This window comes from Fringilla coelebs (genome assembly GCF_963513975.1).
Source record: "Fringilla coelebs genome assembly, chromosome: Z".
NCBI classification, from domain to species: Eukaryota; Metazoa; Chordata; class Aves; order Passeriformes; family Fringillidae; genus Fringilla; species Fringilla coelebs.
The window spans coordinates 53,800,745-53,861,692 of NC_140031.1; the positions used below are offsets into that span (position 1 = coordinate 53,800,745).

The 60,948-nt window shown below is 37.6% G+C and overlaps 1 protein-coding gene across 2 annotated transcripts; it reads left to right on the top strand.

Moving 5' to 3' along the window:
• Nucleotides 1-31,251: 31,251 nt before the first annotated feature.
• Nucleotides 31,252-60,639, top strand: SNX2 (sorting nexin 2). Of its 2 annotated transcripts, XM_084225331.1 has the most exons (15): nucleotides 31,252-31,378; nucleotides 38,281-38,398; nucleotides 45,629-45,792; nucleotides 46,985-47,051; nucleotides 47,261-47,304; nucleotides 47,390-47,531; nucleotides 50,488-50,566; nucleotides 51,784-51,859; nucleotides 53,085-53,198; nucleotides 53,426-53,519; nucleotides 55,273-55,478; nucleotides 56,468-56,611; nucleotides 59,151-59,231; nucleotides 59,340-59,411; nucleotides 60,186-60,639. In XM_084225331.1, the coding sequence occupies exons 1-15, from the start codon at nucleotides 31,271-31,273 to the stop codon at nucleotides 60,234-60,236; spliced, it is 1,560 nt and encodes a 519-aa protein (XP_084081457.1). In that variant the 5' UTR covers nucleotides 31,252-31,270; the 3' UTR covers nucleotides 60,237-60,639. The 2 variants fall into 2 exon arrangements, with proteins under 2 accessions (XP_084081457.1, XP_084081458.1); XM_084225332.1 differs by lacking the exon at nucleotides 38,281-38,398 and having other exon boundaries at nucleotides 31,258-31,378.
• Nucleotides 60,640-60,948: the final 309 nt, after the last annotated feature.

The following is a 60,948-nucleotide window of genomic DNA, read 5'->3' on the forward strand; positions in this document are numbered from 1 at the left end:
CTAGCTAGAAACAGAAAGTGCCTGTATCTACCATGAACTGTTTATAGAAGACTAATATAGAATTACGGGCTGTGGGGAAAGAAATCAAGAAAGATTGGGCGAGTAGGGAATTTTGCCAGCCTGTGCATGTGCTCATGAAAAATAGATAGAGTGACCTGTTGACTTTGTAAGACTGGAAACACTTGGATTTGCTTCTCCTGAAGGCTAGTAAGTTCTGGTGAGCTCCATGCTTTCCACATCATCCTGGTTTATCCCCGCTTTTGTGAGGACCCTTGTATGGATCATCCAGGTGGAAGCTGTGGTTCCTACACACAGTTTTGCCCTTGAGGGATGTATTTTTCAAATTCTTCTAACTAACTGGCTCTGTGCACAAGGAAAGACTGTTACATTTCTCTCTTTAGGTCTTGAATGATGATTTTTAGTGATTACCAAGGGCTTGGAGAAGGCAACCTATTATGCTTGTCAATAAATAAGTTTTAAGGCACTAGAGAATTTGTCCCTGAGCAGCAGTCTAAAGGATCACTAGGCTACTGTGAATGTCTGTACTTGGAGAAAGGTCTGTGGGAAAAATACATTAATATTTGTTGCAAAAAATGAACCAACGAGGAAAAAAGCCCAAACAAACAGGGCAGAACTCCAGCACACAAACCAGATGTGGGAATTTTGGTATTTGAAATGGAGCCATATATCTCCACAGTTGGTATTTGCCTAATTTAAGCTAAAAAACAACTGCTGTACCTCACATTTCACATCCTGATATCCTAAATAATTGGCTAAAGCGTTGTGCAGACTGTTATTGCCTGGTGTCTTATTCTCTTTGCAGCTATTGGCATGAATAACAAGAAATGAGTGTGTTTTTAATTTTTTAAAGAATAATATATTTTTTCAATCATTACATTACCTTCCTTTGTTGTTAAAAGGGTGGAGCTCTACTCCTAAGTTACTGCAAGAGAAATACTGTAGAGCTTGGACTTGAACTGAGGACTGGAACTGAGGAATACCCCAGACAAGAAGTATAGTTTCTGAATTTTATCTCTCATTTTGACTGTAAGATTTATCCTAAATCTGAAAAAGAAATCATGTTTTTATAAAATGGTTGTCTCTCAGTATTTGCTTTCAGAAAATATCTTAAACAGAAAAGTTGTCATTTAGTCCTAAGTAGATACAGATTGTGGTATATTGCATTGAGCAATTCTACAAGAAATGAACTTTAATGAGTGTTACATCCTTTCTGCTACAACTGTGGTGTTTTGGGAAAACTACCTACTAGGCTAGAGGCAAGAGAATTTAAAAAGCTGTCAGGAAAGCCAATGAGAATGAGCCTGGCTTACCTACAAAGGACAATTTTGCTTTTTAAGCAGAAGAATAATCACAGGATGGGGCTGTAATGTATCATCCTCCTAGGAGTGCTCTCATGATAATCTTCATTGTGCCCATTCAGAAACCATGTTTAGCAAGCATTAAATATTTACCCTGAGGTAGTACTGTAAGATCTAACAGGTTCTTAGCTGCTACTCTACTAGTGATGAAGGCAAATGATTGAAAGACACTAGTTTATACTTTGATGATCACCTTAATATATTTATGGCATTTTAAACTTGCTTTTAATTTTTTTTAAATAATATACAAAGTAATTACATATGTATATATAAACATGACTTCATCATGGCTAAGTGCTTGGGCCAAAGTGATAAATTATAGGAAATCTTCAAGCTGAGACTGCTGTGGTACCTTTAATTCACCATGTTGTGTCCAGTTGAAGCTGGGATCCCGAATCAGTGGGGAACATTCTGTACCTATAAATCACTACCAATCATGCACACTGACTCTGGTTTTGTTATGAGAATCATTTCCTGTTGTCTTAGGTACCCTTGGCATTTCTGATGGTTTATGAATAGTACCGAATTATATATTGTGCTGTGGCAGAGTGATCAGACACGTTTTGTCTTTCCCACATTATGCCAGGTCATTGCAAAGGGCACCATTCATTACTGGTGTCAACAGCACCCTGCCTCCAGCACCCAGCATGAAAGTAGGAAGTACATAGGGTGGTGGAAACAATTGAAAAGGTGTTTATTAGAACTGCTTTAATGTTTTGCATAAGCAGAAATTGTAGCTGCTGTAGGGACATAATGAGTGGACTGGAGTTTGTAAGGTGTGATATAGATCTATCAGTTGACTTAGATGTAAAAGTCTGGGAAATCCAAAAATGAAAATCAACGTGCTTCTCATGGCACCAGGGCTGGAACTAGATGATCTTTCAGGTGCCTTTGAGCTCAGGCCATTCTGTTATTATATAATATAAAAGGGAGTGCACAGTCCAGAAAATTGCTGCCTGGATCCTTCAACTGCTCCTTCACACTGTGTACAAAGCTACTGTGATAAACTTGATCATTTTAAAGTTGTGGTTAGTTTTTTAAAGAGTTGATGAAAATCCAGTTATTTGGGAAGTAGGGCCAACTGAATTGAATTCTTAATTCTCTAAGTGCTAAGGTTGCAAATTCTGTTTTTTTAGAGAAAATTTAGCATAACACAAGTGCTATCTTTGAAAAAAATGGTAAAATGGCTTTAATTTCATACTTTCTTGATGTATTGAAGGTATTTTTCATGATGTCATCCAGATAGTTTAAATAAACAGTTTGCATTTAAGGTTAACAAGCTGCAGTGGTAGCAGGGTCTGTGTGGGATTATATTAGAATTAATTTGATCAATTACTTCTGTTCCAGAGGTCTCCAGATGAGCCAGAAGCCAGCATACGCAGTTTGGCAGATGAAGAATCAGTGCAGTCAACACATGCCATGAAGGTAATGAACATTCTTTCAAACTTCATTTTTCATCCTGAGCAGAGAAGACAAGTAAGCCAAGACACTGCTGCTCAGAGCAGCCAAAATGATAACCATAAATAATCATAATAGAAAGCCCATGGCTTAAATGAAATAGGGAAGGATAAAATAAGTATTTTGCCATTAAAATGATGGTTCTAAACCTCAAATTTTCATTATGATTTGCCCTGGAGTACATGAAGCTTCCTCAACCTTGAGATGCAGCTTTTGAATTAAAAGATTGCTGAACATTTTCTTTTTGATAAACTGCCTCACAAGAAGAGGCTGGTTTAAACAACACTTAGTCAAATCAGGGGAAATCTTTATAATAACCTATTTCATTTCCACTGCTGAACTGAAACCCAGGAGGATCAATTCTATCGGCCAGCTTTCATGGAAGAGAGTGGGAGGCACACCTGTGAAAGGATGCCACGGGCTCAGTGCTGCCTGGAGCTCATACTCCCATACACACAAAACTTCTGATGACTTATTAGACACTTTTAACCAGGCTACAGCTATAAAATAGGATCACAGATTTGAAAAACTCAAGAGCAAGCTGCCTGCAGCCCATGCCCCTAATCTGTTTCTTGCCACTGAGAGAAATTTGTTATTGGTTTGACATTTGTTAGTTTCCAAGCATAATTAAAATGGCACCTTCGTGGAAATTGAAAAATTTTACAAGTGCAAGAAAGTAATCTGTCATTCGTTGCATTCTGTAAATTCGGTCTTCTTTCTATCAGCTATATTTTCTTTCTTTTCCTGTCTCTCACTAATAACTTATGTGTATGAGCAAGCTGATTGTACTTAAACAAATTATCCATAGGCCCATGGATACCAAACGTGATTTTTTTATTTACAAATATAATTATGCTGCTCGTCTAAAAGAAGACTGCTTTATATTTAAATGTCTAAGTGTGGATTTAGAATGTTATGTTTTATTAATATGGCCACCTGCTATGAATTTTCATTTAACTGTAGGTGAACAGCTTCATGTTAAGATGAAATTTTCAGGTGGTTTGTATGTGTTAAAAATATTAATGTTCGGATCTGTGTTTCATATTATGCAAGATTTGGACAGAAGCTAATACAGTTTAAAAAATCTCTCCTCATTACAAATCTGATGCATGTGTGGGAAAGAGGAATTTAGTTTGACTATTTCCATGCAACTTTTTTAAATTACAACCTTTCAAAGTAAAATGAAGCCAAACTGAAGCAGATTAGCTGTGCTAAAAATATTTTAAGGATAATTGCTTATACCTTCAACTTCTTCCAAAAAAATCAGTGATAGCAGTGTTCGCAACTCAGCAATTTTTTGAACAGTATTTTGATAACTTTTCCTCTTATTGAAATAGCAACCATAGTTTAATTCCCTGCAAGCCATCCAGTTTTAATGTTTAAATTTGGAGATTCACAGTGCTACCATATTTTCGATTTGCATGTGTAAAAGTAAATTTCAATCAACCAAGCCCTAATGGCCAGACATCTGCTTTCTCTCACTTCTCAGAACAGTCTGTTATTCATATGCAGCTACTGCCAAGTGATTTGCTTCATGTTCATACCTTGGCATTTCTCAGTCACGCAGCCATTGCGTTTTGTTACCTCTGAACAGAGATTCTGGGCAGAAATCCTGTAGTTCACTTGGCACGTGTATTGTAGTCATGAAAGTTTTAATCTGCACTGTAAGAGTAAAAATGGGACCTATTAGAGACTGCATTGCGCCTGTCTTCTTCCTTCACATCTCCCACTGCTTTCTCAGTAGCTCAAATAAATGCTCTTTCAGACTTTTCCATTTGCAGCTCCCGAAAGAAGCAAGCTGTACATAGTGCAGACACAGCCGTCAGCGGGTGGCCATCAGGTCTACAGCAAACCGGGTCATTAAGACCTGCAGTTTGCCGGGAAAGAAGGAAATTTGGCATGTGCAATCCACACCCATGGTTCATTAAATGCCTCTCAGTTCTTATAGGTGATGCTGCCCGACACAGGGGAGCAACCCACTGCAGTCAATTTTGATAACGTTATTTCCCTATCAAAAATTTGGCTATCACAGCTGTAATGAAATGTTGACAGTAGGTGATTTTAAGTGTTTTCAGCGTTCAGGTACTGGATCATACCACTCACAAGACACAGTTGCTTTCACCATAGTTGTTACTAGATACGAAACTCTACCTTCACCTCGTGCCTGCAGCATTATTGGCTGTCAGGACATGTTCCTTTAGGCTGTCTTGCTTGCTCTGTTCTATCTGGATACGTAACAATGCACATCTGAAGAAATGTTTATTGACTTCAGTGAGCTTTAGAGTTCATAAGTCTGGGAACACTCAAGAAAACTAATACAAATTAACTAAAGGTGTGAATTTAAAGTTGTGATTACTTTAACTGCATTATGTGCACATTCTCATTCAAAATTAAAATGGCCCTAATTCAATCTAACTACATTTACTTCCAAAGTAAATTAATACATTCCGAATGAGAGCTGGCTACGCAGAAACTTAAAGTGGTTTAGCCAATCTATTTTAAAAGTTAATTCAGATTGATTTTTCTGCATGTTCTAGACAAAAACATCAGGTCTTAAATGAAATGAGAAATCCTATTTCATTTAGGTGTGTAGTGTAAAATGTTACTTGCTAGTTTCTCTAAGAATTTTATTCTGCATGTCTGAAGCCTATGTCTTATAGCTGTGGATATTTTTTAACACTCAAAATACTGGTTTTGCCATTATTTTCTACATTATTATTCCTTTGCAACAGGGGATTCCTACAGATATGCCACTCAACCTCTCTGGACCTTAGATCAGCAGTATCTGAGTGTTTTTAAAATAAATGTTTTTATGTCAGGCTTTGAAAGCTGTTGCAAATCTTCAGAAGGAAGAGAAATGAACATACTATTATTATATCTTGAACCAGCACAAAACAGAACTCAGGACCATAAAGAACATGCAAGTAAAAGAAGGCAAGCTGAGCTGGTTTAGAGAAGTTTTTGTGAGATTAATTCGGTATACATGAATACATAGAGATACAAGCTCCCCTTAGTTTAAAAAGTAATGTCTATGTGTGACAGCAGAGATCCACACTAACTGCTGGACTGCTGTAAATGCCACACACTCATTTACTGGCTCTTATAACAGCAGAACAAAATGCAGCAAGAAAGATGATTGCAGAAAATTCTTGTTAACAACCACCCCTGCCAATACAGAAGTAGTTAATGGTATTTTCGTAGAGCATGATAATGGTATTTTCGTATTTTCGTAGAGCATGATATCATGTAGTATATTTTACCTACTCATCAAATTCAGAGCAAAAGAACAATTATCTTTACAAAGCTGGAGCATGCTGTATTCTTCCAGAGAGAAGCATTAGTATATTGTTAGTTCATCATTAGCTCAAATAACCTCATTTGCTGATTGATTGATTGATTGATTGATTGATGGACAGAACAATATTTTTGGTATGTATAACATGTGAAGATAAGTTAGAGGAAGACATATGAAGTGCCTCAATGAGTTAGTATAACAAATTTTACTGCTGGTCAATAAAGATTTGTGCTCCTAACCTTCTTGATGGTTTTGATATGCCTGCCTCTTAAAGTGCAGCCGTACCATACCCTAGTATACTGCTTTTAATTTAACTAAGGGTCCCTAGAGAGCTTCTTTTCTGATAAATCTGAAGACTTCTCTGATGCCATGACTGTTATTGTTATCAGTGCTTTTTCTATGAGGTTGTGTGGAAAAACTACCACAAATTACAGCCATACCTTCATTTGATTGTGCAGTTGTACCTGAACAGAACAGGGTCTTTGAGAAATAGATTACTATTTAAGTTAAGTTGAAAAAAAACCATTTTAGGCTGTGAAAGTAAGGGGTAGGAAGAACTTTGGGGTTTTTAAAATGTGAGTTATGAAAGGTGGGATGAGAATTCTTGAATTAACTTCCAAATGGAAAAATTTAAATGCCTAAATTCAGTGTAGAGATGAGAATATATTCATGCTTAATATGTCAAAATTTTAACATCTGGCCTTAAAATCTTACCTTTTTCTTTTGGATCAGTTGGCATTTCAAAGAACTAAATGTACTAAATCCTCCAAAATGAAACATAGCATGCACAGCAAAGTGTCACGTTTAGATCTAAAGCAAGATAATCTTATCTTTTAGCACAAGCCTGTCTAGAAGCCACACAAAAATTTAAGCTCTCGGTGTGTTCAAGATGTATTTTGAATCCAAAGCCAGTTCTTGTGGCTCAGAACTGCATCTTCGTGCTTATTTGTGGCTATTTATGGAAAGGATATTCAATATCTAGGGAACTTCCTACAAGGCTTTTCAAAGTCTCGTGAGAGTAAAAAAATGAAATAATTTTTGGAAAAATATACAAATGACAGACCTGTTACTAATATTTATGTCATATTCTGTGTGCTACTCCAAAGCACTTCATGTTATATATGCCTCCTCCAGAATTTGTACTTATGTTGATAAGACAAGGATAATTTGACACGCAATAAAACACAATGAAAAAATAAAAAATATTTAAGCAACTATGAGCAAATTGATTCAATTTCCTTTTTGGTAAAGCCTATTTAATATTTCTCCCTGAAAGTAGAAAGATTTCTGTGACTGCTGAATTGCAATAGTAATAAGAAGGACATTTTCACTGAAAAATTTAAACAGCAGTACCAACTCCATGACATAGGAAGTTTATTTAAAGTAATGTTGGCTACTTGATCTGCTAAGGCTAGAGTTGATCAGTCAGTGGGGTCTGGTATTTAACACGTACCACATGTGTGTGAGCTGTAGTTAAGCTTTAATAAAGCTGTCCAAAGAGAGGCTAAGATTAGAGTTATTTGTGAAACCAAGCCTACAGCTCTGACTGTGAGTGCAAACAGGTTGGGGATCCAACTCCAGCAGCTAGCAATCCTTTGCACAGGTACCTGGAAGTTCAGCCGTGGCAAAAAGGAGTCCCTGAGCTCTCCCTAAACAGCGCCTTACTATCTTAGTGTTAGCACCCTGCTTCAGTGCAAGGCTGTTAGTCTAAACCACTGCTAAAGAGTGATCTATCAGCTAAGCATATCTCCTGGGACTGTGCTTGAGCCTGTGTTGCAGCTACACAGCTGGTGTTGTCCTTGAGGGACAGGAATGAACACTCCTCTACTGCAGAGTCAGCACAAAGTAACATTATGTGATGCCACATGTGAAGTCCAACTACAGAGCAAGTCACTAAAACCAGCTAAATTAAGAATGAGGAACTCATTCTGATTAGGCTCTGTGAAAAACTGGTAAAGGTACTGAACTTTGAATGCCTAGATTTTGCTGGTTTTCCTACCATAACAAATGAAATAAAGATGTTTTCATTCCACCTATCTCTGTCATCTGCAAATAAAATTTAGGCCTAATTGCTATTCCTCTATGACAAGAATCAGTCAGTAACATAGAGATTCCTTACATCAGTAATATTTGAGGAATCACTTGCTCCATTTGTGGCACCTTTAACACAGAATTTCCTACTTGAGTGAATTTTGTAATTTTTTAATCATAAAGAGATCTTTATGCATGTGCATTGCACCACCAAGGAGTGTGTCCTTGTTTTAGCTGGGATTTAGTGAATTTTCTCCCTAGTAGCTGGTACAGTGCTGCATTTTGGATTTAGTATGGCAATAGTGTCAATAATGTTTTAGCCATTGGTAAGTAGTGCTTACCCTAAATTAAGGACTTTTTAGTGTACCCTGCTTTGGCACTGAGCTTAAGAAGCTGGGAGGAAGCATAACCAGGACACCTGATCTGAGATGGCCGGAAGAATATTCCATGTCATAGAATGTCTTGTCCAGTATTTATACCAGGGGGGAGTAGGCCAGGAGCTGCTGATCTTAAGCTCAGCAGTTTAAAGCTGTGCCAGGAGAAATTTAGGCTAGACATTAGAAAAAGAAAGCATGGTTAAGCGCTGGAATGCGCTGCCCAGGTAGGTGGCAGAGTCACTGTCCCTGGAGGTGTTTAAAAAAAGAATGGATGTGGCACTTAGTGCCATGGTTTAGTTCATAAGGGAGTTTTAGATCATAGGCTGGAGTTGATGATCTCCAAGCCTTTTCCAGCCTAGCTGATTCTGTGATTCTATGGCTCAGGAACAGTCTGGACATCCAGGTGGTAAGCATTGTATTGTGCATCACCTTCTCCTGACTTTTATTCCTCTTTCTCTTTCCTTTTCTTTACTACTACTACTACTATCATTAGTATTGATATTATACTGTATTTTATTTTAGTTTCTAAGCTGTTTTAATCTTAACACTCAATTGCAGTGCAAATATAGCATGGTAAGTTCCTCTTCTCCAGTAGAAATCACAGCATCTGTGTGAGTTTCCTTGCAGGGTTTCAAGTTCCTTTTTTCAAGTTTTAAAGTTGGTGGCAGATTAGTTTTGATAATCCTTTTAAGAATTTTCAAGGTGGAATGAGCTGTTCCCACAGTGCAGCACAGCAGTCCTTCTGGTAGCACCTTCTGCAACAAACAGGTATCTTCCATATGGGTCACAGAAAACCTTCCATAAAGGTATCCCTTAGTACTTTGGGTGCCCAAGGGGACAAGGCTCTTTTGGCCCTTGATGAGTACAGCACAGAAGGACATCTACTGCCTTTAGACATCTACAGTTCAGGACAAGAAACAATAGGCAAGATAAACAAATGGAAGAAGCTAACAAAATGGTACAGCAGGCCTGGTACACATGCCACATTAAAACAGTAATAGAAACATTAAAAATATGTTTTTCCAAAGGACTTGGTGACATCAAAGAACACCTCTGGACAGAATCAAGGGACCAGCGCTGCAGTATACAGAATTCATGGCCAAAAAAAAGGGTAAAAGGAGAAAGGTAAAGGGAGAAAGATCAGACTTCATTAAACCTTTGTTCGAGGTATTGTAGCACCATCTCCCTCTTCCATTGTGCTAAAGATCCTGATGAATACTTTACATCCCTTGAACTTTACATCCCTTCAGTCATTTACACATAGACCCAAGTTTTTACACGTTGAGAACCAAAACTTCCCTGTATTGGTTTTTAGTATGATTCAAAATTTATTCAATGTATCTATATAAACAAGCACCACAAGGAAAAGAGAATTAAATAATAGTCCCTCGCAGCTGTGTTTCACATATACACAGAATTATTTAACGTGATAACCCTGTTGATCAAAACAGAATCTTATCTGAGCATTAAAAGTTATTTCTGGAATTTCAAAGACATTCCTAATCCAGATGTACATTTCATACATTTTTAGGCTTCAGTATTAAAGATGGTAAGAAAGAACACTCCTGTGTTTTTCTTTTTTCTTTGGCAGCAGACATGCAATTTTCTTCTAATCTCCTTTAAAAGCATGCCTCGATTTTGTTCAAATTTTAAAGAAAAACTGACTACCCTTAAAATTACAGCATATTCCAGCCTAAAAGATAAGAATCTGACATTGTTACAGGGAAAAACATGCCTCAAATTAAAGGCTGCTAAGTAATTTTTTTGACCTAGAAGAATTCGTGCTTCGAGATGTTCACAGGCAAAGGAACAGAAAGTTGCATCTGCTATATACAGAACAGGCTTGGAAGGTTATCTGTATTATCTCAAGGACTAGACAGAAAGTTCTAAATCCTTGACTGAGTCTGAAGTACACCTTTGTGTTTCAAAGGAACTGGCAGTCTCATTTAGGTCACCCACACCTTTTGGGGTTTTGGATCAGGCACTTAACTATTTGCTCTTCTGATATCTTTGGAGGCTGACTCAGCTTCTGGCGTACTAGGGGATGGAGATAATAGCCAAAGATTGTGGGCACAAAAGATGTCCATCCTTGCGTGCCATCAACAAAGAGAGGCCAGCACCAGAGTTACTCCCCTGTCTCTGTGCTGCCAGATGCTGCTTATTCTGGGGCATTCTGCCTGTCCCATCTGCTCTGGGGTGAAGAAATAAAGACTGAATAGGACACACGTTCTCCCAGGCTTAGTCTTTCTCACTTGATCGTCACAACTTTTAGATGGAGCCAAAAGAAATGGTGTTTATACATGACCTAGCCCAGTGGGCTCCCAGCGGATGACATGGGCTCATATTTGCTATTGTGTTACAAAATATTAAGAAGGTATTGCGCTGTGTCATTGTTATTCAGTGCGTGCCAGAAAGTGCAAATGGTGTTTTTGAAATCCTCCAGAAAAAGTTAATCTAGCTCTGTAGTTTTGCAGTGTAATGAATAGTCACTTTCCAGCCAGTCAGAATTCTAATTACAGCTCACTGCAAAGAGACAAATGAATTTATCTGCAGTCTCAGTTTGCAGTGCAGGCACACACATGCACAATGAAGTGCATGATAAATGATGATGAATACATGATCCCTTCTATATTACTTTCTCAAAGCATGGGATTTGATATCTGTACAAAGCACAAAAGAAAGGATAAACAATCATCAGTCATTTTTAACAAGAGAAGTTTAGCAAAGGGAAGCAAACAAAATCTGTCTTCAGTTTATGCTACCCATAAAAGAAATTCAAGTGTTGAGCTTTTGAGGGATAGCAATGAGAAAAATCAACCCTTAGATTCAAAAAACCTAAACCAAAACACAACAAAAAATCACCCTCTGTGGAAAAAAAAAAAAACCAAACAACCAAAACCAAGAAAAAGAGAACCAAAATAAATGAAAAAAAAACCCAAAACTCCTCCACACCTTGACTGAGTCATTTGCAGTGGGAAAAATGGAAAAATAAATAAAGGACACAATATCTTTGCTGAATTCTCTATGAACCAGACATCTAGACAAAATAACCTGTTAGTTCCTAAACCACCGCTCCCTGTATTTGAGAAGGATGTCCTAAAGATATCAGAATGACCCCTGTGAGTATGGGTGGAGCAATGTCTCTGCCCAGAGACTTCACCACAGTGAGCATTCTAGCAGTGGCTGCCTTCCTCCAGGCCTACTCCTCACTTGGTAGCAGTCAGTGCATTCAGACTGAAGTCTTTTGACAGGTAGGAGGATACCATGGCACAAAGCCATAGTACCAGCGCTGAAGAGAGAGGGGAGAGGCTTTGCCAAAATATACTCCCTCAAAGGTAGCTGCTTAGTGTAATCACACATCATTTATTGAGTATGAAAGACAGTCTGATACAGGCAGGGTGCAATGACCTTGCAATTCATTTCACTTTTCTTTGTCACAGACAAGACACAGATGGGTCAGACTGAGGTTCTTACCCACTATCTGACCAATATGTGCTTTCCCCCCCACTGCCTAACATTAGTTTTCTTTATAGAGACCAATTAGGAGAAATTCCTCTTCAGAAGTTAGCAGGTCAGATAGAGTGCAGGTGTTTACACTGACCCAACTCAACTGCTCCCTGCTGAATCTGTCCAGAGCCCTAACCAGCATGTCGGTGGTCTCCAGACACCACAGGGGCCTTGCTGACCTTGCCTGTGCTTGCCCAGAGTGGAAGGCCACCAGGTTGCTCCAAATACTGCTTGTCCTTGCATGATGCATCATAACATTTATCAGCCTGGTCTGGCAGAAAAATAGCATCAAGGTTTTTTCCAGACAGCATTTTGGGAATATCTTAGTGCATCAGTCTGAGTTTCTCATTATTGGAATGTACAGGTTTTATTAAATATGTCTGTGCAGTTCCATGTATCACAAGGTTTTCCTGAGTTTTAACAGGTTCATTAGTTTTGTGACAAACATTACTGTAGATAAGGTATTTATACAGAGTAAGATGGAGCACACATAAAAAATATTAACCTTGTTAGGCAGCTCCATGCTTTAGATGCTACCCAGTGTCTGAGTTCTTCTTATCTCCAGTCCTTTTGTTTAAGTAATTAGGGTATTTGTTGATATTAAAAGGCTTGAAGGCTTGAATGTCTTAGAAAGTTTAAAAGTATACATTCACCTCTTTTCACGGCACCCAAATTCCCTTTCAGTCTTCTCATAGCAAACAAACTGTGCCTTACTCCCTGGAACCTTGACTGATTTCATTGAACTCTAGACAACCAGGATAAGCATATTGTTGACACATAAGCAGATAAGAGGATGTGGGCAAATTTTGGCAGGTGACCATCTAGTGACATGATAAATGTGCTGCTTTCAAGCCATGTGCCATAAACCAGCATGTATGCACGGCCTTTTTTTTAATCCATAGCACACATTGTACAAATGGGACAGTTAAGAGATCTTTTAATATAAAAGAGATATGCTGTCGGTAGTAAACATGGATTTATTTTGTTCATGGGTTTAGTTGCAGAAAGTAACAAACTCTTAATGCACATAGTTGCTGAGGATCAGAATGTGTATTCAGTCAGTAGGTTCTAAGTACTCCTGTGGCAAATATCCCTTTGTTCCAACTATACTGTATTTTTTTTTCTTTATTTCTCCTAATTAATATACAGACAGTGCTCACTATTATTTTCCCAGGAAAATCACACATTATTTCATTTTGACTAATCAGATCTTGTCCATTTGTCACTGTTCTCTTTGTGTTTTATAGAGCATCAATATGTTTTACATGTGCTTGCCTGATCTCTTGCTTTGAGGTCAAAAACTTTCATTGTGCAATATGCAGACCAAGAATTTTTTCCTCTTAAATGAAATGAAAGCAAAATATTCACCTCTGTAGTACTTCTATAAATCAAAGGATAGGAGAAGGAATTAGGATTCTCTCTGATGAAAAAAAGAAAAAAGGCTATAGAGAGTACTAAAAGTCCTGGTCAACAGCTGCAGAAGGCAAAGGCTTACCAGGTAAGAAAAATGTGTATATGCCCCCAGTATTTGCAACATTTACTCCCAGGCACCTGGGATGCTGTTAAACAATAACACCTTATGATGGTTTTACACGAGCAAAAGGAAACAATCTCCAGTACTAGTAGAGCCATCCAAGCACTTCTGAATTCCCACTGAGCTGGGAACCAACCACTTTAAGAAAGGGTTCTCACATCACCATATTTCATGGCAGAACTCAGCCTATAGGTTTCTCCTGATTCTCTTCTGTATTTCATAATACTTAAAGTCATGCAAAGAGATATCGTGCTCAAGGAGCTGGGAAAAAATATTCAAATTGATGTAATACGTCTGGGGAAAATCAGCTCATGAAACCAAAAATCTGACATTAATTTTTTGACTTCCTGTTATTTTGGGTATTATAATGTAAGAGTTTTCTTCATAGCTTTGAGGCCATCAATTAAGGAAGTCTTTAAGATTTTTACTATTTGCACAACATAAAATGTATTAAGTTTATCTACTTTCCCATGGTGGCAAATGAGAAAATGATGAAGCTGATCTCCAAACTGAACTTTATTCCCAACAAACTAAATTCACTACTGAATTTACTGCCAGTGTAAATGTCCTGGAGTATTGTCCATGTGAACTCTTAGAGAAAAACTCACTAAAAATGCCGTTTCTGGCTGTCTTCAGGTTAATCAGCTTATCAGTTTCATCCATGAAGCCTTAGGCTCCAGCACTTCTCTTCAACTATTGCAGCTCATACACAGATCTTCTGGAATGTATACTGTGAAGAAATATAAAGCTGGTAAGAAAGAATCCTTTTCCAGCATCAAAGCTGGCTAACGGCTCCTAAAAAATGGAATTCCTGAGAATTTTTTAATCACGGAAATATATATTTTTTTCTTTTTTATTTTTTTAAATTTGTCATCTTCAAGGATCTATGTGCTTTCTTGCTGGTACTATTGGAGTTTCCTGTTGCTGCAGTTCATTTTTCTTGCCACAGAAAATAAGTATATTTTGCATAATTCCCAATATTTTATGGGTGTTTCCCAGATTCCACACTAAAATGGACAGTCTCCACCCAAAAAAACTGATCAGTCAACAGCAACAACTGCAAATCAACATAGTTCTTCCATTTATACAAGAAAATGTCATATTACAAGACGTGCATTATATTACTGCATGTGGATTAAGACCTCTTTTCTTCCCTATTCTCAGGGCAAAGGGGTCCTTGCTATCAGGTAAAAGACTTTTCAACTTTCTAAATTATTTTTCTTGCAAATAGAGCATAAGATTGAACAAAAAGGTCTAGCCTATTGAGTTATATTATAAAAACCCATGCTTAACATTCCCTCTGTGCACAATTTTGTTTTGTTTTTTAATCATAATTTATAAACTGGAGGTTCACAATCCAGCTGCTAACATTGAGTATTCACTCCAGAGCAGCACTTGAATGAACAGCAGTCCAGCTGTAGCAGAGGATGTTACTGGTTACAAACCTGACAATGGCACTGGCTGCAAAGCAATGCAGATATAGCAACAGTTACTGGAAGAAAGGAAGAAGGAGGGAAAAGGAATCACAGAGGAGGTTGAAAATTTATTGCAAAAAACTTTGCAAAAATTTATATTATTGAAATCCAAATTTAGCATAACTAAACAGTTCTGATAAATCATGGGCGGCCTGTACTGCATCATCATAGAGTGTAGAATAGTATGATGCTATTCTCCAGGCATTTTTCAATAATTTTACTAACTATTCTCTTTTGCAGAGTTTTTTCCTACCTTCAGCTTTACATTGCATATAAGAACCTTCCAAGAAATAGGCTGGATTTTTCCCTAGAGTTTTTTTCCAACACATTAGATTCCTAAAGTACAAGGATGGGAGGTCAGCCACCACTTTTGCCTTGGCTTTCAGTCACACTACTGGCATCAGATTCATCCCAAAAGAGTAGGGAAGGGAATCTGATGTCCAGAGGAAACCACAATCAGCTGCCAAAGAAGTGAGGGAGGGAATGAACTGCTTGTACACAACACTGGATAATCATTGTGTCCTTATGCAGCATGTCCAAACCACAACATAAATTCAACCAGAGCAGGGAAAAATGGACTGGGAATGTCTCAAGATGATTACCAGCATCATTGCTGTGCTTACTGCATTTCTATTTTCTTCAGTGAAAAGATACTGTCTTCCATAGATTGTCATTTCACTGAGTTATCTTTGTACCATCATCTGTGAAAATAACAGAAAATAAGGACAAAGGAAAGACAGAAGCTAGAAAATGACAGTTTTAGAAAAATAATCTGCAAAATAGCATAAGGAGTAAAAGGAAAACAAAATACACATTCAACAGAGCAGAATGCTGGAAGGCAGGAAGGGAGGATCACCATAGTGTCCCAGGTGACATTAAGGACTTTTCTCTCTATAAATGTTCATATTAATCTTTTTCAATAATCAGAATTTTTAAAAAAATAATTGTAATTTTTAAAAATTGATCTGTGCATATTGTCAGATAGGAGACAGATGAACATAAGGCAGTGTGATGAACCAGAAGTTTCTTGAGGTCCATTCCAACTCCATCTGTTACAAACCCAAGATAAGGCAGAATGTTATCAGAGACAGATACCAAACTGAGAAAAGTAACTGATCATGCTGAACAAATGTAAGAGACAAGATCATTCTGTAAAGAATTCTTAAGAAAATACTATGCAGGATTTATATTGTGACAGAATGATCTAAATGATTTTGGTTTATGGTTCAGGATTACTATTTGCTTCACGTGAACTGGAACACTTATTTCTGTTGGAAGCTTCCCTTTTAAACAAATCCCCTGTGGCTTATTTTTCAGATATAAATAAAATTGAAAAAAATATGTGGAATGTGGATGAAGGAGGAAAAACAACAGATCCAGACTCCCTGGTACCATTCAGTGGCAGAAGATGCCAAGCATAACAAGTACGTTTTACAACAAGCATTACCGAATAGTCACCTTTCTCATGCACACTCTGAGGCAAGAAAAAAAAGACAGTTTAATTCTGTGTCTCTTGATAAGCACTTTTCAACAATCCATAAAATGTGGTTATCTCCAACGTAATGAGAGAAATCAGACGCTCTTGCATTTAGATCTACAGCCTAAAATTGAGCACACCCTGCAGTAAGGTACCCTAATTGTGTAGGTCTAGCATTAAGGCATGGCACCTTGCCACCTAGAATGAAGAAAGTGACCCAATCTGCTCCCTATTCTAAGGCCACATATACATGGATCATCCATGAAAAACATGTCCAAAATACTGCACAGTGTATCTTGAAAGAGTTGGTTCACATTTCATCAACACTGCACATATTAGGAAGTTTTCTCTTATTATCTGCCCAAAACTTTCCCATATGTAAATAAGACTTTACTTCTTGTGACATTGTGAGGGAAATGTAAAATTTTTCAACACTACTATTCTTTAGTTTATTCTTTAAAACTTCTCATGTATTACATTGGTATCACATCTTTTATTGCTTCCTCAGTTTTTCCTCAGAGATTATATAATTTAATTTTTTATCCTTTTTGTTGCTGTTTCTTGAAGTACTTTTAGTTAATGTACATCTTTTTTGCTGTCCTCTGCAGACAAAAAGTATTCTTGGCCTGGGGCTTAAATATTAAATTTAAAAAAAAAAAATCTGTTTCTCGTCCCTTATGTAAAATGCTGCTGTTAATAAAACCATAATGAAAGTGCAGATGACATTTTGTTTTCTTATGGGTTAGTTCTTCTTTTGCATTTATGTGTTTCATATTATCTTTCTGACTGATACTTTTTTAAAAATTCTAGCAGACAATTTTCAAGTTCTTACATTTAAGAATTTAATAACTTTTCAGTTTTTCACTTGTCTAAAGAGTAAGTGTAAAATTATCAAGCCTGACCCTGTTTCATCAATTAAATCACATTTGAAGGACTGGCCAAGACCTGTGCTGTCAGCTTTATAACATCTTGGTACTTTGGCTGTGAAATGTTGACTATTCGTTTTTGATATGGCTTGTTGACTCTCTGTTGTGGTGGATGGATGGGATGACCACCTGCCATCAGTTTTCAGATAGATTTTCTGGGAAGCAGTTGTGTCTTTGAGAATGCATATTATAGTAATGACTCATAGCTATCAAGGGAAACGGTTTTTCTAAAGACAAAAACTACTTAGAGTTTTGGTTCAGTAACATGTAATGGCTTTGATTCAGAAGATTTCTATTTTTCCAATATTGCAAGATATTTTTACTCCTTTTTTCATTCATATATTCCTCATCTTCTGGGACAGACAATGTGAGAAGTAATTTTTACCTGTCTAAGGGGTGCACAGATTTATTTTGTTTTTCTGTAGTACATCTTTGTGACTTTTGTTACCTGCTTTGTAAAGAAGGACAAAGACAGGCTCCAGCCACATTATTTTCACAGCAATTTTAAGTTTAAGTGCACATAATTCTCTGCCAATGCAGCTACTTGATCAATATAGAGAAATGGTAAACCCTGTACAGTTGAGGTTGGAACTTACCAGCAGAGGGAGTCTACCTAGTGCCACGTGTAGGACAAAATATGCTTTGATTTCACAATTTCAGACCATAGATTTTACAGGGAAGTCTGAGAATACAAAATATAATACCATGAGTGGCAACCTTGAAGTATGTTCTGAATAAAAACTGTTACCAAGTGTAATCACCTCTGCTAGAAAAGCAAGTTGATGTACCTTAAATTACTGAATTAATGAAGTAACCTGCTGCTTATGTCAGCTTTGACATAAATGTCTGATAAAAATGAAAGCCAACACATTGTTTTTCATTGAGAAAGAATATAATATCCTTTGACTGAGACCAATGAATTTTTCCAGAAGTAACATTCTCATCTAAAATAATAGGTTCCATGACAACATACAGACTTGGCAAAAAGAAATATATTGTGGGCAATGGTTTAGAGCTGTTATAAGAGAACAAAAAGGTCACTAGTCCAAGATAGCATTTTCTTCATTTTTTTTATGCTCTGGTTAAAACATAGGATGTGAATTTCCTAATGCTGATGGTTTATGTTCAGAATCTCTCAAGAGAAGTGACTTTGAAACAACATTTACTCTCTAAACCAGAAAACCCATAATGCATTCTCATAATTCTGAAGTCATAATTACCAATCCACTAACATTTTTCATCCAACTTTTTTTGCATATTCTGATACTTGGATCTAATAAGTAGCACAATGCCAGCATTTCAGTATTCTATCCATCAGAACATCAGAAATTACTATCATTTCCTATATTTCAAAAGACTTAAGTAAATATGTATGACCCTAGCCTCTAAAATATTGAAGTCATCCATGTAATATGCAACATTGAATTTAATTGAATTGTAATTACTGATAATACAGTATACATATTTTTTTTAGATCACATAGAAAGATGTACTATCTATTTTTTAATTCTACCCTGAATCCTACATTGTATATACAAAAAATTAAGCAAATAATCATATGTTTATAAATCTCCCTATGTTCTTATTGGCAGCTTTGAAGGCACCTTCTGAATGCTCCATTATCTTCAGTATGCCGTAAATACAGGCTCAGGAATTCACAGCACCTCAAGATGCATCATTCCTCTTCAATCCCCATCCACCCATCTGTGCCCAGTGAGAGGATGGAAGGGGCCCTGCTACATCTTTTCTTGGAGCTTGGACAGGAGCAAGTGCAGAGCAGGGGTAGGAGTTCTTTGTGAGACTCATCTTTTCTCTATGAACAGTCAATGCCTGGACCTGACAACCTGCATCAGGTTGCAGAGCACAGGGAACATCTGTCTTCATAGGTTCCTGCTGCCTCAACACCTGCGCAAAAGCCCTGGTGCCAGAAGTGCACATGCATTTCTTTCGGTCCCCCCAGTCAACACAATTTCTACACACAGTGTTGGCTCTGGACAAGCCCTGATACAGCAGCAGCCTGCTGCAAGAGAAGTATGTGCCAGAATTGCTTTTTCAGCCATTCCTTGATAAATCGGCACATAGAAGGCACCCTGGCACACGGACTGGATGGATGACAGTAGATGCTGAGGCACATACCACTATCAGAAAATGAAGTAATAGTACCTACCAGATAAATGCCCCTGTTAATGTGTTGTCAGGGACAGCAGTGATGGTGATGACCACACGGACTGCCCTGAAGTCTTTTCCTGGATGACCAACCCACAGGAACCAGCACTGTCTCCTGAGGAGGCAGACCGTGTCTGGCGGCTACATGGACTGTGCTCCATCCTCTTCTGCTCAATGTAACCAGTCCTGTTTTCTGGGCAGGAACAGGAGAGCCCTGTTCTCTTGCCACAAGCTTGCTCTGCTTGTGGCTCCGCTGCACTGAGAGCCCCAAGTGGAACTTTACCTTGATGGAGGCAGGCCCCTTCCCAGCAGGTGCCTGCTGCCAGGGCAGAAGTATGCACTTTTATGAACTCTCTGGAGTGTTTAGGTAAAATCAAAGAAACTAAAGTTCAATCCACACAGGTGTGCACAAACAATCCTTTTGATGTCACTAGAAAACAGGTACCTGGAAGACCTTGGGTATGTTAAGTAAGTTTTTAGATAAAAATTGCATGATGCCACTGCATGTCTACGCAAATCAGAGTTGTATACATTGCTTTTCTAAGTAGGCTACTGACGTTTAACCAAACATAGGATCAGAGCAACAGCCACAACAAAGTTATCATCTTATCCCAACCACTAAAAAACTGTACTCCAAGATTAATACAGGGTAAATCTTCCAAATTTCAACACCTGGATCATTTCTATTTTAAAACTTGAAGACTAATTAACCTTATAAATATTTAAGTTGGCTTTGCAGGGGGTGACACTACACCCCATGAATGTCCAAGCCTTTCTGAAAATTTCAACAACTATGTCTAGATCCAAATTTCAGTAGTGACCCATATATAATTTTTATATTTTTAAAGATCTAAAGGTGCTGCAACTAAAAAATAGTTCAATCATTAAGTATAACATAATAAATATTCTCTAAACATGAATCTTGATTCTTTACAATTGTTCCAAAACTAGCCTGTTTTCTTCATGTCTATGCACATGTGCTATTCATTACTTATGTGCTATACAAGAACTGTATGATACTTTCAATCCTGTGTCTCTGTCACCAAGTCCAAGTGGGAGTTGTTTTCAGGCCACCTGAGACAAAATCAGTCAGGCTTTTTGGAGTGCAAACCCAGCTGGATCCTGCCGAGCCTGCCAAAATAATTTCTAATTGTGCATCTCAGCTATCTGGTTCAGCCAGCAATATCCTCACACAGGAGAGGGCAAAAAAACCCGAGAGCATGAGCACATCCTCTGCTAACACACAAGAAACTGGGCCAAACTTAAGCTGAGCCAGGTGACATATTTGCCCAGAGCAGGTACTGCTTCCAATCCATGCCTTGAACTACTGGTTGCCACAAAGTGATTCCCAGTGTGTGGGTCTGATTTGTTTGATCATTTGCCTGATGTCTTCCAAAAGTGATCACTCCCACTGACACAGAGGCAAATGGCCAGAGGCAGTTCCCAGGTAAGCAGCTGGGGAAACATCTTTGTGACACCACAGACCTCAACATCTCTTGAAGAAAAAAGGCTTCAAAAGAGCACATATTCTGTAGAAACTCAGTTGGCCTGTGAAGAGGAAGATGCACATGTTTCTTGGAAGAAAGTACTCCAAATCTTCAAGGATTTCAAATGCATTAAAATAATTAATTCCATGGACTGGTTGTGCTTGTTTTTCTGGAGAAATGAGCATGTCAGCTGTTTCAGATCTATATTCCTAGAATCAGGCAGGAAGTAGAAGGCTGCTCTTCCTTCTTCCATTTTAATCTTAGAACTGCAAAAAAAAAAGGAGGAACCAAGACATCAGTCCACTATCTTTATATTATTGTGCCAGTACACTAGCAACAACAGGAAGATAACTTAGGATCTCCAGGACAAGCTTTTTTTGTTTTAATTGAATATTTTGATTTTTCGCAAACATTTATGTTTGCTTCTCTTTTGATATGTGTATATATATATATATATACACACATATAAAATACACACAGTGATAGATATACATGGATAGACATAATTATATTTTGTATACCAAAAGAGTATATATAGGTATTTATGTGTACATATATAGTACTCAAATGAGAGAATATATATAGTCTCTATACTCCACAAATATAGACTATACACTATACATAAGTACTTTATCTATATGCAGTGATATATATTTACCTCCACACCCTTTTGCTCTCTATGTATTGATTTATAGTGGATTTTTCCATGTGGATATGCATGTTTTTGTAGAAGATTAAAGATCAAAGCTAAAAAAGCTAAAATGTAGCTTGTGTCAAAGTAGACATCTACCTCAGTTACTCAAGGAAAGGACTAAAGGTAAGGTGACACTTTCTATAAGTTTCCTGCATGGTCATTTAAAAGAGGTACAAGTGAAGGGGGGGGTGATCTAGAGCAAAATGGGATTCCTCTTTGAAGATGTGTATCTCCTAACTAAAAGGGAAATATAAAAATGAGGATACTTACATTAAAGGAAATTCAGTATCATGCTTAAAAACAGGTAAGCAAAAGCTCTTTACTATCTGTCTTTATCTGAATGTGAAAATAAACCTAAGACAGAATGACCTTTGTTATGGGGGTGCTGGGTTTTTTAAGGGTTGAAGTTAAAACAATCCCACTGTGTGCTACTCTGGAATAGTCATGCTGAAGTTTATTAGTATCACTTTCAGTTTACACAAAAAATATTTCTAAGCAGATTCAGTGATTTCATTAATTACCTTATGGCCAAATCATATTTGTAACCTCTATTATTGAAATAGGTGCTTGATGTCCTGTTTTTTGATATATGCAACGCTAAATTAATCAAGACAAATAAAATATACTGTAGGATGCAATGTAAAATAGATAAATAGATGATTAGAAAGCCACATGTTCTCTCTGTAGCAAACTTTGTAGGTCAAGCATTTAAAAAAATCCCTTCTAAGATATCAATTTTGTTTCAATGGCTTGTTACTTAAGTTCCTATATATTCACCAGTGGATTCCTCCTAACTTATTACTTCACTGAGCTCTGGAAGCTGTTTTCTTATGAAGAAATTTGGAAATGCATTTATAAACTTATTTAGAAACTATGTTGATCTCTTTCTCAACATGCTTGAGAGATAAATCTTTTTTTTTAGTCTGCCTTTACATCTGTAACTCCTTGAATTAAAAGCTTGAAGGAAATAGATTTTTCAAAGCCCAAATTTATGCCTCCAGAGGATAAAATTAGACAGAGCAGAGGGAAATAAAATTTGTCAAAGAAGAATTATGTTGCAAAGCCAGATTTTTTCTTAACATGTCTGAAAATATCTTAAAGAAAAGTAAATATATGTATTAGATACTGTATCAGCTCTAGTGGCAACAGTGCCAGATTCTTTTGCATTGCTGTTTTGCAAGCTTTCCTATTCCTCAATGGGAAAGCCATAATCAACATTAAATTGATAAACTAATTGTTATAACAGCCAGAGACAGTGCTATTTGGTGGAAATCAATTATGTTAGAAGTTTTCCATTTTTCCTACTTATCTTTTGCCTGGTTTGGCTATTATGTAGGCAGATGCCCCAAGTCAGTTCACAGCAAAATTTTAAATTATGCAAATTACAGCTGCATTTGGGCTATGAAACTTGAAATAGAGCAAATTCCGGTTCATGCATATCCACTGTGCAATTTTCAATGAAAAATTGTTTTCACATGCCTTTATCTCGTATGTCCACAAAGTGGAAAAAAAAAGTCTCTGTGGATTGGAGGCTTTACTCTGAAAAAAATGACTGGAAATATTTGAAAAAAATCTTTCTTGTGCCTAGCTCTCATAATCCATGCAAATGCAAACATTTTGAGAGATATTTGTAAGTTGGAGTGTGTTTTTTGTTTTCTTTTATTTTAGGGCTCTGGTTCTTTTAAAGCAGCAGCAGACATGTACCAGTGTGTCTGGAGGGAGCAAAGAAATTTTTTCTCAGGCTAATTTTGGACTGAGTATTATTAATAGTATTTTGTCTCAAGTTAATTCTGCAGTCACTTTATAATTTTTATTATGATAAATACTATAATCAGCCAGAAAGCTACATTTAAGATTAAGGCTCATTAACTTGGAGAGTTTATAATTTAGATTATGTGCATATGTTTTGCAGAATGAGATTTTCTCACCTAATCACAGCTGGTCTAAAGTCAAGCATCTACCCAAGTATAAACTTCCTCTGTCGGCAATGGAAATAGGTCCTCATCATTAAATTGCTCCTGGTGTAAGAGTTAAAGATGGATAGGATGCCCAAGAAATCACCTATTTATTTTTATTATCTCCTGCCACAGCCCAAATTAAGCAGAATAACTTTCATTAGATTGCTGCCTTTTATCCTGAAGTTATTCAATGTGAACTGTACCAAATACATATGAAAAAGGGAGATCTGAAGTGCAGGATTTTGGAAGGAAATGTTGGATATGCATGTTCCTAAAATTCCAACTGTGGTTTCAGAGAGCAGACTTCCATTCTCTTACTTTCTGCTTTAAAATCTAGGTGAATTACCTCAAATAAACCACACTCATCAGGCTGAGAGGGACAAACTATTTAAAAGCACTAAACACCTACGTAAGACCTGATACAACAACTCCCTCATTTTGTACATGGGTAATTGCAGCAAGAGAACAGCTGGAAGCCAAGAAGCTGAACTTCCACAATCTCTTTGGAGATCCTCTTGGCAACTCCCTAGTAATGACTTCAAAGTCCTGAGAACATACAAAATACATTGTGTCCGCTGTCTGGAATATAGGTAACAAATATTGTTCCTTATATATCCCAAAGACATAGTTGCAATGTCACCTTTGCCTTTCACGTACGTTTTATGAATGAATGAATGAATTAATTAACCAGCACTATAGTGTAATAGTTTTGAGAATGCAGACCTTTTAGAAAAATACTGTGATCAGTAAAACTTGCATATATTCTGACAGTAACATCTGAAAACTCTCAGACACCTTACGATGGATCAAGGCCCCCATTACTGTGATCCCATAGCACAGCAGTAGGCTGGTGTACATGTTTATAGCAGCCTCTACTTTGCGCCAAACAAGCAGGGAAATAATCTTCCTTCCCACAGGCTGCAGACTTGATGGAAAAATACAGTTCTCCCAAGGTTTATAGGGATGAGTTGGAGTGGTTATTATACTGGTTTTTGCCGCATATCACTTTCATTTTTTTCCATGCTGCCACCTTCTCTACCCTTAGACTTCTTCCATGATTGTCCAATGAAGAAAAAATATGTAAAAAGCTTCCACTTCATTCACATTCTGCCTTACTCCCTCCTCAAATCTTCTAAACTAAGATCAGCACAGGAATCCTAACACTTTGAAAAAGAAAGACAATATAGACTTTCTTCATCTATCAAGTGATAACACGAAATTATTTTAAACTCTCACATTAGTAAGTCCTGCACTAGATTGAGATAGTACTGCTGGCTGATAGAGATACAAAGAGGTGTAGATCTGGTTACAGGAATTTTTTTTTCAAAGTGTATGCTTTCAGCAGGTGATTTTTCAAAAAATTCTTCTACAAATAGACACTTGGAATTTAGTTGTTGGTTTGTTTGTCGGTGGTGGTTTTGGTTTGATTTGGTTTTTTCACCAAAAAAAACCTTTAAACTGTTTTCATTATGATTCTGACCTCAAAGTCCTCACTAGATTAAATCTTCCCTGGACAAATTACATGAAATTGAATGGCAATGTTACATTCATCACTGGTGAAGTGGTGACGGTAAGAGTTAGGAGGCACTGGGCATTTCCTAGTGAAATACCAGAAACTAGTTGCAGAAAAGAGGATCACCTCTGACCCTGTCTCCCATTTGAGGAAAAGAAAATGTTCCACAGTTTATGAAACATGGAATCCATTACAAAAAAATTCCAAAGATCAAGAAAAATTGCTCAGATCAAGGCCTCCCTTACATGAAGACTGCTCTCGAACTGGAGGAATTTTCCAATGGTAACTTTTGACGTGCCACCCAGGGACAGCACAAACTGATACTGTGCGCTGACTTGTCTCTGATACTGTATGGAATGTCCAGTCCCCTTTCCTCACTCTTCTCTTTTTCTTGTGTCATCCAGTTCTGGATGAAGGAATTAAGACGACTCACAACATAAATATGAACAGATAGCTCAAAAAAAAAACCGTGTCAAAGAATAGCCACTGGAATTAATTGATACAAATATCATTTGGACAACAGCTAAGATTGTACATGAATCTTTGGAGATTGATGGCTTCTGATGTTCTTATATCTAACTGAAAATCCTAGTAAGTCAGAAAATGGAAAAGTATGTATGTTGACTTCAGTGATTTGACATAAAAAACCTTGTAACAATTTATCCCAGATAAAATGAGTTAAAACTAATTAATAAAATGCTGCAAATGATCATGCCCTACGTGGGAAAAGTTGCACACATTACAGGATTTTGCTATGTTCTCTGAATGAAAAAAAAAACAAGTCAAGACAGTTACAGAAAGTTTATAGAAATTTATGAAATTTATTTAGTCATGCACCTCCGGTTTGAAATTACATGGCCCAGAAATTTAACTGGGTTGTAACTGAACAAACTAGGTCAGAGAGATGAGATTAACAGCTGGTCAGAGCATGGTGCTAATAACACCAAGTTGTGGATTCAATACCAACACAGGCCATTTACTAAGGAGTTGCACTTGATGATCCTTGTGGGTCTCTTCCAACTCAGAATATGCCAGAATTACTTGGCACTTAGGAACTCTTAGATCCCTTTAATGTGACTAAGACTATGCTTCTCTCCGTGGACAAAAGCAGACCATTGAAGAAGTGTTAACTTAGGCAAGTGCATGTGATGCTTTTTCTAAGTATTGTCCCACCTCCATCCATTCTGGGTCTTTTTAAGTATGTTTTCTACATTGGAAAGAGATGTCTCAGGTTTGTCTGAGACATCAGGTAAACATCAGGTAAAATGTTGCTAACAACATCTTGGTATTTGTCTCCAGCATGACGCCTGTATCAGAACACAACCCATGAGATTTGACAGACAGTTGTCAAGGAGCAAGTGTGTGAAGCCCAAAGCAAATCAGGATCTCAGAGGCTACTGTGTCTTTTATCAAGTTCCAAGGACCTGGATTATCTCAGATTAGCAGTGCAAAATAAAATCAAAGCTTTGCTCTCTCCTAAATCATAAAGAGTGGAGGAAAAATCTAAACAGCAGGTCAGCATATATCACAGTAACCTGGGCTGAGTTCTCACCTGCTGTTAGTGCTTAAGAATCTTCAAAGAAAGTACTTCTACATCATCTCACTATTTTAACAGGGTAAACATACCCAGATAATGCCAGTGGAGCTTTATATTTAAGTGTACTGGAACATTAGATGAACTAGGGAATAGAAATTCTCATTCCATTATTTGTTAGAGGGCAGGACCTGCTACTACTACAAAGGCAAATTAAGTATCTAACTTCATTTGCCATAGAAGAACTGGTTTCTTTCACATATATTAAAAATATTTTTCTGTCATATATGAGAACACTGACCACTCACTGGCAAAAAAAGGTGACAGGAAAAGTTATTTTTTTATAAGATAAGCAATTAAATACTCTGGTGGAAAGACCAAACAAAGGGACAGTCATCATGATCTGAAGTGTAAAGTTTACTTGTCTGAAAGGACGAGTGGGCACAAAACCCAGAAGATTTGGGAAGTACTTGTGTTTTTTTTTCTTAGGAAGGCTGAATCACTGAAAGTCTTTACTGCTGTGAGCGAGTGCAGTCACTAAACAAGAGCATGATTTTCCTTTTTATATATTTTATATAAGGGAAAAATAAAATCTCAGAAATGTATTTCCTCTAATTCTAAGCACTCTGGCAGTTGTTGTTCCCCCGCTGTATTTAGCCATTTTCTTGAAAAATCGCTTAGTGAGGAAACATTCCTTTGGTATTTCTTGAACATTTATCTTTTATGACTGTTTCCTAATAAAGCTAATGAAGCAATACGTGTTAACCTATTATAGAGTAGGTACAAAGCTGGTGTAGAAAACAAAGTCAAAAGCTATTTTTCAGTGATTACAATTTTTATAGAAGGATGAATTGAATGAAAGATGAATGAAGTGATCTACCATAGTCCTGATACAATTTAATATTCTCACCAGAAATAGAAAGCAGAGAATGCATACTGTATTTATGAGTGACACCAAACAGCTGTAGCTTAGTTAAAGAATTCAAAATCATCAAAACAAACTGGAGTAAATGTTGGTAAAAATACAAAATTCAATAGGGAGAGATTTTGTCCAGTCTGAATAATCACTTCCTACATACAAAATGAGGCCAATATCTGTCCTGAATATGGTCACAAACTGAACAAGGCCAGTGTCATGCAGCTGCAAAATCGTACTTCATATGTGTTTGAAGATGTTTGACTGAAAGGATAGTGGTGGAATTTCTTTTCTGATCCTAGAGAGCAAAGCACTAAAGCAGTTTTTCTGCAGAAGTTTTGGGGTCTTCATTACTGGAGTTGTTGAAGAAAAGGTTACAAACATTTTCCAGCAAACAGACTAGGTGATCTCCTGTGGCTCCCTCCAGAGCCAAACCATGCAGGCTGACCTTGCAGTTGCATAATTCGCTATTACTCTCTCACCCAAAACAGCTATTTCTAAATTATGAGTCATGCTTTTTTTTTCACTTGCATTGATATTTCAGTTACTAAAATAACACAATATTACAGTGGCTATTGTACTAGTACAATCCTAAAACAGAGTCAATGAAGACTCTGAAAATCTGACATATTTGATTGTAAACCTTGATTCACATTGCTTAGAGCATATCCATCTTTATTTTGCATGTAACTTAATAGTTTTAACTTAATATCATCTGAAACAACTTAATAGTTTTATATCTAACTTAATAAATGGGCAGAAGCTAGTAAATGGTATAGTGCCCAAACCCAGATAACTTACAACTATTTAGAGGCTTCAGCACCTCTGTGAGCTGAACCAGGGAAATGACATGGAGCCATAATACTGTTATACTGTCCATTTTAAAAGCAATTTAAAATCAAGGGGATTATACTCTTGAGTGAAACCTGATTCTGAAGGGAAAAAAAAATGAAGCTTTTTATTGTGTAAGAGCTCCCAAGAGTGTTTATGCAGAGTACATTTTTGACTTCTATATGTCCTCTTAAGTGCTAGACTACAAAGGCTTGCAGAGCCCACAGATGCTGGGGGCAGAAACAGGAGTGGTACAGTGACAGTTTCATGCAGCAGATGTACTGATTTGGAGGAACTATTGGTTGGTGGACTAAAACCAGAAATTACCTTTTTCAGAGGGCTCTCAATGGCTCCCAAGGCTAATCAAGAAAGTTTGGGACCTGACAAGGGTCAATAAAGGGAAGAAAGGGACACAATAGAGAAGGAAAGAAATAAAAGGCTACTCCTAAAAATGGGTGGGGGTAAGGATAGTACTGTGATGCTGGGGCTTCCTGCCTAGGTGACAAAACTGTTGAAATGTTAAGAATTCTAGAAAAAAAAAACCAAAAAAAAACCAAAAAAAAAAACCCAAAAACCCACACAAACCAAACTAACAAACAAACCCAACCAAAAACCCCAAATCATAGTGATTTCAATTAGGGCATCCAGGTCAGTAAACAGTTTAGGTTTAAATTTTTCTATCTCTGCTCAGTTCTTGCGTAATGCGCATCATATCCTGAAGACAAAGCTCATCAATGCCTGTGATACAGGCAGTGACAGACCTCAGAGAAATGGATGTGAGAAGACAAATCCTTTTGTCTTCAGTGTAGACTTGAGACTGCATATAATAAATGAATATAGAGCTGTTAGGAAGCAAGGAAAAACTGTGACAGTAGTAAAGTCTCCTTGGGAAGAGGGCTTCTGTAAAATCTTATCATATAGCCAGGTAATTAAAGCTGGCACATGGCATATACAAAAGTTGCACATGTAAATTTAGCTTTGGTATTTCTGCTTCTACTGTTCAGCAGCTTTGCAGCTTTATTCACACCCACCTCACACAGCATTACAGAAGTGGATTTATTGGTTGCACAGGAAGGGGTGGCTGTAGTTTCCATTAGGATCCATGAGTACCTTCTTCTTAGATTTTCACTTCGTAGCATGAGGTAGAGCTGACAGCTCTTATGTATTTGTCAAATGACATACATATTAATACCCACAGGGACAAGGATGAGGCTTGTGTTTAAACTGGGGTTTTGATCTCTGCAGTAACATAACACAATCTCAGATGTGATTTGCTTTTTGCAGTCCCTCTAAGTTTTCCTGCAGCATTAATTGCTTTTGTGCATAATTTATTTCCTTGAATGCTTTTCTCTAATTTTGGTTCCTTTTCCACACATATTTACTAATCCAGCTCTTCAACCTCAAATGTCAATTAGTTAAAAATCCAGGTCCTATAGTTATCTTTGTGTTATTTCTTAACCCCTATAAAAACCCTATAATAGGTTTCTGTGGCCACAGATCTCTTTAGCCCAACTATAATTACAATGCTATCGTGAATCAAAGAAGCTATACTTCTCACACACCTTTCTTAATGAGTGACCAAAACCAACGAAGCTAACTTAGGGAACTCTGCCTCTTTACCTCTTCTTGGGAGGGTAAGAGGCTGAGGATGGGGAAGGGCCTGTGGATGTGGCAGGGGCTGTGGATGTGGCAGGGGTTGTGGCAGGGGATTGTGAAGGGCCTGTGGATGTGGCAGGGGCTGTGGATATGGCAGGGGCTGTGATGGCAGTGGGGATGAGGCAGGGGCTGTGATGGCTGTGGGGACGCGGCAGGGGCTGTGATGGCTGTGGGGATGTAGCAGGGGCTGTGATGGCTGTGAGGATGTGGCAGGGGCTGTGATGGCTGTGGGGATGTAGCAGGGGCCGTGGCTAATGCAGGAGCTGTGACGGCTGTGGGCATGTGGCAGGGGCTGTGATGGCTGTGAGGATGCGGAGGGACCGTGGGTATGGCAGGGGCTGTGATGGCTGTGGGGATGCGGCAGGGGCTGCGATGGCTGTGGGGATGCGGCAGGGGCTGCGATGGCTGTGGGGATGGTGCAGGGGCCGTGGCTAATGCAGGAGCTGTGACGGCTGTGGGCATGAGGCAGGAGCTATATCGGCTGTGAGGATGCGGAGGGGCCGTGGATGTGTCAGGGGCTGTGACGGCCGTGGGGATGCGGAGGGGCCGTGGATGTGGCAGGGGCTGTGACGGCCGTGAGGATGCGGAGGGGCCGTGGATGTGGCAGGGGCTGTGATGGCTGTGGGGATGCGGAGGGGCCGTGGATGTGGCAGGGGCTGTGATGGCTGCGGGGATGCGAAGGGGCCGTGGATGTGGCAGGGGCTGTGACGGCCGTGAGGATGCGGAGGGGCCGTGGATGTGGCAGGGGCTGTGACGGCCGTGAGGATGCGGAGGGGCCGTGGATGTGGCAGGGGCTGTGATGGCTGTGGGGATGCGGAGGGGCCGTGGATGTGGCAGGGGCTGTGACGGCCGTGAGGATGCGGAGGGGCCGTGAATGTGGCAGGGGCTGTGATGGCTGTGAGGATGCGGAGGGGCCGTGGATGTGGCAGGGGCTGTGATGGCCGTGAGGACGCCGCAGGCCCCGCGGCCACTGCCCAGCCCCGCCCCGCCCCGGCCGCCGCGGTCACGTGCCGGCAGGGCGGTCACGTGAGCGCGGGGGCCGGGCCGGAGGGGAAGATGGCGGCGGAGCGGGAGCCCCCGCCGCTGGGAGAGACGCGGTCCGCCGACCTCGAGGAGTTGGAGGACGGCGAGGACCTCTTCACCAGCACCGTGTCCACCCTGGAGGTGAGGAGAGCTCGCCCTTTGCCGCAGGCCCTGCGCCCCGTGGCCGACCCGGCGCCCGCCGGGCCCTCCCCTCCCGTACCCTCCCCTCCCCTCCCGTACCCTCCCCTCCCCGTCAGGCCGCCGGTACTTCGCTCCTGCCCAGGCACCCCTCAGTCCTGCCAGGGCCCTCACCCCGCCGGTGCTCCTGGCGACCTGGCCTCCACCAGGTCGCGGCCCCACCGCCCACCTCTGCTTCGTCTCGTCGGTGCTTCCCTCACGGAGGGAACGGGGCTTCTGCTGCCAAGAGAAGCTCAAAACTCTTTTCTCCAATTACCGCCGTTTCACCTTTTTTTACCCTCTTCTTGTGCTGCCAGGGGAATATTCTCACCTTACCTCTTTCAGTTTCGCTCGGGTATGTGTGTGTGGGTGTGTGAGTGTGGGTGTGTGTGTCTCCGCCGTAGACTTTGAGTGGATTAATAACGACCCATTTTCTTTGTTTGGCCTCTTTCCGAGGCGTCACTCCATTTCAGTTTGCAAACCTTGTAGAAACTTATTTGTCTCTGAGGTTTCTTCCAAGGGAGCCGACGCAGTGCTGGGCTGCGGCGGCTGCTGGGACCTGCCGGGAAAGAAGCACGAGGAGACATGAGAAATGCATATGTGTTCATTCGTTATAGCGGGAGCCTTTTTGGCACGTTGTTGTGGTCACGTTCCACCTACGTGTCTTGCCAGTATCTTCCGGATACTTTATTCTTCCTGTGCATAGATGCCCATTTGAAAAGATAATTGCTCTGTTCCTCTTTTCCTGAAGAGTTTTCTGTCCCTGACCTTTACAGAAATAGGATTGGTGCCTGTTTCTTTGGTTTTGCTCTGGCTGTTGTCTGTCCTTATCAAAAAACCCTGCAGTATACAAAGGAGGTTTTAAATGTATTTTAAAGTCACTTGCCTTTTCTCAAGCTACTTTCTTTTTTTCTTTCTTTTTATAGATGCATAATCTGTGCATTGATAGAAAAATATCTGTGGAAAAAATGCGCTGAAGGAATAAGAAATGATGTGAATCTGCAGTTGACAAGAACTGCATGAGTAGGCTTCTGTGCATCTCTGTGTGACACAGTGTGTATTACTGGAGTCTTTTTCAGTCCACGGAGAAAGACTGCACAACACAAACAATGTTTTTATTGATGTGGTCTGAAACTAAAGCTGCAGGAGATAAGATAGATTTAGTGTCCAAATCACATGAGATAAAAAAGTTACTGAAACTCCTCTAACTGCAGACGTTGGCAAAGAAATGGGCTTTGTATCAATTGCTGACAATTCCACTCTGCTGCTTTGTTTGTGTACACAGTCTGTTTGGGATAGAGTCTCCAAGTGGAAAGGGGAAGCCTTGTTGCTTAAAGAGAAGCTTTTAAAAGCTGTGTCAGTAAGCTTTTTCTGACATCAGCATTTAGGGCAATGCCTTAATCTTGTGATTTTCCTGCAAATTTGGAAGGAAGAGGTAATAAAAATTGACTTTGGACTTCTTACTAGCTTGAACATAAATTGGTGGATTCAGTGTAGGGTACCATAGTCCAGAGAAGAATGATTGTCTGAGGATGTAGGCCTAGTTAAACTTTTGTCTTGAGTGTTACTTTAATCTGGTAAATATTCATGGACAAACTGATTATAAATGGCAGTGGGAGTTGTATAGTAACAGCAGAATGGTGTCATGCTTTTTGTAGTTAATCATGTATTTGGTTGCTGATACCAGAAGTGAGAGTGTGGCAAGGGACACTGAGGTCCAAACCCAACTTACATGGGGACTTTGGTACTTTGAAAGAGTTCCCAACAGCTTTGTCTTGGAGCTGTCTACTTGCTTTTAGCATGATTAATTTCAGTTCCTTCCTATTTTATCTTGCTCTCATTCTCTTTGCAGTTCACAAAATGTGTGCTGCGCCTTTCCTGTCTATAATTTGATTGTGCAATGGAAAAGCTGTCTGTTTTCTAATACGTCTTTCACATATTAGCAAGTCTCCATTTGGAAAACACAAGCTAAGTTACTTTTGACAAAATATACATTCAATGTATGTTGCGACTGGCAAATATGCAGCATTTAAGTGCAGAGTGGCTTAATTACTTCAGTGGCTTCAAATGGAGAATATTTTCTTTGTGCATGTTGTAAAAAGTTAAAATCTTGAATTGGACTCTCTCAATTGTAGAAAATAAAACAGTGAACTCTAACACCTGGGATTTCTGGGGTGCAGTGGAAACACATTTTAGGATTTGAAAATTTGCTGTATGGCAGAGAATGAGAACTCTTCCTTCCTGTGGTCTTCGGACACCAATGAACTGGGAATCAGGTTGGGCAGCAATTTGTCTGAGCTGATGGGATGCTCATTTTATTGTCAGGTATCAACAGTGCCTATGAGTAGTAGAATTAGAATGGTTGTTTCGTTTTCAATGTGCCACCGTACTGTGAGTCTGGACAACTGCCTCTCTTGCATTTATGGTTACTGAGAGGTTTCCCTTTAGCTGCCAGAGTAGCTTTCATTAGTGAGAACAGCCAGGATGAGTCATGTAAATGGTTTAAGCCAAAACTGCATTTACAGTGATAATCAGTGGTGAGTTTCATGTGAATAATATTCCTGGTTATTATACATATCTGCTGGTCTGCATCTGCAGTGCTCTCCTAGGTATCAGGTTTTTGTAGCTGAATGTCTTCCTGAGGTCTAGGTAGACTTATTTACTTGGTAAAATTTCAAGTGCATGGATTTTGGTGGGGTTTTGTTTTGTTTTTGTTTGGCTGTTTTATTTTTTTGGTTGGTTTTTTTGGGGTTTTTTTGTGATGTGGGGTTTTTTTTTGAGGTTTGGTTTTGGTTTTGTTTTGTTTTTTAGCTGTTGTTGGATTTTGTTTTTTTAATGAGTGTCCATGATTTACACAGCAAGAAGTTCTGGAGGTTGGTTGTGCATTATGAGAAGAATCACTCTGTATTATAAGTTTAATCAACAAACTGCTAATTTACTGTCTTCTGCTCCCATTGGAAGTGTCCACAAACAATTGTATGAAAGTCAAATTTAGTGACGTATGTGTAAGATATACGTTAGATTTTCTGAAAAAATGGTCACTGTTACTCTCTTTTCACCATTTCTACCTTCTTCCTTCTTCATGCACCATTCCATGTCTTTGTCATCTTCCTTGTTTATATGTTGCACCATTTCTTATTTCATTTTCCCTAAACTTCTCACTTATCTCTGTATTGACGGCCTGTCTTTCCTGAAGGTGCCATGTGAATGCAGGAACCTAGGCTGCCATCTACTAATTCAAGAATATATTTACATTCCCATACTCCTGTTTGTTGGTGTGGGGTTTTTTAAAATGGAAAAGTACGCAGAGAATCTTGAAAATAATCAGTAAGCAGTAGATGTGGTAATTTATCAAGGACTGTAATTTAGGGCAGGGTGTGTAATAGTTTCATTGCCTGTTGATCAGTTTATGTCAAAGATCTGCAGTATCTATTTGGTTTTTGTACATGAGGCAAAACACTAGATAACCACAGAAGTCCAGATGGCTTTAATAATATCCTTTCAGTTTAACAGTAGCAATTACTGTGGAAGCAGTAAAGCTCCCATTGGAATATCAGAGAGAAAAGCACTGAGTCCTTCAATACTGTACTGTACCTTTGCAGAAAGCTAAGTCTGTATCCAGGATCAATTGGTGTAATTCTACTGAAGATTCTACAGTCAAGTGTGTCTCATTGTTTGATGTTAAATCCAGGCTATGATGGAAGTATTGTGGAAATTCATTCCAGTGTGGCTGTTTATGTCTTCCTTTCTGCTGCAAATGACGCTGTCCTGCCGTTGAGTGTATTGTCTCTGTCCATGCTGTGATTTGTGAGCTCCAGTAACCCTGTTTCAGACAGTGAGCTGGGTTAACCCTGTTTCAGACAGTGAGCTGAACAACTAGAATATTATGATGGCCACCTTCTGTCAGCCTTCTGTGTTTTGACCAAGGGAAGCTAGGAGGGGCTTAAGCAAGCAAAACTAGTTAGGGGGGTACCTTGCTATTAAGAGAAAGGATGATGTCCAAATGTCTAGAGCTATAATTTCAACCAGCAGAAAATGCAAGATCTTGTTCTTGTTTCTTCGTAAGTCAGAGCTGTAAAATACTTGTTTATTGCTTCCAGATGTTATGAACAATAAAAGAACAGAAAACAGAGCATGTTACTGACGTTGTAAATTGGAATGGGCCCATGGGCATCTTACCAGAAAGTTGTTTTCAAGAAAAATGTAGCAGGATCCTGACTGTCCTGCATACCTGGATGTCCTGGCCATTGAGTATCTTCGTTATTTGAGGCTTCACCAGACCTTCAGCTCAGGACTCATTCAGAAATTTCACGTCTGTGTACATTTCAGGAAATGGGTGTGTTTATGGCATTTTGTGAATCCTTGGCATTGAGTAAATTTAAAGTTTCTAAACAGCTATGCTATTTGTCTGGGCCATGAGGTTTTCGTTAGTCTCATCTCCATGTCTTGTCTGATAAAGAGATTTTCATTGCACTAACTACTGACTCCTTTGACAGGCATTGGCCATTTGAGCTGTATTTTGTAGAGATAAAAAAGCAAAGCTGGGATCCTGCCTTCTAGCTCTCATCCATAGGAGACTATAACTGAAACAGCTTAATATGTTGTTCGCAGGCATGGGTGCTTCTTTGGTTTTTGAGAGGCACTTTCTGACCCATTGGCTGGGCAAAATAATCAGGTTATTAGAAATTATTGACTCAGTTTTTGATACATATGGGCTGTGCCTTGCTGGGTTTTTGTAGTTCCCTGTGAACTATTTAGAAGTGAAGAAACTATACTTCATTGCAAAATTCTTGAACAAGCTGATGCAGTGTTTAGACCATGAATAATTTTTAAGATGCTTCTACACATTTTTTTCTATAAAGTCACAACTCTTAGTGAATATATTTAATCCCATCCTTAATTCTCTTGTTTGAGAACACAGCCATTTAAAAGGACCAAAGAGCCACAGTCAGATTAATGGACCAATAGGCATCTTATTCACCTGTCAGCTTGTTGAATTCCCCCTGGCATGGGAGAGAAGAATTGGAAGGGTAAAAATGAGAAGACCAGTGGACAGAGATGAAGAGAATTTGATGGGTAGAGTAAAAGTTGCATTTATTCACCTCTTCCATGGGCAGACCTGTCCTTAGCCATCTCCAGGAAGAGAGAAGTGTACTGGTGACTTAGACAAATGTTCTAACTCCAGATATCCTCTCTGTCCTCCTTCACCATAGCTTTGCTGAGCATGGTTTTACATGGTATGGAATATCCATCTGGTCGGCTTTGCTCTTCAGATTTCTGAGGTGCCCATAAGGTCTCTCCCATTTGCAAATATTCTCATAAAGAGTTTGGAGAGAGCTGCCTGTAACTACTCTGCTAACTACAGCTATGAAGCCTGGTGTCCAGTGCAGAAATATTGGCTGTGCCATTGGGCAGGATCTTTCCCGTCTCAGTAACAGAGACTTGGTGGCGTGTATTTATAGCTATTCTTAAAGGAATCTGTATCTTTCTTTAAAGTGGGAATACCTCTGTATTGACCTTTGGTAACTTGTAGCTTTAGGCATGCAGATATTTTCCATGGGTTCATCAGATTTGAGTGTTCAAAGTGAATGTTGTGTCTGATAGAATAGTTTTGTGATTAGAAGCCAGATATAGTCAAAATAACCATTAGTAACCAAAATAGCTACTTCCAATAAAACTGAGAAGATAGACTGAAGGAATAGCTTGAAGGTATAAGCATTCTCCAAGGGCTCTCTTCCACCATTCATTAGGCAAGAGCATAATTAAGTGATAAAGCAGAAAGCTCTCTGCGGATGTGCTATAAAGGTTCAGGAGGGCTTTTCTTCCCAATAGTTGTTTTTCATGCAACTTGCTTGAAAGCGAGAAGACTTGACAAGCACAAACCTACATGCATTCTGCATCTGTGGCAGTGTGGGACTCCCACAGTGTTCTAAAACTACAGTCTATCAAAATGTAAATGGATTGCTGTTCAAAGTTGAATAGCAGCAAAACTAGTTTGAAATGAGTACCTACAATGTTTCAGTGAAGAACTGCTTTTGCTGATAAAACTTTAACCTTTTTGAACCTCAGGCATTGAGAAATCAAGCATTTCCATGTTTTTCTATTCTAGTTGGAATTGAACTTGCACTTCTACACAGCACTGGCTGGAGAGACAGACCATTTCTTATGAAATATGCTACTTCTGAGTTATGAAATTGCTTAAAACCTTTGGCCATTAGGTGTAACACATACTCATTTGTGGCCCAGTTTCAATATTGCTTTAGTTTTCCTTGGTGTCTTCAACAGGGAAAGTTCTAGTCTCCAGTGAATTAAAAAATTGTATCTATGGCTAGCCCAGCTTCCATGTAAAATACAGTGTGATCCTCTGATCCTCTGTGGCAGTAATCCTGTTGCAAAGCTAACAAAATTTCTTGCAGCTCCAAGCAGCCTTTAATTATTTGGATGGCATTAATACATTCTTTTCAATCACAGAGCACTTGGAGATTTCTTTATTGATTTTTGGCTATCTACAAATCCAGATTTAAATCCAAGCCTTTCCAGGAGGAACCTAACTATCAAGTTACATTTGGCATTACTAAAAATTTATTCTAGATCATTCTGTAGCAGATTTTGTTTCACATTATTCAAACCTATAGAAATTGTTGACTTTTTTCTCTCAAACAAAGAAATTAAGAGCTCTTGACTAGCTCGTATCTTCTATTCATTGTTGCTGTGCTAGGAATAGGAAATGGAAATAGCTGACAGAGTTCCCTTTCTGTGAAACTTCTTTTGTTTCTTTGCAATGCAACAATGTTGCAAAAATTCTTATTTACTGATACATGGCAACTTGTTCTCTTGTAATCATTTTACTTTTTTTTTAAACACAGTCAAGTCCTTCATCTCCAGAGCCAGCAAGTCTTCCTGCAGAAGACCTCAGCACAAACTCCAATGGTCCAAAGCCAGCAGAGATCATGCTGGATGGTGACAGAGAAGACCTCTTTGCTGGTAATGACTATTTTCTTCTAGCATGCCTGCACAAACGATTTCACCTTGGACTGAAAGAAATGTGCTTTTCTGAGAAGGAGGATTAAAACCTTATAAGTAGTTTTACAGTGTTGTGCAGATCTTTTCTTGTGAAAAATGTTGTTAGTTGAGTTGTGAATTGTTGTGAGCTTGTTTATAAGTTTCTCTGTGATATGTTCAGTCAGTGTGTAGGGTGGGAGTGTTAAGCTGGTCACTGACATGTTTGCTGACAGTAAGAATAGTCTTTATAATTTTGTGATCCAAAATTCAGATCTGTGGAAATGCATGACTTGAGTTACTGTCTTGTTTTCTACTTAATAGTCATGCATAAGCTGTCCCAGTTGTTTTTTTTTTTTCCAGTTATAAAGAGAGAGGTAATTCAGACTGTATTGCAAGTATTTGCTTCTTAATATTCTTGTTTTAATGGAAAGGTAACAAACTGGTGTATGGGACCAGTCCTATCATTTTACTGGTACATGGTTATGTCTCTGACAGTTGACAGTATTGCATGCTTTAGAAAAAGATGTGAAAGTTCTCATAAGTGATCTGTTAATAGACAGAACGTTTCTCAAGGTTCATAAGTCAATTGCTACTTCAGTATCAGTTTTCAGCTATCCTAACATGGGTTATTGTCACTGTCAATTGCAGTTGTAGGAGCACTAACTATTCAAGAAAGGAGCTGGAATATTTGGAATATATTATGTGCATAAGATGGTTCTGAATGTTACCTCTCAAAACTATAATTTTCCCTATTACTTCATATTGAGTTAGTCAGCTGATAGTCCGCTTTGAATGCAGTAATCTCATCCTCACTGATTACCTGATGTAATCATTCAAAAAGAAACTTTATAACCTTTATTTCTGGGTTATTTTGCATAAATGCATATATACACATATGCCCATTACATTTGTTCTCAACTTCCATAATTTGTATTTCCATGTATTTGAACTTGTTTGTTCATTACACTGTTAGAATGTATTGACAAATTCAGTACTTCTCTGAAGGTGGTTTAAGAGAAAAAAGGAATAAAGGATAAAGGGGTATTCTTACTCTTTTTCTGCATTTTTTTTGCCTTATAACTTACAAAGTAAGTGCTTTAGCAATGCAGCTTTCTAGTACTAGTCAGTAATTTGGTTATTTAGCTTCAGTATAAAAAGCCAGCTTTTTATAACCATAGAGCCATCTGGAGTGGATATTTTAAGATAATATTAAGAAAAGAAAAGGGAGGCTGGAGTAAATATTGAGGGGAGTCAGACAGAATGAACAAATGTTTGCAGCCAGATTGTTTCAACTGAAATGAATGCTGTGAGACTAAGACAAGGAATTGATTTAATGAGTGTGGGTTTTGCCATGTTGGACATTCTCTTAAGTGCTTGCAGCACTGGACTGGAGGCATCTAACATTGCACATCTACCTCAGCTGAGACTGGTCTTTTGAAGTTCAATTTATAGTACAGAGTGAGTCTAATACTCTCAAATAGAGGAAAAAACAAATGTGATTTATGGAGCATGAGATAAAATGTTTTTCACAGTTTCCTGTTCTAAGCAAAAAGTTTGTATAAAGCTGTTGAACCCAAGTTATGAACTTCAGTGTTTGTGTCACTGCCATTCTGAAATGACATTCTGAAAAACTGTGTTGAATTTGTGTTTCAGTGCTGTGCACTCACAAGTATAACTATTATTTTCTTTCTTAGGACTGTTTTGCTAGACAGTATAGAAACAGCGTGAGGAGGGCAAGATGAGATGCCTAATCTCTTGCTTCCAGCATGATTGCGAAAGTCTGGCTTTCTAGGAAAGCAGAATTTAATTTAAAAGTGATTGTGACAGGGTTTTTCTTTGACATGTTGAAATTCCAAAGAATCTTAACTTGGCACATCTTATAGGAACACTTAAGTGGAGAGGAGAAAAAAATGAAGCTCCACAGCTTTGTAGCTTCTGTTGTTCCTTCATATTGAACTACTAGATGCTTTAAAATCTAGGTAAACGAAATCGTGTTTCTGAGAGGAGTGATCGCCATTTTTCAGGGTCAGAAATAATGATAGTTTTTCAGACTTGTAAAAAATTGTGATTATATGCCTCTGTAACTATTGTAGATTGAATAGAACTTTTCCGTTGCCTAATGGAAAAGAGGGTGAAGCAGCACAAATTTTCTGTATGGCTTTAATGCAGGACAGAACCTGGGAAATGGTTTAGGCTTTTTTTATTATGCTTAAAACCTCTTTGCTATTATGTTTATGTGGCAGCTACAAAATAATATGTGCAATATAGATATTTATTACCTTTTCTCTGGCAACTTATAACTATTAAAACAGGGTGTCAAGAATTGAAGAAATTAGTTTTCCTGAGTCATTGGAGATGAGAAAATTTTTCTGCTTTGTTGTAGTTCTTCGTTCTGTAACAAAGCAAGCTAAACCCACTTGCTAAACCCACTTAAAAGCTTTCACCCTTAGAATAAAAGTCACTATGTTGATTATTTGGCTAGAAGAATTACTTTATCTTGCCTCACAGACCTCTTACATGCAGAGACCTTAATGGTCAGTGCTTCAAATGAGGCAGTATTAGGTGTATCTTAAGGAATTTGGAGATACATCTTAAAGCTTAGTTGTCAATAATCTGCTATTGTACAGTGAAGAGCTACATATTGAACTAGTCTTCCAAAATGTTGACCTAAAATTCAATGTTAAGCTGCACAAATATGCCATGGACTGCCCATGAAGGGCACCATTGTCTGTGCCTTCTACCTCTGGTGCTCACAGAAGAGCACAAGAGGGTGAACTCATCTGAGAAGTTTTATCAGTGTTCTATCACCTTCTTCAAAAAAGTGGAAAACTATAATTTTTCCTCTTCTCTGTTGGGTAAAAGATTACTGTTATTTTGTTTTTTCAGCTCTGAAATGCATTTGGGAATGGATCATGTTATGAAAGTGTCTAGCTATTGTGTCTTGAGGAAAAGTCACTGCGTTGGGGCTGGGGTGATGTTTGTTTTTATTGGGTTGTTTTTTTGCTCAGTAGGGTTTTGTGTTGTTTGGTTTTGTGGTGATTTTTTTTCCCTTTAGGCTTTTTTCTTGGGATTTGAGACAGAAAAGGAGGTGATAATTCTCTGATCTAGTCAAGATATGTTCTTCAGGTGCACCTGAACAGAAAAGCTTCTACCTGATGGTGTCTGTCAGACCGTTGTCATATAATGTGTCTGATATGAAGAGTTTGTGCAAATGCCTTGCTGTTTTTAGAATCTGCTTGTTCAGTTATTTTGCAAGAAATAAATGCATAAAAGCATATGAACCTACAGTTTTGAAGTCAGAAGGTGGTCATATTAGTGTGCAACTGTTGCATTAAAACTATTTCTGTTCTCACTAAGGCTATATTTAGTACTTCTGATATAATAATAATGACCATGGGCTATGACTTAGGTGTAGTAGTTCTTACAGACAGTTCAGTTCAATAAAGTCTCTGAAATATTGCAGTGCCCAGAGAAGCCTTTTTTAATAGCTTGTCCTCTGTTCTACATAACAGCTTCTGCTTAAGTTTACTTCCAGATTTATATGTTAACATGAACAAACTTTCAAAGATAATAAGCCAATTTAATCATTCGAGCTATGTCAGAATATTAAAGATCTGATATTTGAAAGTGTGACTAGTAAAAACTTGTGACCAAAGTAAGCTGCCAAAGAATTGCAAACTTGCATTTTCTAAAATGATATTTCACAAAAACTGCTGGTGAAAAATAAAGAAACAAGATCTGTGTAATGCTGAGATTGAGGCCTGTGCTTGAGTGTTGATAGAAACTTGTGGTTGGCTGTAGAATGTTAATTTAGCACATGTAGTTGTGTCCCACAGCAGAATGATGTCTTCATGTTTTTTTGGAGCTAAGCAACTTGACAGTGATCCCTAACAAAGACTGTTTATAGATTGTAAAGTATGTATTTGTCTAGCAGTCTACACTATTAGGTTGGTGGAAGTTCTTAATATGTTGTGGTAACTCCCATAAACTGATACTAAGTGTTGGATCTCAGCATTTTTCTCCCAAAAGTTGGACAAAGCAGTTGCTTGCCTCTTGAAGTGGGAACTTAAGCTCTTGAGAACTATCTTGGAAAAGAAGACCTCTAGATTTCATTTTTCATTCTAATATAGATACTGGATATTTTTAAAACCAAGGAAAACCCACACAAGCGCACAAAACCTCTCAAACCCCAAACCAACAATAAACTACGCCTCAAAACCACAACTTTATACTAAGTTTTCAGGTGAGGATCTAAAATTAATAGATTAAACAAATGTTTCTGGAAGTGCCATCGTTTCTACTGTGAAGCCTGCTATATTAATGTTTCCATGGGGAAAAAAAGCTCACCTGTAAAACAAGCTGAAGAATTATAAGTAAAACCTTTTCATCAGATTATGTGACCTGATTACTCAAGTAATCAGTAAAGGGACATATGTAAGAAGTAAATGTCAGAGTTCATCTCTATTTCATGAGAAATAGATCTTCAGCTCATGTACTACTTGAAGGCTGCTTTTCTGAGGGGCAAAAATAACTAGAAGAGCCTGCTGTTTTATATAAAGCTAATGCTTCTTTTTCCTTTCAGAATCCTTAAATATTTTTGTTTTAAACAAACTTTCTCCCTGTCCAACTCAGTCCCATCATCCCCCTTCCCATATCTTTTCCATGTCATTCTTCTAGATTTGCATAGTGTCTGGTAGCATGCCAAACCTGGGGTGAGAGGTAACAAGAGAGAGAAAGGCGTAAATTCCCAATTCTTCCTAAAATAGCTGACTTGGTGCTATCAAACAAACAGATACTATTTTCTGTGGGTAAATTCCTTCACAAAAATAAAATAGAAACACCAGACAGCAGCTTTAAAAATTTGCTAATCCTTCTTGTAATTCATTTGATGCATAACCTAGATCACTAACAAGTGTGTGGATACAAGTCTGAAAAAGTGGAGTCCTGGAGAAGAAGTGTGCTTCTGTTTCATCTGATAGCAGTGCTGCTTTCTTACATTAAATTCAGGTTTTTTTTGAAGTTATACTTTACAGAAAGAGGATTGTGTTCTCAGCTAATGATTGAATTGTTTATTAACCCGTCTAAAATTTAAAGTAGAGAAGTAGATAGTGGTGGTTAATGATTTGTTTTCTGAATGTGCTGGAATACAGCTAGTGATAGAAAAGAGGAAGAACTGAAGTGCAATTGCTTTATTTCAGAAATATTTTGTGTTTTACATTTCATCATGTATATAGTATACAGTGTTACATATGTATGTGCATATTTTTCTGAGAAATGTTTCTGTGAAATACTCATTTGTATAACTTATATGTTGAATGCTGTTAGCCATCAAAGGAGAGAACTGCCTCTTGTTGAAATGTTCCTATTCTGCCAATCTAAAAGCTCTTTTGCAACTGCCTCAGCATGACTTCTGACCTGATCTTAGGTTCTGAATTAAAATTCCTTATTGATTTAAGACTCAGTGTCCTTCCTGTGGCATTTGAGAAAAGGAAGCATTAGCAGATGCTAATACTTTAAGATTTAACAGTAAGAATAAAGCAATGCTTTGAAAATAATTATCTTCAAAGAATGGCTGTAGATTCTTCATTCATATTAAAAATGGAAAATATAATGAGGTGCTTGGTTTTAACTTAGTTTGAAAATACTATGAAAATAGTATGTAATTTGAAATTAGGAAAAACAATGCCAGCAGGCTGGGGGAATTGATCGTTCCATTTGGCTCAGCCCTGCTAAAGCCACACCTGGGGTGCTGAGTCCAGGTCTGAGCTATCCAATATGAGGGAGACATGGACAGATGGGAGTGAGTCCGGTGCAGGGCCATGAAAATGATTGAGGAGATGAAATGTATGGCATAAGAGATGAGATTGAGAAAGCTAGTGCTGTTCATCCTGGAGTAGGGGCTTGGGATCGGGAGCATCATATAGTGGGTATGAATACTTTATGGTAGGGAATGGAGAAAGGGAAGCCTCACTTCTCCACTGACAGAACAGGAGGCAATGGCTACACACTAAAAACCAGAAATATATAAGACAAATCTTATGGTTTTGTTTGCTTGTCTTTGGTGGGGGTGACGGGATGATGCTGGCTTTGGGGTTTTTTTCATTGTTGTTTAGGGTGGTCAAACACTGCCACAGTGTTCCAAGTTATCCAAGGAAGAGGTAGATTCTCCTCCTGGGAGATGCTCATAATTCGTCTGGATGTGATTCAGTTGAGCCTGCTCTAGCTAGAGCCCTGCTTGAACAGACAGGTTAGGTGATTTCAAAAGTCTTTTGCAAACTCAGCAATTCTGAGTGATATGCTCCAAAATAAAATGATGACAGTAAACTTTGTTAGCCTCAAGCCAGAATGAGTGCCTGCTTTGGTTTAATGCCTTTTTGCCTGTTTGGTAAGTACTACCCACTAAAGTCTAGTTTGTGAAAGGACTTGAGGTCTATTGGAAAGTCAGTTTTGGTATCAAATTACTATTCTGTGGTCCATGTTATCTTTTAAGAAACTGGAATTCTTGAATATGCATGTCTGGTGAGAACACAACATTGTTTGTTTATTTGAGCTAGAACAGGAACTTCTGTATACCCAGAAAATGTGTGGCTTGTCAGTCGTCAGAACTGGTTAGTGAGATTTGTAGAGCAGCAGTTTGCATTGTCTTTAAACGTAGGTGAACTCTTCATAGTTTAAAGGAAGTACTCAGTTTCTTGTGAGCTGTTTTAAGCTCCAAAGAGCATGGAGATAGACTAAAGATAATCTTAATGTCTCACCTGCTAATACTGCTACTTTTCAGCTTGTGGGGTATTTGGCACAGGTGGGGGTGTGTAACTTCATTTGTTATATGGCTTAGTCGGCTTAGTTATCATCCTACATGACTAAATCAGCTGTTGCTCCGAGTGCGAAACAGGTGATGAAAAAGAGCTGCTCCTGTAGTCAAAAAAGTTAATTAACAATATGTCGTACAGAAATAAATTATTTGTAGCTTGTGACTGCTTTAAAATACTCTTTACTGAACAGTATACAAAAAAAAGGGGATATTGGTCTTAATTTAACCCATTCTGCACTACAAGTCCATATGTCATATCTGGTTTTAGCTGTGTATTGAAAAAGATTATCCTGCACAATGGGTGCTATTTATTTTGTCATCATGCATGTTTGTTGTCTTTATGATGCATGTCCATCTGTGTTGCACAGGAAATTTATTGCTAACTCAGTATGTTTCTCTAGAAGCAACAGAAGAAGTTTCATTGGACAGTCCGGAGAGGGATCCAATACTTTCACCAGAACCTACTCCTGCAGTCACTCCTGTAACACCCACCACATTAATAGCTCCCAGAATGGAATCAAAAAGCGTAACAGCCCCAGTGATTTTTGATAGATCCAGAGAAGAGGTATGCTGTAAACTCTAAACTATGGAAATGTTTCATTTAGATTTTTAAGTTTTACCGTGTTTTAAAATGCCAGTTCCTAAACATTGGTGCCTCCATTATACCTTGTTGTTTGTTTTGTAAAAAAAGTTTAGTATTAATTTGACTCATGGAAATACTGTAAGAATTCACTACTAAGGTGATTATATTTGAGATATGTAGTATTAGGAGTATGAAGTTCTATTCCTTCAGAATAGATACTTTAAAAGTGTGTGTAGGAGTAAGCTGTGAACTTGATACATAAGAAATGTTATTAATTTAAGTAACTCTCACTAGCATGTTACAGTTTCAACTTGCATTTCTGAAGCTGTTCCTAATCGGGAAATGGAACAAGCAGTTTTTAGAATTATCCTGCATGCAAACAAACAGTTGAGGGTAATTGTATTCTTAACATTTCTATTTACATTTGGTGTTCCAGTCAAAGCGTGGTCATTGCTGAATGCCATTTATTCTAGAGAGTTCTCTTACCAAACAGTGACTTTGCATACAAGACCTACCCATGACTCAATGATGCCTGCTTCCCCAGATACCACATGATGGCATTTGATTCTGAGTTTGCCCCCTTCAGCCCTGGTACTGTCCCTTCTGCCACAGCATTTCTTAAGATCTCTCTTTTTATCAAACTTAGGTATAGTACATGAAGGATTATGAAATTCTGGAACTCAGACAAGTATTTTTTATCTGTTGCTTTTCCCTTCCCAAGCTCTTCTGCTACAGATACTGTTAATGAAAAGGAATGCATGTTCTTTGATTGCAGGCACATGGAAGCATTGCAAATGAGAGTGGTTGTGAACCACAGTGTCTGCTGGCATTGCAGGTGGTACAATGAACAGACCCCTAAATCTCCATACTGAAAGCTTTTGCAATAGGTCTTAAAACTGAAATTACAGGACCATTTAGTTTGGAAAGGACCCTTAGGATCATTTGAGTCCAACTGTAAACTTAGCACTACCAAGTTTTCCTCCAGAACTTTGGTTGCAGTCACAGTCAGTGTTAGAAAGTATATTAACATTGGGGACTGGAAATGTTTCATAATTACACAAACATACTGACTTTTTCTCCTTCTTCCTCTATATTCTTATACCTCTATATTCTTGTACCTATAGATAATATGGATGTCCATTACTTTGTAAAATGTGGTATATCCTTTTCCTAGATTGAAGAGGAAGCAAATGGAGATTTGTTTGATATAGAAATCAATGTATCAGACCCAGAGAAAGTTGGTAAGTTCATTGAGCCTAAAAATTCACATTGTAGACTGTCTTATTCCTTGAAGACTATTCCTAGATTTTAGCATGATTTCCTCTTTAGTTTTCCTTGGGCCATTTTTAGTATCTAAATGGAAATCTATTTAATGTATTTTTTGGACTGAAAAGTGTATGGCAGGATTACACTACCTTGCCCTGGGATAATTATTTTAATTTTCTTACAGGAGATGGCATGAATGCTTATATGGCATACAGAGTAACAACAAAGGTAGGTAGTGCAACAAAAATATGTCAATACTTTGTATTGTAGCTGAGATGGATCAGTAATTCACAACGATTTTATTTTTTTTAAGACATCACTTTCAATATTCCACAAAAATGAATTCTCTGTTAAAAGAAGATTCAGTGATTTTCTTGGCCTGCACAGCAAATTAGCAACAAAATACATGCATATTGGTTATATTGTGCCTCCAGCTCCAGAAAAAAGTATTGTAGGTAAGTGCAGTTCCAATAAGGTGACACTTAAGTACTGAATACAAATTACTCTTCTGCATGAATACTGCTTTCTTCTCAGGTTGTCCAAATACTCTTTGTGTTCTGTATTTTCTAAAAGTTCATGTTAAATTAGAAAGAATGTAATGGCCTCTTCCAAACTCAGACTAATGTTGATAATAAAAAGGATATCTCTTAATGCATGACCTTGTGTTTCTTATCTATGATTCTTCCTTTGCTGTTACCCTTCAAGAGTTGATTAGTCTACCAAAACAAGAATGTTAAAAGAGAGTTTATTTTTAAGTTGAGCTGTTCTCAATTGCTTGCAATATATAGAGCTTCATACATACTTTAGATCTCTGATACCTCTTTTTGTTTCTTTTGATGATGGTGAATGCAAAACCTGTCATAAATTTTGCAAGGTTTTAATGCAAAAAAAGACTTTTGGGTTGAATACCTTAAAGGATCAGATCCTTTCTCCATGATCTAAGAAGCATGCCTGGTGCATTAAAACAATCTTCAGTTTTGTGATCTCTAAGGAGGAGAGGTTCTTTCAAAATAGATAAATAGTTAAAACAGTAAAGCTAGTTAAAGACTTTTGTGTTACTCATATAAATAAGTGATTCAAATCTAGAATGTTGTTTGATATGTAGGCAATGGCAGAACTTCTTTTCAGTAGTTTAGTCTATAAAAATAATCAGAGCAGCAGTTTTTCATGTAAGTAGGAGTAGGCAGATTGAGTCAATGTGGGCAACAGAGGCTTGGAAAATTCATGATTTTATTTCTATGGAAAAGCACTGTGTTTTTAAGCCTGAGGCTGAAAATTAGACCTGAGTTTTTGGTAGTTATTGAAATTTATGGGTAATTCTGTAATAATCAGTTTTTCCTGTAACAAAAATAAGTTTAATTCCAAATGCTGACAGGGCTTATGGAAATGGAATAAGGTTTCTGATCATGTCCTTTGGATGATACAAAATTTAAGGCACTTATGACAGTGTGCATTTACATGAAAATGTAGTGCTTGCATCACAGTCAAATTCAGCTTAGACTGGATTTCAGCTACCACTTGAACAAAACCAGCATAAAAATTTGTACACCTGGAGGACGGTAAAATGGCGGGACATACTGCAGTGCAAGCAAGCACTGGCTGGCGCTTCAAAGCCTTGTGTAGAGACTTTAAGTTACAGGTAGATTGGGAAAACTCAGACTCTGTAGAATGTTTTCAAAAGAGGTTGAAACTTCCTCTTTAAAGTTGAACTTTACAGGTGTTACTTAGTTCTGCTCAAGAGCATGTAGCCAGTACGTTTCTAGTTCTGGAGCGAAGGAGAAGTTGATTCTGGTGTGTTTTGAAATAATGCATCTTAAAGCAGAGAGCTGAGAAAACAGCTGAAAGTAAGATTATAGTCTTTACCTTATGCATGTTTATGTTTAAAGCCTTAATACATAATGTCATACATTCAGTGTTATGCAGTGTGTGTTGTAAAGAAGTCCCTGGTCTGTTAATTCTGTTACACTGTTGGTAACACCTGGAGTTTAAAGCTCCAGTTTTATTGTGCTGATGAGCAGTAGGGGCTGTAATTTTAGATCTTAGCTACAAATTCAAGTCCATCAATTACTGACTGTGGAACAAAAGGATAAAAATGAGTGAACTGGAATTGGACATTCATTAAGATGCTTCACTATTTACATAACTGTGTATGAAAATCACATTTTCATTTTTAAAGAAAATGATTTGTTATGTCATTGATCTTTTCTGGTGAAGGAGGAGTGCTTGGTCTACAGAAACAGTCTTTGCACTGGCATTTAAATAGGCTTGTATTAGGAGAGAAAAAAATGTGGCAAGATACTTAAAAAATAACTGTCATTTTTACAGGGTAGGAATTCCTCATATGGGTAATTTGTTTGGGTATTCAGTTTTTCCCTATGAACTTCTGTTCACAGTTCATCTATGGAGGCTCTTTTTTATTAAGCCACAGGATTTCCTTCTTTCTGTCGTAAAATATTATTGTATAGTAATACTAAATGTATAAAGATGAGGCATGTGAATTACCTCAACTTCCCTTGAATACTTGAATCACTTCTATTTGAAGACATACTTAATTTTACTGACAAACTTACGGATTTAGTTACGTTACGCTGTGTAGAATACTTTTGGAAAAAAGTCTTTATCAGATTTATTTTCATCATGTTGCAGAGGAGGGAAAAACTAAGGCTGAGAGGTTAAGGATTCAGTCTTGTTCCTGTAAGGCTTTGCTACTTGTGTCCTCCAGGGGTTACTGTGTGAAACTTCTATGTCCAGGAGGGAGATTGTGTGAGGAACTTAGGGAACTGTTGACCTGGCAGATCAGTGAGTACATCATCAGAATCTCAAAACTTTTCGCTAAAGACGCACAAAAGTAACAGATAAGAAATATACTAGGGCTAGAAATCAGACATCTGGATTGTATAACAAAAAAACATCTTTCCTGTTTTTCAGGAAATAAGAATAATTATTGATGTCCAGTGTTTCATGGTGGTTTTGATGGTACTTAGGTTGCTAAATTCCAAGTTTGGACCTTTAGCATGACAAATAGTGAGTTCAGTCTGACTATTTTAGAGTTCTTCTGTTGCTGAGGTTGAATTTATTTCCTATGCCAGGACACATCAATAACTAGTTGCCACTCTTGTCTTGATCAGAGAAAGCACTATAAGGCTATATACATTTTATTCTGCTGATTCTGTTCTCCATGCAGTTCAGTTCAGAATTTTCAGAACTTGTTAGTTTGCATTAGTTAATTTCACAGAGCTAGTTTCACAAAACTATGCAGCATGCAGTTGATTTTTTTAATGGTCCTATGTTTTTCACTGTAATTTGATTTAAACATGTAAACTTAGGTGGGCCTTATATTTTAATCACATCAGTTATGTTAATGATTTATCTGTGATAAAATAAAATCAATATGATGCTGTTTCCTTCAAGGCATGACCAAGGTTAAAGTAGGCAAAGAAGATTCTTCATCTACTGAATTTGTGGAGAAAAGAAGAGCCGCTCTAGAAAGGTAATGTGTGTATCTAACTAAAATTTATTTAGGCTCAGAATTACTTGCAGTATACTATATGGGTTCTGTAATTGCAACACTGGTGATCTGTACTTAAGTGAATTCTGGAGACTGTATACAACTGTCAAATTTTTGAGTAGATATGGACTAATTCCCATTAATAATAGGAAGAGTAGCCCTATTCATAAAAATGATTATAGCTGACTTGTTTCAAGCTTAAAATTAAGATTGTAGAGGTTCAGTAAGTAAAACTACCATTACCATCTCATGTAGACATTTAGGGTTGAAAGAATTAAGACAATTACAGTAATGTATTTATTCCATAGCAAATCACCTGTTGGGCAGGAAGGCAGGTGAGGAGGCCTTCAATCACTTGAAAGTAAAATGGGCTTCTGATCATGTGTGTTGATGACATCGATGTGACTTGCTGAATTTTGGCATAAGTGATACTGGATCTCTGTCACCCAGCACTGATATACAGCTGATACTGTCAAAAGTATCTTTGTCAGGGAAGGGTCCTGTCCCTGGTATACTGTCACCTTAAGGTTAACTTGTACTTCATACAGAATATGGATATGGAATAAGGGAAAAAAGTTGAGCAATCTAATGTGCAAAATAGTTTAACTGCAATCCTTACCCTCTTCAGGAAAAAACAGATGAGGATCTGGTAAACATACCTAATGGAGGGTGGATAAAAAAATTACACTTGAGGTCTAAGCAGAAGTGCAGAAAAGAAAAAGGAATGAGTTACATTGAATTGTACTTGTGTGTGTATGAGAACTAAATGGATTGAAGACTCTTGTCTATCCAGCACATGAATAGTTCACACCTAGACTAGAATCAACTAATTTGTCCAAGATTCCCTATAATTCTAAAATAAATCGGCCAGAATTACCTGTAACAAAAAGCCTGTTCACTGCAGTGTACAAAAATGTTTAAACGAGTTCATTTTTTTTCTGGCATAAACAGATTAATAAAGGAGTCTTCACTCAGCTGTTTAAAATAAGAAGCATATTATTTTACTAGTGTGCGCCACAGATGTGGCAGGCCCCACCTTAAGGAGGGATGTAATTCTGGTGTAAACAAACTGTGTTGTGAAACACTACCCAACCTTTAGTATGTTACATTGTGGTATGGAGTGCATGGTACTGTATTATGTTCAGTCAGGCACCTTAAATCTGTTCTATTACCTGATATTTTAATTTTTAAAATCATAGGTATTTACAGCGAACAGTAAAGCACCCAACCTTGCTACAGGATCCAGATTTGAGACAATTCTTGGAAAGTTCTGAGGTATTTATGTTTCTTTAACTTCTCTTATTTATTTCTAGATATGGTAACCTACCAAGCAATATATTCACTTTTTATTGAGACCTAATCCCCTAAATTAACATGAAATCAAATTGGACCATGCCCTTCATGGGTAAAATGGCACGGGCTACTTAGGTAATGGTGTGCCTCAGGCTCTGGTAAAACTTACAGTGCTAGTGACAGAAAGCTATTTGCTGTATAGTGACTTCTCAAGTGAATCAGTCTTTTCAGTTCTGATGCTTGTTAAGTAAGATCTAAAATTAAACTGGCTTGGAAGCAGCTCTCTTGCCTCTAGGAATCCAGCTTGAGGTATATTGGAAGGATAATGTGAAAATGCTGGCAATGCTGCTGACCAGGCTAGGTATTTTTGTGAATAAGGATTTCAATCCCCTATACCATTAATCTGGTACCTTCCACAATAATTAATACATTGTTAAAGATACAATGTATCTCTTTATAAATGTGCCTAGTGGTTTCACTCTAATACTGAACTGTGTTTTGGTTAGTGTCAGTATCTTAGTTATACTAATAAGTCACAGAGGCCTCCCTACTGACAAAAGCATCAGTAGATAACTTACAGTGCGTTTGTCAATGCTACTGACAGACAAAACATTACATGAAGGGTAAATGGTCTGACATAGGGGCCACCTTGTATAGCATTTACAGTCTAGCCTGCATAGTAATATCAATTAAATTTAAGGTTTGTTAATTTAACTCCAAGTGTTTCTCAGTACCTAAGCAGATAACATACTTGAGGTATGTTTATACCCTTATATTGAAAAGTAAAAAGTCATTAACCTTTTATTATCAGCATGCAGTGCATGTGTTGCATTACAATTAAATGTGTAACAGAATTTCCTTTGTCTAATTTGTTATAAATCTAAGCTTTTCTGTTCCTGTAGTGGCAGTTTGTTTATTGTAGCATATAGGTGGCCATTTAGGACATTTGGCTAGTTCATAACAGCTTTGGACAAGTGGTTTGTTTGTTCCATTTAAATGTAAAGATGTAGAAGAAAAGTAAATAGTCTATATTTTTAAGTTTTCCTCTTGAGAATGTAGAAGTAGTAAATTTGAGAAATTAGATTCCACTATATTGAAACACACAGGACTAAAGAAAACACTATATCCTTTTCTTTCCCCCTTGTGCCCAGTTAAACCTCCATCCTTTTAACCAGTCTCTTTGCCCTTATTTGTCATTCAATTCCAGCTGCCGAGAGCAGTTAACACCCAGGCTCTGAGTGGAGCAGGAATATTGAGAATGGTGAACAAGGCTGCCGACGCTGTCAACAAAATGACAATCAAGATGAATGAATCGGATGCAGTAAGAGCTGATTTTTCGGCTTGAATAATGAGATGAATTAATGAGCCTCAACAATTGCATTTTAAAGCTGTAGAAGTAGAAAATGGGTTATTAATTTCCTTATTGGCTTGAATTCTTAGCCGTATCAGTTGACCACCCTGGAAGTACCTGGATAATTTGCTTCTTTAGAACCAGAAATGTTTTTGGTAATCTAATTTGTAATGCTTGACTCTTTCATCTTTTGTCAGTGGTTTGAAGAAAAACAGCAGCAATTTGAGAATCTGGATCAGCAACTTAGGAAGCTTCATGCCAGTGTTGAAGCATTAGTCTGCCACAGAAAAGGTAACTTTACTTTTACATGAACCTTAGGAAATGGTGATGAAACAAGAGCTCAGCATGTCAGAACTCTTAACTAAAATAGTTACACAACGTATTTTAGTGCAAAAATTTTCTACTTGTATCTTCTATTTTAAGCTGCTCTAGTATTTTTGTATACCTGCCTTTAATTTTAAATTTAACCATCTGACATTCCTAGAGTCACTATAATGATCTAGCATATTTTTTTCCCTTGTACTGTGTCATTATCACACCTAGCAAGTGATTCCTACTACAGTAGACATCCATAAATTTATCTTCAGGTCTCATGGCAAGAGTAATTTCTTTCTGAACAAAAAGTGGCTGCCTAAATCCATCTAAACATCTTTTGGTTTAGTATTGCTCTGTTAATTGAGTTTAAGTGCTTACATGGGAATATCTTATTCTTAATTTAGTCTGCATAATGATATACCCTCAAGCTACTGTTAGGGTAAACTTTTCTGGGAAGATAAGTAGTCACAGAGTATCAATTTTTTGTTTGCTTATTTCAGATAGAAGCAAAACCTGTAAGCTTATATTCTAATAACCTGTGATGGTCTTTGTCAGTGATGGATTTCTATCAGATAATTAAAAAAAGAACAAACATAATAAAAACCAAAGCAAACCAGACAAAACCCTAAACAAGTCACAATTATGAATTTGTAGCTCAAGAAGACCGTAAGTGTGTTTTCTGACAATATTGTAGAATGTTAAAATATGGTGTTACCTTTGAGTGTTTCCAAAAGTATGTGAAAATGTCATAAGTAGCTTTCTCATAATTCTAATCAAGAATTACTCTCTGTAGTAAAAAAAACCTTTAGCAACCTATCCACAAGGCTAAGAAATATTTAATAAGTAATGGAAAGTGGAAATCTTTGTTTACGGTTGATTTGACGCCTTATAGATTTGAAGAAGTGTTGGATCATTGGGGTTTTTCTAAGAGTTGTGTTCAAATAGTTACAGTTTTAAATATCTGAAGACAGCTTCCTTCTGCAATCACTTCTGGTGATCTGATGGTTCTGCAGGTGGAGCAAAATTGCAAACTGACCTGAAGTAATTTGGACCAAACATTTGTTCAAAGGTCCTTCATGGAACTAAACTTTGTACAGGATTACTTACATGGGATTTGAGACAATTGCACCAGTATTTGTTAATAAATAAGCTCAAAAACTTCACTTGCACAGGTACTGATAATATGTGAGCTTTGGTTTTTTATTGTAAGGCATATCAGAATGTGACAATACATTACAGTATGCACATGTAAAAGTTACTTAAGAGTCAATAAACAGCCCAACAGAAATAAATTCCACTCATGGGAGTGGTGATTTTGTGAAAGGGTTGGTTTTGTTTCTATGCGGAACTAAATGGAAATACGTGCTGAAAACCTGTTAAAATTGTTCTGAAATTTTGCTCTGTAGGTGACTTTGCTTTTGTTTTGTCAGTTTGCATTTTCTCTGGAATAGGAAATTGGATAATACTTAAGTGACTTTTTTTTCATATCTTTTGCTGAACAGAGTAAGCATGACATTAACAGATTTGGCAAAGCATTTACTGACTGAAAGTTCTTTTGCACAGGAGTCTGTCTCCTAAATGTGGTTTCATTGTGATGTCCTTGTGTATCTTACTGTGATCTTTACCTTCATTTCAGTTGGTTAAGTTAAACCTCTGCTCCACTGATTTATGCTGCAGAGTAATACAAAAAATTAACTAAATCATGCTGAACATTACTCCTGTGTTTCAGAGCTTTCAGCCAACACCGCTGCCTTTGCTAAAAGTGCTGCCATGTTAGGTAACTCGGAGGACCACACTGCTCTATCTAGAGCTTTGTCTCAGCTTGCAGAGGTTGAGGAGAAGATAGATCAGTTGCATCAAGAACAAGCTTTTGCTGATTTCTATGTGTTCTCCGAACTGCTTGGTGATTACATTCGTCTGATTGCTGCAGTAAAAGTGAGTACTACTAGGAAAAATACTGATTTAGCATTTAAAGTCACATTCCTCAGCAAATAGGTTTAGGGTAAATGAATGTGTGCATTTGCTCATGATGTTTGCCTGATGTTCTAGCAGGGTAAAGTGAAAGCATTCATGGGTTATTCCAATGATAAAAATGGCTGTGATCACAGATGTGAATGGAGTGGTTAGATCCAAAAAAAATGCAAATCTACTTTGAGCAGTATTGATTGTGTACAGTATTTGGGGATACTGTACTGTACTGTGTCTAAGCATACAGCATCTGTTTATTTCAGATTACTAACTGTTACATAAATATGGAAGAATGTAATTTGGTATTCTATATTTAGTAGATAGCCAATCATGTCTTTAAATAAGAAAAAAACTCAATTTGTGGATCTACATCTCATTAAAGAAATATTCAATTTAAGTGTAAGCTATGCTGCACAGCATGATTAGGTTTAGACATGGGAACAGGTATCTCTGAATTCCTTCGAGAAATACCTCCGAACTTACCAGGTTATTGGAAGTACATATTTTTCTTTTGACTTTGTTTCTCTTTTTTTTTTTTCCCATATGTGTACTTCACTTCTGCTCCCTCAGTCTGTTGCTAACATAAATGTGTTGCTGAAAATACATGTAATACATATGCATGAACAGTTTGCTAGTATCTGCAGTTAGAGAATTGTCTGCATGATAGAGCACTTACTATGGTTGTTTTGGTAGTGTTTTTTTAAAATGAGGGGCATAAAATAATTTGGAGCACTGAAGTGTCTGCTCTGAAAAGGGTTCTTGAACAGCCTGTCATTTGTGGAAGGTATTGAACTGTGCAAGTATGATGTCAACTGAAATGCAATACATAGTAGACCCACTAAGGTTTCTTTGAGTATAGTACTTGTTTCAACTTTATCCTAGAATTAATTTTTCCTACTGGAATTTGGATGGGCCTAACCATTCCAGTTGTTCAATAAGTTTGTCTGTTCTCACAGGGTGTGTTTGACCATCGAATGAAATGCTGGCAGAAGTGGCAAGATGCTCAGGTCACTTTACAAAAAAAACGTGAAGCTGAAGCAAAGCTCCAACTAGCCAACAAACCTGATAAGTTACAGCAAGCTAAAGATGAGATAAAAGAGGTAATGTTATCAAACATTATTTTGGAGGTCAGACTTTCTGCATTGGCTCATTCATTCTGCATTAATGCTGCTTTATACCATTTTTGTTTACAAATCACTTACTGTTTCCCATATTTACTGAAATTTTTAAAAGGAATTTACTTAAAGCACTAAATGTGTGCAATTTTAACTCATAGTAAGACAGTTAATACTGTCTCTACAGAATCTGGGAGATGGGAGGGAGGGAATATGGACCAGTTGGTGCTTTTAACTGCTAACAGCTCACTTGGATAGGCAGAGGAGAATTTCTTGGTTTCTAAAGCTGACTTGGGTAAATCCAGCAAAGACAATTAATAGAGAGCTATTACCATGTTTTGCTTAAATATGCAGCTTTTCTACCCATATATATGTGCATGTATATATGGTGTAATTTCAGTGAAAATAAATCTAACATGTTGAAGTGTCATAATTTATACACTTTTTCTATCATGCTTCACTAAGGAAATTGAAGAGGTAGGACAACTTAATTATTTAACACTAATGCATTCTGAGTATGCTCTAGTGCCCTCCCATTAAATAATGGAAGAATGTTATTGCAGATTTCAAGCTCTTTTACACCGTTGCTTTGTTTGGCTTCGTCATTGGTCACTAACACATGCTCCTTTGTTCTTTTTGCCCTTTGGTACATACAGTATTTAAATTACTCATTAACTTGATTTTCTTTTCCTTAAAGAAGTCTTTTGTTTACTGAGAAACCCTACAATTACTCTTGTGTGACCACATTCTTGTCGATTGCCTCTACTGATGTCACCATGCACAATACATTTCCTGATTACTGGTAGTAGTGGGAAATAGTGGTCGTTTCCCAGTCCCAGTATTAAAGCAATTACTTTCTTCTCAAGGAATTCTTTTTCCTGCATTATTGGATAACTAGAGAACATTTTTAGTAAACCCACAGTTTAAGTGTGCCAATTGAAAATTCTCACTGCCACTGAAATGTGTTCAGAATTGCTGAATTCTGTAATAGTGGACCCTCTGGCAGAGGAATTGGAAAGTGGAAGCCTAAGCAGCTTGAGCATCATCCATTACTCGGTTGTTTTTTGCGGATAAAGGGACAATGGATGGTCCTAGAGATACCTTATTGAATGAGAATTTTTCTCCTTGTCATACAGTATAAAATGGCAAACTGTTACCCAATGATAATTCACATAGGATCTGGGCATGATAAAACTGAAATGTTGAATTCATTAGGCCTGTAGAAGCTTTCACAGAAATGTCAAGCACCTCTGTTTGATGTGGTAGGAAGGTATGGGCAATCCTAATCTACTTTTCCTCAGCTGTGTTTTATACTATTTCAGTTACTAGCTAACTGTTCAGGCCGATCTTCCATGAAGAAAATACCATTATGACTTACTAAAAAGCATCATGAATTTCCATAAGGGCAGTCAGGGAACTGTGATAAATATATATGAAAAATATAAATATGGAGATGTTTATTGGAACATAGATTATGTTTATCTCATACCACAGCAGAAACTTGACACTGCATCACAAAATGCTTTTGTGAAATAAGTAGCACCACTGGATTGCTAACAGCAAGATGCTACTTGGAGCATGTTGCTTCCCTGCTGTTTTTTTCCTGATGAAGATAAATGTGACTGAATGTATTTGTTCTCAGTTAAGATGAACAGATATGGTTGCATTTCAAAGAACTGCTCTCCTGCAGTGGGGCTCTCCGTTTATCTACACAATCATCTTAAATTTAATAACAATGTAATAGGTGTGTAAAAACAGCTACAGGGCCATGTAGATGCTAATGATCCCTTCTTGTCTAGCTGGATTCTTTTCACAGAAACTAGGAGAAACAATCTGGTGTCATATATTGTTACACAAATACAGTGTTCCCAATGTGGCATAACCCCATAAGAAACATCTCTTCCTCTGAATTTTCCTCTAGTGATCTTGTTACCTGCAGTAACGTTTCTAGTCCAGCTTTCTGTGAAAACAGTTGCCACTGAAAAAGAAGGCTTGTGCTTTGGAAAGCAGATAAACATATCCTCAGAGGCTTGTCATTTGCAACAGAAATATGATAGTGATAATCAAATACTTGACCAGAGGCAGACATGAAGGTTTACTCATCTCTTCTGGAATTAGGGAAGTATAAGTAACTAACTTTAGACTCTTCCAAGCTTGATTGGACAGGTTTAGATTCCTTTGTATGAAACTTGTAAAGGGAATAGTAATTAAAGCCTTTGAGATACATTTTGTTTTCTAAAAAATATTTTTTAAAGGTTGTTAAATGTTCTTAATAGCAGTACAAAGATATTTTTACATTTTATCTACAGATAGCATTGGCTTAAAGATACTTTTGTTGTAACTGATCTGATGACGTCCTGTAACACAAATCTGAAATTTTTATTGTAAGATTTTCTTTTAAATAGGCCAAAACAATCAAATAGGACCTTTTAGCTCTTAAGCGACTATCAGTGTGCTAAAAAAATTACAGGTAGACTGAATGGATAACACAAAATCTTAACTCTGTATGTCTTTCCTTTGCCAGTGGGAGACAAAAGTTCAGCAAGGGGAAAAAGATTTTGAGCAGATCTCCAAAACCATTCGCAAGGAAGTGGGAAGATTTGAGGCATGTATAATTTTTTTCCAAGTAAATGACAGTTCTACTTTACATAATATTGACATTACAAGTAAAATTTGTTAAGAAGTTAATACGCCATAATTTATTTATTAACAGAAGGAACGAGTGAAAGACTTTAAAACTGTTATTATCGAGTACTTAGAGTCGTTAGTGCAAACACAACAGCAGGTAAGATAAATTTTAAGCTTTGTATAAGTTAATAAATAATATATTCTGTATTAGGTTAGTTAGAAAAATATGTGCTTTAAGCACAGCTGTCTCTAAAACATTAAGAGCCACTAGTCTGTACTGTACTGGTGAATGACATGATGATTGCAGTTTCCCAGCCCATGCAGAACTGTAATTCATGGAAGCAATGGAGAAGGGATATAGGCAAGCAGAGAGTCTTGTTATCTTCTCAAACTGAATTAGTACTTTTACTTAGAGATTGGAGTAAATTGTAATCAGTATATGCTTACACTTCCTGAAGAGACTTGGATTCTTAAATGTTTATTGCTCTTTTTAAAAAGTACAGAATATTCTTGAATATTGGAAAGCATTAAAACAGTTTTCAGTGTCTGAGAAGTAGGTCTTGTTACTAGAAAAAGTACAGGCGCTTTCTTCTGCTCATGGCAGGAAAAGAACCCTCCAGCTTTGTTTAATTTAAAAAACCTGAAAAAACAGTATCTTTAGTGGTAAAAGTAAGTGACTGATCTTTAAAAAAATCTGTATCATTTTATTCTATAGCATTGTCTTCAACATGTGGCAACATGTCTATAGTTATGAGCAGATTTGTGTATTTTTTACTTGTGTTTTTTTCTTGCACTATTTAAAAATAATAATGAATAAGTACCTACGTTTTTACTTTGTCTTGTGGAGGCAAGTTTACTGCAAGAGGAAGTAAGTATGCATTGTGGTTTTCAACATTTAGTACCTAATGATTGATTTTCCCTTCTCTTCAAGCTAATAAAATACTGGGAGGCATTCCTACCTGAAGCCAAAGCCATTGCCTAAAAGAAGAATATTCCAAATGGCAAGACACTCTGGATGTTTGTCCTGGATAAAACTAAATTCCACAGTGAAATCACTTTAAATCATCCAAATAAACCACTATATATTTTATGAATTAACATGTGGCTTTTTTTTATATACCACAGCATTTTATTAACAAGCTGCATGTCCTGACCCTGTTTGAAGTGGACTGTGGCATGATGTTCTGCAATACATTGCTGAATTGAACACTATTGTGTCTTAATACTTGCACTAAAATGTGCACTGCAAGGCCAGAAAGCTGATATTTTTGTTCTCTACAACACAATGTTCTGTAGTATGTTTACCTGATCTTTATGAAACAAATTTAATTGCATCGATTAATGTTCACTTAAACATTCCTGTACAAAATCATGTTTTTGTGATTACAATAATAAAGGGATGTACCTTGTGAAACATGAAGCACTCTGTCTGGTGTCTTTCAGTACTTACTGGTGTTCTTAGGAGTACTGTCTAGAACAAATTAAGATGTATCCAGGGCAAACCCAACATTTTACAAAGAGTGCTGGAGAAGGTATTAAAGATGCACAAAAAATTAACTGTGGTAAACTGTTCTGGTTTTAAATTCTAAATCTCTTCATTATAGGTGTTCTTTTCACTTGAAGTTATCACTGCCTTGGCAAAGTCTACTGTGTTAGTACTCATAGGGTCAAAATACATGCTTGGGCAACAGACA

Excerpts from the sequence above, each read along its gene's own strand:
- SNX2 (XM_084225331.1), top strand. The coding sequence starts at position 31,271 with ATGGCGGCGGAGCGGGAGCCCCCGCCGCTGGGAGAGACGCGGTCCGCC. Across the intron at positions 31,379-38,280 it reads GCACCGTGTCCACCCTGGAG|TCAAGTCCTTCATCTCCAGA; the intron begins GTGAGGAGAGCT and ends TTTTAAACACAG. Across the intron at positions 59,412-60,185 it reads TAGTGCAAACACAACAGCAG|CTAATAAAATACTGGGAGGC; the intron begins GTAAGATAAATT and ends CTTCTCTTCAAG.